The sequence below is a fragment of the Xiphophorus couchianus genome, chromosome 13 (assembly GCF_001444195.1).
Source record: "Xiphophorus couchianus chromosome 13, X_couchianus-1.0, whole genome shotgun sequence".
NCBI lineage: Eukaryota > Metazoa > Chordata > Actinopteri > Cyprinodontiformes > Poeciliidae > Xiphophorus > Xiphophorus couchianus.
In genome coordinates this window covers 23,269,099-23,323,724 of record NC_040240.1, presented here as the reverse complement: position 1 = coordinate 23,323,724, position 54,626 = coordinate 23,269,099, and the positions used below count along the sequence as shown (strand labels likewise).

The window sequence follows — 54,626 nt, the reverse complement described above, 5'->3', positions numbered from 1 at the left end:
TCCTCCTTGAAGCCCAGGTTGCTTGATTTCAGAAAAGATGACTGCTTGGCCGCCTTCCATACCGTATCCCTGTAGTGTCTCATGGAGAACTGGATAATCTGGATCATCACTTCTCCAGGACGACCCACGCCTGTAACGCGACCCAGCCGGTGGACGCTGTCGATGACGTCTGGTTGTTTTTCTTTGCATCCTGGCGCTGTCTTCTGGCAAATGGTAACAACCTTGGTACGAACATCTTCTCCTTCTTCTTCATTTATTCCCGAAAGCCGCAAGTCCCATCTCCTTTTATAACGTGAAAGTTCGAGCAGCTTATTTTCCATTTATAGCACCTTTTTTTCTGATTTCTCAACTCTCTTGATGATTTCTGTCATCTTTTCTTGCATTTCTTTCATTTCAGCATAGATATAATCCACCGAATCTTTAAGATCACTTAAGCTGGCTTGAAGTCCGTCCACTCTCTCTCGTTTATCGATAACTTTAAAGTTGCTATGATATTTTCAGCGAAGTCATGGTCTCCGTCGATTTATGACTTTTAGCCGACATCTTAGTTGGTGTATTTTCTGTGCTGACGGATTTGCGCTTACCACTTCCAGCCATTCTTTGAAATTTTCAGGACGTCTTGTTTAATCAGCTTTAAGCACAATATTTAACGAAGGTCTCAGAATAAATGCTTCCCTGCGTTAAAGCAACAATATCAGCTCCATATCCAGACAATCTCGGGAGAGCTTGCAAAGAACGACCGCTCCCGCCGCCATCTTGCTTGGCGGCCACAGTCGTTCTTCACTATCAACAATATTTCACGTTAAGCTTGTTAAGAATAGGCTACCCATTTGGTTATTTTTCTTCGAGCTGTGGGCGCTTTGCACCTACGGCGCTGATTTCACATCCGCATGCGCAAATGCGACTCATTTTTTTGCTTTGAGTGACCGCAAGGAAAAACGAAATCGTATTTCAAAAGCAATTTAAGCAATAACATGAACACTGTTGTGTTCCACGGTGCACAGCGTCTCCCAAATATAATAATCGTTTAAGTTTTCATGGATTTCCAAGCGATCCTGACTTAAAAAGACGATGGCTTGTAAATATTCGTCGCGACTGGGACACTGAGCTGGGAGAAGTGGACAGTCTGGAACATGCAGACAGTGGCGCAAAAAATGGGTATGCACTGCATGCAACGCATAGGGGCGCTGCACTAGAGGGGGCGCAAAAATGATGTGGGGAATTTTTTTTCTAGTCAACATTGTATGTACTTAACCGCATTTTTAAGTACATAAAAAATGAAATTATGAAATGATCATTTCATTTTGTGTATGAAATGATCAATACCAGAGGAACAGCACTGATTAGGCGCCCCTCCCCTCCTGCCAGCCGCTCTCCCCTCTCATGACTTCAATATTTTCTTTAGTCTGAAATGTGATATACTTATTCCTTTGAATGTTAAACATGTTTTCTTTAGTATTTCCAATAATAGTATGTCCGGGAAATAATATAGTATAAACCTTCTTATTTGGTTGGCTAAGTTCCAAATACATGCCTGTAAATTTCCTAAAAACAAAAAAATACATATTTTGTTCAATTAAAGTATACTTTTATTTAATATATATATTTTTAAAGTGTACTTTGGTACAATTATATTTAAGTGTGTTTAAAGTTATAATGTCAAAATTGGTACAAGCATACTTTTAATATACTTCGTATATATCTAAAGGTAGTACACTTAATACTTAGTATACTTAAAATATATTTACACAAATGTGAGTATATTTGAAATATACTAAAGTATATTTTTCCACCAGGGTCTATAAGTTAAAAACCAAAATAATTAAGGAGTTGGATTAATTCAAAGTTGTAATCAACAACATAATTTCACAGAAACATAGAGTTTTATCTCTTATATGTAAAACAAAGAATAAAGTTTGGAAACTCATGTTTGTCAGTTTGCTTTTCTTCATATTTATTCAGAGCTGTAGCATTAAACCAGATTTCAGGCTCCAGCTAAATGGGTGGAAACTGTAATAAATATGTTAATTTAAATAAAATAAAATAAAAACAGCATACAAAGTTTTCTTGTTAAGATGTAAAAAATGTTCTTTTTAATACCTAGACAGAGATCTCACTATCTGGGGTCTGTTTGCTTTTAACCCAAAGCAGAAAGAAAATAACACTTTTTAATTGTTTAATAATTACACTTTTACCAATATTATCTCATACATGTTTTCCTGATATTTAGCAGTAAATACAGACTGAAACTGTCTCATACATTTACTGATGCAGTGAAGATTTTTACTAATCATATTTACATTTCTTTTTTTTATCACCTCAGAAATGTCCAATTTCATGATGATCCCAATCATTGTTGTTGTTGCTGTGATTGGATTCATTCTTTACAAAAAGAAAAATGGTGAGACCTAAACATTATTCTTTTTTTTGTAACCTGACTCTGATGTAGAGCTTTGATGCATCGCAAAAAATGTTTTAAATAATCTTTCACAAACTGTAACCAATACAAATAAAATACAAGAAAAATTTGGCTGTATAAAGTAAAATTGTATATTATTTTAATTCCAGCCAAACGTCCTCCATCTCGTAAGTAAAATTTGTGTCTATTCTATATAATTTAATCTGAACTAGCTCACAAAGGAATTATATATTTGCTACTCACATTCACTCAAAAGCAGAATTGTAACAGCAGTGTGTTTGTTTGTTCAGCTGTAGAAAATCCTGATGTTCAGCAGATGTTTTCTTTATCCTGAAGAACATGAAGGCAGGAAAACAGTAAGTTGTTTCAAATGTTAACTAAGTGACTTTAAAGCTAAATTACCCAAAACTGTTTGTTCATTTAATCTAAACTTTTTTTATTTTTCATTATTAAGGAGAAACTACTCTGTCATATGAATGATAATAGATTATATAGTTATAAATGTTTTCAGAAATCTTCATATTTGTCATTTATGTAAAATTAACTGACAAAGTTTCTCTTGAGAAACTGCTGGTTAAATCACATGAAAACAAATATTTATGGGCAAATAAATAATGTCATAACAAATGTTATATCTCTTAATTTTACAAAAATTTACTTTTTGCTAAATTACTTTCTTACAGAGTTCCTTTTATAATCATAGATTTTTGTGTTCTAATGGATGCAAAGTGAAATCAAGAAAGCTTTTCTTCATAAATTCTGATTATGTTTGTATGTTGGAATATAAAAATGTTTGACAAGATGCAAATACATGTCAGTTTAGGTTAAAGAATACCTAAAAAAGTTCAGTTCAAAACATAAATATTTATAGATTATTTGGATTTGGTGTCATAGCCAACAATAAAAATTATTTTTGATAAAATCTTCAAATCAAAAGATATAAAACATTTTTAGTTGACATCCTAAGTAACTAAGCTGTACTTCAGCCTGCCATAAATATTAACATGACTCCAGTTGGCTTTATTTCCTCACCTTATTGAGATTGAAAAGATATATGGTGATTAGAAATTACCATAGTTTCTACATCCTACTTAGCACAAGAAAACCAAAATGAAACATTAGCATCCGGTGGGATGTAAACAGCGGTTACCATGACTACGGTGAACTCTCTGGGGAGGTATATTGGTCTACATCTAACAGTCACATACTCCAGGTCTGCTAACAGCCAAGCATAGCACCGACCGAGAGAGCAATGAGCAACCACTTGGCACAAGAAAACCAAAATGAAACATTAGCATCCAGTTATACTGAGGACTCAAAGCACTTTCCAGTAGAGCCACATTCACATTTACAATTGTAGACACAATACACCAATAAGCAGATCAGTAACTTATGATTAAATATCAACATGTGCGATAAGAAAGCTGCAGTCACCTTATTGCTCAGATACATTTCAGTCTAAACCATATTCCAGTTTTCAGATTTTTAAAGCTGGCAAGTTTAGATTTGAATGATGTTTGACTTTTTTCATGTTTCACACTCATGTTTCTACAGTGGATTTATACTCTGTGCTTTATTAGGTGGGATTTATTTTATTATTGAGTTGCTGGTTTGTTTTTGAAGAGAAACATGATGTTCTGATATCACTGCGGTTTTATATGTAAAATATTGCCTTTTCTGAAATAAAATCCTTAATTCAATTTGTGTCTATTTGTAAGTTTACATAAAATTTGTTTATATATTATACTCTGTAAATCTGGGCACTTATTTATAAAGATTCTCAGTCCTCAAAGCTTTTTCATCTTAGCCTAAAGAACAGTGAGAAGCCAAAATGTGTTACGGTTCGGTTCGTATCGGTTCCACAGGTCAAATATAAACCTAGAGCTTTTGTATGTGAATTTGGAGACTGCCAAAATAATGTCTTTTTTTAACAGAATGATCAGCAACCAATCAGATATCTTCCTTGTTTCAGCCAATCATATGAACGGACCCCACGTGGGGGTTATACCTGATAAGCCAATCATATGGCTACATCAGCGCCTTAGCCATGTTGAATTACAGCCTCTTTAGCCCTCAGCCTGGCTTTTGGCAGCGACAGAAGAGCGGTAAGTAAAATATCTATCTTAACATATTTAGCTACTTTATCCCCTTGTTATGGTTATTAATGCTAATCGGTTTAATTGTGCAGCTGTCAACACAAACTAGCGAGCTAAGTGAGTGAGCTTTTCTCAGCTGGGATCGAACCTCTCAGCTCGCGCTGGAAACAAAAAAGTACGTCGCCTGGCAACCTCTCGGCCAATAGAATGAAAGTGTGGTACGGGGCGCCTGTGGGTCCTTAGACATGAATTTATGTCTCTATGTGGCTACTGTAGTAGCAACCTGCTTGCTCGCTGCATCCATCCAGCTGTCTGTCTGTATTATCTAATCTATGATGGATAGGTTTATAGATATATACTTTTTCTCTAGATAGACAGCATGTCTGACTAAGTGGTAACACGGTCCATTTTCTTTAGTTGGGTGAACACACCTGCCTAAGATCAGTAGGTTGTTGATGATCAGTAGCACTGCTGGCAGATATTTAGTGAGGAAGAGAACACAGACTTGCTGTCTGTCATGTAAGTCAATGCAAAGCCATCGATGGCAAAGTCCTTAAATCTAAGTTGTAACGGAGCAGAAAGTTGAAGTTGTTCCTCCCTCCATCCAGTGGGCGGCGCAGGTTCTACAATCCATAGTAACCACACAGGCAAACCCACTAGAAGGAAACAAACGCCCACCGCCCAGCAAAGCGCTTTCATCCTATTGGCTGGAACGGTTGCCAGGCGACGGTACTTTTTGCAGAAAAGGCCCGTTTCTGATTACTCAAGAACGCAAGTATGTTCTTGTGTTCTTGGCAAGTTCATACCGGCAAGAACAGGTGAAAGTCCGTTCTTACCGAGTTCTTACCGAGTTCACAAGGACTACATAATAAGATTTTAAAAATTTTAACAGTTTATTTATTTGTATAATATGACGATGACAAGTTTAGTGTTTTTAAAAAATTTATTCTTTCCAGGACTTGATTTTGGGCAAGTCTTGAAATTCTGTGAATTCGCCAAAATTCAGCTTCCGTGAATTTCAATAAATTGTCCAATTTAACACAGAAATTACTTTAACATTTATAACTGGGGAAAATGTTAACAGATATCAAATATACTTAAAGAAATATAATTTCTAAATTAATAGTGGTTAAAGTGTAATACATTTCTGTACTCACTTTTACCGCTGCTGGTGGCTCATTGCATTGTGGGATATCTTGCTGACTCAAGTCTGCAGAAGGATGCATCGATGCATCCTGGATAAAATGGGCGGAGCAAGAACACATCCGGGTACTTTGAGCGTTCTTGCATAGAATTGGAACAGTAATTGGGCCGCTAGTCGATGACGTTTCATAAAGATCACAAGTACAGACAAAAACTCATGTTAATAAGCTACACATACAAATAAGAAATATGTGTGCATGAATCGCTGTGGACTGATCGGTCGATATGAGAGCATGGATCACCTTGTCTGTGCTTTTGACTTTTGAGACTTCCTAACTGCATCATCTCACTTTGGATTCAAGGGAGAACGATGCGTTCCAGGCTGGTGAAAAGCTGGGATATCTCAGCATTAGAATTGTAATGCTCTGTTCAAGGCAGAAGAAAAGCTTGGATATCTGAGCTTTGTGAATCTTTGAGACTAATTTAGCTCCATATTCCTGAGAGTGTCCTGCATGTGGGCAAAATGTTGACCCAAAATCATGACAAAAATGGGTTAATTTGTTAAAAAACACATTGGAATGATTATACATACAATGAATTCCAACTCTTTTGTGACATTTTTTACATACAGTGATTTATTTATGAAGCCCAGGTGAAAATTCAAGCTGGGTTTCTCTCCAACCTGCATCATCCAATCGCTTCATTTCCACCAAACAGCCACAGGTCCTGCTCCGCCTCAGCCAATCATTGCTCAGGAATCCCTTTATAAGGTTCCTCTTACCTGGACCTCCCAGGCTTCTTCAAGTCTCCCTCCTTTCTGGTCTCCAGTATCCGGGTCCAGGAGGAAGACGACCCTAATCCTCACCCTAAGCTGTCCATCTGGGGTTGATTCTCAGCTTCTGCTGGGTCCGAATGGCAAAAAATCTAACCTTCAAGTTAAATAAAACTATCTAAGTTTTGTTTTATTTCAAGTTTTGCTTTCTCTCTACATAAATTTTCATATTTATTTAGTTTTAGCTGGATACAATTATTTGTTTTATATTGTGTTTAAATAAAGTCATTAGTACATTACAATTCATCCGTCAGTGAAGTTACATTTTTAGTTCATTCTAGTTAAAACCTTCAGAAATAAAACATGTTTTATTTTGTGTAGTTACTTTCATTTTTCTTTCTGTCTGCAGGTAAAATTGTCTCTGTGTTGCTTCTACACAAAACGTATTTGATCAAATTTCTACCTGTGATGCTGTAATTATTGTGAAGTTCTTTGTTCAGCTGATCTTGTTGCAAATTTACTATATAAATAACTTTGGCTTGACTTGAAAACATCCTTCACAGTTTATTTTTCTTAATTTTTGCTTATCTTTTAAAACATGATTTTGCTCACAAAGTTTAAACACGTAGTTTAGCTATAAATATTTTTAATTCAACATTTTTTTAGTTGATTTTTCTAGTATTTTCTTAACAAGCAGATGTCATAAATTTGTGTATTTGCATTCAAAATTCAGGATTGACTGTTTTTATGGACTGATTAATATTACAGTTAAGTGTGACTGATATTCCAAAACTATTATTAAAATATATATCAAAATGTCGTGTTATTTATTATAAAAAACAGAAGAGGAAAATGGGAGGAACCTGTTACACTGATATCTGCCTAGCAACAAATGACAGTTATTTTACTTTAAAGAACTCAATTGGTTGACAGCCTCCGTCCTGTTAAAACAAACATTGTCTGTAGGAGAGAATTAATGTTGCACAATGATCCATCAAACTTTCACAACTGAAAGCTCTTATAAAATTACTACAAACCAAAACTCATAGCTAATTGGATGATTTGGATCAGTCGTCTTAAATCATCCATCCATTGTCTATTTTCAATTTCACTTATCTGATCTTCCTTTACAGTCTTATTTGTCATATACCAAAAACAAATTAATGTAGGAACTTTTTTCATAAGACTTTTCTCTTTTTCTAACTGCTTAGACAGTAAAATTTGAAAGAAAAAATCTCAAAGGACCCTGGAAGTTTCAGAATGGATAATCTCAAGGTGTCATCATCCAAACTACAAACAATACACACCCACAAATAACAATCCACACACTAGGCTTGTGATTTCAGCTTTTTCAAAATTAAATGTCTGATGATGATAAATGCTTAAAATATTTTAAAAAATAAAAGTGCTTTCTTTTGTGTTTAGCTATAAATAGTGTGCAGGCACAATAGAACAGTCGGTCTAGTTTAAATCTAAACTGCATCATCTTGTTTTCAGAGAGAGATTTGGAATATTATAAAATCTGGATGTGCATGACCATAATAAAATAGCAATTTTATTAAAAAATTGCTATTTTATCTTATTCATTGACACCCAGTAAAAGATTTAGGATGACAAGCAGCGAAAATTAACATATGTAGAAATAATCTTTCTTCTGCCTACCATAACACCAAAACAAAATAGCATTTTTGTTCTAGCATATAATAAGAGATAAATAATTTTTACCTGATGTTCAGGAGATTAAAGGTACATTTGGAGAGATACAACAGCAAAATTAAACTACTTTAATAAACACAGAACCAAGAAGTCACTTTTATAATAATCTTTATTTAGAATGATGTTGGTTGTGTTAAATTGTTGGGAGTTAGTTGAACAATTTTGTTTCTAGTAAAACAGCTTTTCTGAACTATGTCCATCCATCCATTTTCTAACACCCTTGTCCCTAGTGGGGTCGGGAGGTGCTGGTGTCTATCTCCAGCTAACTTTTCAGGCGAGAGGCGACACAGAGGACAAACAACCGTGTACACACACACCTAGGGAGAATTTAGAGAGACTAATTAACCTGACAGTCATGTTTATGGACTGTGGGTGGAAGCCACCATGCAAAGTGGCTTTGCCACCTGGAGAGAACCCACCATGCACAGGGAGAACATGCAAACTCCATGCAGAAAGACCCCGGGCTGGGAATCAAACCCAGGACCTTCTTGCTGCAAAGCAACAATGCTACCAACTGCGCCACTGTGCAGACTACTTCTGAATTATGTATGAATGTAAAAAGTTTACTTTTAGGTACAGTATACATAATCTAAAAAAACCCCAAAAATCAACATCCCTCATTTTGGTTACACATTGATGGAAAAAAGACTGTTTGGTTTGTCTGGGCTCTGAGCAGTTAAGTCAGAACATTCCCTCTCTGTAACGGTGGATCAGCTCTGAGACGTCCTCCTTACATACTTTTATCCAGCCATCCTCCTGCATGTGGTACACTTAAGATAGAAAGAGAAGAAATAAAAATGAATACAGGTGTTCACACTTCTCTAAACTCATGATACAAAGCTCAGAGGATTACCACAACAATCCATTCTGAGGGAAATATTGTGGAAATCCAAAAAGAAAAACAGCACAAAAAACCTAGACATTACATATTTCATCAGTTTTGACATTTTTTTTCAGATGTACTCACTGTTCACCACTCCACCAGAGTAAGCATCCCTGTGAGTAGCATGAGCGATGCCTCGACGGCCGAGTTCATACGCCTCCTCCACCGTCATGTCTTCTCTGTAGCCGCTGTCCACCACTCCATAGGCGTAGCCATTTCCACACCCAGTAGAAAACATCCGGCCAGACAAACGAGTCCCATTTTCATCCACATAGTACAGACCAGGGCCCTGCAAAAGACAAAAGTTGTGGCTGATCTTTAATAAGTTTTATTTTTGATGTAGCCACAGATACATGACAAAACAATTTATATTAAATGTAGGAGGGTCATTCTCTGAATTTGGTACATGTTGTGTCTCACAGGTTTATCTCAAAGATTTTTATACAGTATAATGCAAACCACATTTTTGAGAAAATCAAGAAATGGAAATATCCATGTGTCTTGGTAATGTAAAATGCAAATATATTTTAAAAATGATGTTTTGAAAGATTTTATGGGTTGTTGAAGCGTAGAAGTCAGCCAAATGAGCCTGTCCCCACTGACCAATGTTAATTTTTCACTGAATATAAAACAAATAAAAATAGCCAGTAACTGCAAGTTATTTCTAGTAATAGGAACATTTTTAGGTATACTTTAACCTAAATAAAAGGAATATGAGAAAAATACATGAATTATTTATAAAATAGCACTTTTAAATCACGTCCCTCCAGTTTTGTTCAACCCCGTAACAGCAGACCAATCCCTCCTTTTTATAAGTAATGGCTCAGTCTAATTTCCTCAGCACCCTGGAAGTGACATCACTTAAGTCTCTTCCTGCTCACACTGTAAAAAGATTTAAGTGTTAATATAGTTTCTTACCTATATATTCATAATATTTTATCCAAAGACCGTCATCGTCATGATCAACCTTTCAACACTGTTACGCACGTAAATGATATTTATTGTTGTTTGGGGAAAAGTAAAGAGTGGTCTTTGAAAAATATTTTAATGTCTTGTTTTCATCATATTATATGTTACTTCATACCCTAGCTGATGTGGACTTATGGCAACTTTTAGCAAAAATCTTCAACCCCGTAACCCTGTTACATAAATGGTGGTTTTGTTATGGGGTTGAATGTTGGACTGTTGTTAAGCCAGTCAGTGTGATCAACCCCATTACAGTCTTTTACACTGGGTTCAACCCCGAAACGTGATACATTGTTATTTTTTTTATAATAACAGCAAATATTAAACTAATATTTGTTGGGTTATATGCAAAGTTTAAAGAATGATTCGAAACACAAAAAAGCCTAATTTATTGTTTATTTTGAAGTGATTTATGAAAAGCGCTTTTACATCAAGTTGCCATATTCTACTTATCAGTCTAATTATTATGATTCAGAATCAAATAAAATATATTTACAATTAGTTATGTTAATCAAGGAACATGTGATCTCAAAGGGGCTGGAAGAATTAGTTTATTATGTTATAGAGTTATAGTCATAGAAGAATCAAATTGTCCCGTTACGGGGTTGAATTTAAAGCAACCTAAGTAACAAAGAAATTCGTAATACTGTTTTCATGCATAAAGTGGGGAAACATATTTTCTTGGAGGTTCAATGAATCCTTCTATAGATGCAGTGTTCAAAAACACAATTTTTTGTAGTATATTTTTAAGTAACCGAAGATCCCAAAATGTACAGAATTCAGAGAATCACCCAGGAGCAGATTATGAATGACAGTATTTTGAATGGTATTAGCGGTCTATTTCATGGGCACCTTTGTTGGTGAAGACAGGTGTTGCACCCAAAAGGGGGAAACGCTGAACGTGTAACTTGCGCAAAATAACCAACCCATGTTTTATTTTGGCGGGTCAAACTGACAGAACACTTTAAGTTCCGGGTCAGAGGTGAACTCGGATCTCCTCTATTGCTGTTGCTGCTGTCACTGTGGCTAGTTGCTTGTGTTTGGCGTTTTCCAAAATCACTGAAGAATACTGTTGGATCGAGCCAAATTAACACAGCCGAAGGATTATATGGTGTGTTTTCTGGCAACAACTCGACAGTGAGTCGTTTATATTTACGTACTTTGTTTTTCTGTTTTAATAGTATAAATGCTGTAGCGACACGCCCACTCAAATCTATGTATTGGTGAGAAAAAAATTATCTTATGGATTAAAAGATTATTCTCTTTTTGTTAATTTTGTGGCCGAATAGAAGACATGTCCTCAAAGTATTAAATAAGCCTTTTGATTTTTGTAAATTTCTCCTTTTTAGGATACTTTTAGTTACTTTTCTATGATTTTGATGACGGCCTAAAAAACTCTGGAATTGGTTCATTTATTTGGAGTTGTGCAACAAAACAAAAAAAACAATTCATTGTTTATTGAAACAATACTTAAGTCAATTAAGTTTAATTGACTCTAATGTCAATTAAACTTAGATACAACTTGAAACTGGACTTTAATTTGATCTGTAACTTTTATCTGATCTTGAACTTGAAAAATGCTTCATGCAATATAGCAATTATTTCATTGATGAGTGTTGAAGTTGTTTTGGATAGCAGTTTAATCCTGTTTAAATGTGAATGCTAATTTGTATTTTTTTTATGGCCTTGTTTTGGTCAGGGGTTTTTTTCCACCCCCTGTTTCAACCCAGGATGGCGAGCTACCGTATCACTGCAACTTTGCAGTAGGACTTAATTGAACCAATCTACTTTATTTTTCCAGACCTTTTGCCTTGGATCATGGACTAAAAACATTCGGATTATTGATTGATGGACCATTAATCACCCTGCATACAAAAGAACGGACTTGAATATGACACCCAACTCTTGGGTGTCATCTGGGTTTTTTGTTGTTGTTTTCCTGTTGTGTTTATTGCTTATACTAATAGGAAAATATTATTATTGAATACCTTCCTAAATATATGCAAATATGAAAATTTGAATACAATAACTTAAACTTACTTCCTGTCTGATGGTGTTTTATTCACACGCACGGGCTCCTCTGACTGCCTATCACCACATTACCGTAATCAGGCGCCTAGCTTTAATTAGCGTTGCAAACGCTAGATGCTGCTGTCAACAGGTGTTTGATGGATGAATTGTTGTAAAATGATACATTTTTCAGGCTTTGATGATTATGGCTGAGATGCAAAGAAAAATAAATGGATGACCTGCACAAAGATCAAAGACAGCTCTGATTTTAATTCAGCTGACAAGGTAATCAGCACGTCAACTTTACCCTGGTGTACCATCTTAGTGCCTTGAATCATTGGCTTAGCCTCTACATTAAGTACTAGTTTAATATTGATTGTACTGACCCTTCCTTGATTTCTCTTTGGTGATGAGCTCTTATTTCTCAGAGTTTGGAAAGCCTTAATTTTGTGATTAATTGTTGTTACCTTTTATGCACTTTCCTTCACTTCCCCTGCTTCCTGTCTAGCTCAGACATACAAATTCAGAACTATGTGTTGGTTTTAGAGTTGGTTGAAACTTCCCTCTGCATCACTCCTATTACCTTATATAGGACTTTACTGTGGCGCTGATTTTGTTGATAAACCTCAACCCAACATATGACAATAGTAACTAAATCTAGGTCTTAAATGATAAACTTTTATTTTCTAATAGTTTGAAAACTTACATTGTTATGCAGAAATTTAAGCAGTATGAGCCTATGATTGAGGTAAAACAACCACTAACAGCTCACCTCTTTGTCCCATCCACAGATCATGCTCCCCACAGAAAGGCCCATGCCTTTGTAACCCAGCATCATGTTACACAAAAGCTTAGAAGCAGCAGCTACAGAAATCCGATGATTGTTCCTCAGTCTGTACAACCTGAAAAAAAAATAAAAAATACATGACAGTTAATGAGCAAATGAATTAATAAACACTAAAACAATACACTGATATAGTTTTATGTCGAAACAAATGTGCTTACCCTACTTTTTTTAAACCATGAATATATCACTTTCAGTAAGTACAAGCAATAACTGTGGACTTCTGGTGATGTAAGGCAACAAAGAGATCTTCAATTGAAACGATATAACAATATATGCTGAATGATAAGCATCAACATGAGAAAGACACTCATGAAATTAAATTTACTGAACAACAAAAGAAAGAACCATGAAGGGAAAAAAGTGATGAACAGAGGTTAGCAAGGTAAGCTAGCTTAACCACAACATGTTCACCAGATGTGGAGGTACTGGAGAACTGATTTGCCTAGCTCACTCATTGGCTGTTGAGATGCACTGGTCCAATCTTTAGGGCATACTGAATTTTTAATATGCCAATTCTGAAAACATGCCTGGTAAGGTGAAGCTTGTTTGAATTGTGGGATGGACAAAAAACAAAGTCTCCTAAAAAAATATAAACAAATGTAAAATAGCATGTGATGCAAAGTAAAGAGAAAAACACCAGATCATAGTGGGTAATCAAGCCTCTTGGCACAGCATGAGGCTTTTCACAGGAGTTATTTTTGGGTGCCTTGGATTTGTCTTTTTTATGGTCTGAGTTGAACTCCACACAGAAGCTGTGATTTCAAAAGACTACATTATGAACAAATTATCAGTCAATTAAAAGAGGACTTGGGATAATGTCAGCACTAAATACTGTAGATAGCCAAAAATATCAACAATATGTCATTGTAGTCATGACAACTACCTCATGACAGATGATCTAAACACATAATTGAATAAAGCAGCCTTCATATTTAGGGTTGAACATATCAATAATATCAGTAATCTACATTTGAATTTGTGATTAATAAAAATTATCTGAAGCCTTCTCAGACATCTAATTTAACAAAATACAATTTTCAACGTTTGTCATGTTTTGCGGTAAGTGGTGGTAAGGATAGATGAGGAGACCCAGGTTGTGATGAGAAATGATGAATTTAATGAAGATGTCAGAATACAAAAGTCCGACAGCACAGGTAAGCAGAAGGCTTGGAGCTAAGAACTGGTAGCAACTGAAGTAACTCAAAAAAACAGGCACTGGGAAGACACAGGCTGACACAACAGTAAAGACAAGGAGCAGGGAACACAGGTGGGATTAATACACAAGGGGTAATCAGGGAACATGAGACAGCTTTGGGCAATCAAGGGGTAGACGGGATAACACAGAGACTCAACTGACACAGAAACACCAAATCCTTACAACGTTAATGAACTTCAATAGAAGCAGTATGTCATTCTGTACTCAAAACGGCATTTGAACATAGCAGCAAAGCAACATCCCACTGTGGGGTCTTCCATCCGCCTTCTCTTGATGCTGGTGTGGTAACGTTGCTGGAAAAAGACTCTACATGCTACAGACTTTGGTTGAACAACAAAGTTTTATTACAATACTGCAGCCCAAATCAGCATGACCGAATTGGCCTAATTGTAGTGAAATCCCCGCAATCGATAGACAGCACCCCATATATTGGGTTCTGGTTAACACACTCTCTCCTCCAAGTTTACATTATCACGTGCCTGTGTTCCCGTTATGGGCATGTTCAGGTCACATTGGTAGTATGTCTGCTAATGCATCTGAAATCCATGTACTGTATGAAACCTGCTTTTTGAACTCAATGTCTCTTTTTCTCTACCGGTCCTCTAGAACATTACCAAAAAATTCCTCATGTGTGATCAGATATTACTCCATGCATTTCATATTCTGAAAATGTTGGGCCACAACCCACAGGATCAAGAGACTGTTTTGGCTTGGCAAGAATATTTTGAAGTGATTTGGAAAATAAGTAGTGAATGTGGATAAAAAAGGTTTAATCTGAGGAAGTTTTTTTTTGTTTTGTTTTATTACTACAAATAATAATAAAAAAAACCATATTTGTCAAATAAATCAGTAGAGGAGCAAGACCTTTTGTGTTTTACTTTACATTGCTGCCAAACAAAAAGTTCTGTCTTTATCAAACATGCAACTAATTTTCCTATGTAACTGGCAAGACAAGCAGAAATAGAAAGACAGATACCACAAAGCTATCATGATTACATGTTTAATAGAAAGAAATGAAAGCCCAAAAAAGGTTTCTAAACATTTATATTTCAGTGTAAATGCATAGATCCTAAATATAATTTAGTCATTTTTCTGAGCATCTAGAAATTGAAAATTCAGAACAAACCTGCATTCTTTGGCAAGGAGTCTCTCCCAGTACAGGCAGTCTGCAGCACTGCCTGACATGGTGCCCAATAGATAGGGGTTGATCTCTATCACCTTGTTGACATCATTGGATGCTGTCATGTCAAAGAAAAAAAATTCTGTAACCAAGACTATGGATTAAAGTATATCAGTGTCACACAAAAGAGTCATTCCACAAGTTACTCTTGCTATGAACAGTAATAGCAGGTGCTCCTTCCTCATTATTATTTTCAACTTTTATTGAAAATAATAGTTGAATATATTCAGAAAATATAAACAACATCCACACCACTGTTGTTGCTTGCTATTTGATAAATCTCTAACAGCTGACAGTCAGTGGTGCCAAAAAATTACCCAGCCCACTGATGCCTAAGAACCAGCGGATCCAAAGCAGGATAAAGAAATGTTAAAATGAATTTATATTTAGGCTGTACTCCTTAGAGTATCACAACTATGTATGCAAGGGCGTAAATCCCATCTCATTATTGGGGGAGACCATAAACTGGAAAATTTCTTAAGAGCAATTTTGGGGGAGTCGGGGAAGTTACAGTGAAATGTAACGTAAATATGGTTTAAAATTTTTTAAAACACATTCAAGCTGCAAGACCAAAAATGACTAATAATGCACATCAAACGTGTGTTTTTCTCAGTAAACAAACTGTTGAGAATTAAAATTAAAATTCAAATGTTGCTTCTATTTGAGTTTTGTTCCGTCTGACTGATCTAATTTCTGCTACACCTTTACAAAAAATTAAGGTTCTAAATAAAAAAGCTTTAATGAGTAATAAAATTCCCCATAAACATTGTTTTATTGTAATAGCTCCCAATACAAGTTATGGGCTGTTTAAATTATAACTTGTTAAGTTGCTTTATTTTTAAGCCATTTTTTAGTTTTGTCATGTCCTGGATGGCTGAGAACCAACAGGTAGATAGAAATTAATATCTGGGGAACATCATAACTTAAACGTAACATTTAAAGCACCAGGGTTTATATAAAAAATATTCAGATTTTATTTTGTGGTTTTAAAGGCTCTACGTTGAAGACAGTGAGAAATAAAGGCGGCTTTCTGTTTTTGGGGCCTGCCCATAGCAATGCATAGGGAGAGCAGTGACTGACTGCCTCCATGACTTGCATGACAGGCACCTATTGTTCTACACCCAATAGAACGTCTCTTTATTTATTATTCTTCCGTCACCGTTAATGCGGCTCGTACCGCTGCGTGCACCCCCACAAAAGTGGTATCAAAACGTGCGGCTATTACTTTTAGTGGGATTCGGAGTTACCATGGCGACGATGCCCCAAAATACATTGAAGTCAATGGAGCGAGGTGACAACAAAATTCTCAAAATACCCTATTTTTGAGGATTTTCTGTGTCATCATGAATTCACGTAGAAATGCCATTCAAGGGGCGTGCTGTGGTGGCGCAGGGGGTTAGCACGCCCCACGCTTTGAGGCCTTAGTCCTCGACGCGGACCTCGCGGGTTCGACTCCCGGTCCCGACGACCTTTACCACATGTCTTCCTCACCCTCCTTCCTGTCTGCCTACTGTACAAAAAATACGAGCCACTAGCGCCGCAAAAACTCTTCGGAGGGAAAAAAAAAAGAAATGCCATTCAAATGTAATTTTGTAGATACCCCTGTGAAGTGAAGACAGCACATCGATACAAATTACGGTTTGTCCACAACTTGTCTCTAAGCAACCCAAAGTTTTTGATTTTTTGTAAAATTAGAGTGTAACTGACACTCTGCTAGAGTGAGAGAAGGAGTGCCATTTTGACCCCAAAATATTTTTTAACTCACCCTCACACCCACAAATATCGCCCTATCGGTATCAAACTCGGTCATGGCATTGATACGCCTGCTCTGGTAAAATGCTTTCGAAATTTATCAAGCGCTTACGGTTTTCTGTCAAGGTGCTTCAGATCAAAGTCTTACGACAGGATAAGCTCACGCTCTCATCCATTGACTTCCATATATTTCTGAAAAATGTCAGAGCTCCGCACACACCATCTTTCTCTCATCGCTGTTATCACTGTGAATGAGGTAGAGATATGAATCGCAGTATTATCGGAGACGACAAATAGCCCTCTCATACGCTTCAAACAGTTTTCGAATACGTATCACGGTTCCCAAACGGGAATTAGTTGTTCGGAGTGCTTTTTTTAGTCAAACTGGCTGGCTCAAACAGATAGAATTCTGTATCTCTCTGCATGTCTCACTCACAGCTGACAGTTGGCAGAAGATTAATTACCATAGCAACGGAACACAGAGCAGGGAGAGCTTCTGCTTAGGACTACAAATACGCATCACTGTAGTTCTAACTATAGTCTAACATTCAGTTAAAACAGAGGAGGACTTGAGCTGGCCTTTAGAACTACTTGCTGCTATGGGCTGTATATATCTGATTTAACCCAAACACTGTTACTTATAAGATTAGTGTAGCCCTTTAAAATAAAGCTTACAGAAAAGTTCAAAATAAAAGCCTGAATACACCTCTCAGGCCTTTCTTATCTTTTTCTCTCAGGTTAGTGCAGAGAGAGCTACCGATCGCGGTACTATCGGAGACGACAAATAGCCCTATCATATGCTTCAAATGGTTTTTGGATCGGCCTTATGGTTCCTGAACGGTAAGGAGTTGTTCGGACTGCATTTTTTAGAAAATGTGACTGCTTCAAACAGATACAATCCTGTCTCTCCCTCTCTGTCTCACTCACATGACAGTTGAGCTGCTCTTTAGAACTACAATGACTGAAGGTTAGAACTACAACATGGCGGAACTGTTAGTTACTACAGAGGAGGTCTGAGCTGGCCTTTAGAACTACTTGTGTTTTTAGACATTATATAACCAATCACTGTTGCACGTGGGATTAGTTTGGCCCTTGGAAATGAAGCTTCAAATAAATTTCAAAATAAAAGCATTGACATTTTTTACATCAAGGGTTAGGGTTTTTAGCATCTTTATCACATTTTCCAAATTCATGTGGACCTCCACATCTTGCACACCTAACTTTTCCTTTACATTCCTTTGCAATGTGTCCCATTCTTTGGCAAGTAAAACATCTGAGGGGTTTAGGGATGTAATCTCTAACTCTGTAATTCATGTATCCCAGCTGGACATTTTCTGGCATAATATTTTCAAATTGTAGAATCACAATAGTGTCTTTAAGTTCCCCATCTCTTTTACTTTTAATGCTGGTGGCATCTATTATTTTCCCTTCTTTGATTTTTTTTTTCACCTCTTCCATTGTCATTTCAAGTGGAACTCCTGAAATTACTCCTCTCAGCCTCACTAAAGATCCTAGAATATATGTTTTAATTCTTTCCCTCATCAGGGTTTTCATTTTGATTATCTTCTGTTGCTGTGATTCACTGACAGCATGTATTAGCACTTTTCTGTAATTCATGATTCTAGCCGTTTTAATTTTCCCTATTTCTTCATCTATTGCTTTGGTCAGTTTTATCGGGTGAATATAACCCCCATCTTGCTTGAATTCCACCATTACTTTGAATTCCACTTCTATGTTAAAGTCATCCTGTTCTCGTGAACTCGCAGGCCGTTGGTTTGTTTTTGTTCTTTTGCTAACTTCTGCTCTTGCCTCACTTTCTTCCGACCAACTTCTTGCCCTTTCTTGTCTCTTCCTAATTGCTCTTTTCATTCGTGATGATCTTGATATCATCCATTCCATCACATTCCCACTATTTCCTCCTGATGTAGAAGCCATATTGCTACAGTCAATGTACAGTTTATGTGATCCACCAAAATCAAATCCTACCAGCTTCGTTTGTTTGCTACGTTCACTTGCTTCTCCTTCAAAATCCCACACTTTGGACTGAACCATTGTTCTAATAATGGTAGGGGGGACCTAAAAATTCATTCTTATTTTATTCTGAGATAAATGGCAGATTTATTTCTTCTTTTTGTTTCTTTTGTCTTTTCATATTGATATTATTTACATGCAAATGTTTCTTCAATTATTTAGTTTTTTGGGGGGGACAATTCTAAACTTTTCCAAGATTGGGGGGGTCCGGACCCCCGACATTTACGCCTATGTACGTCTGTATGTCTGTGAATGCCTCAGTGACTGATAATCTTTTAACATTTTCTTTCGAAACAACTTAATTGTCAAGCACATTATTGTGAGGTTAAGTTATTACAGTAAACACAACTTGTTACCATTTTATACAAAGTCAATTTTATTATTTAGTGGATGTAACTTTTGTATAAAGTAAATGAGTAAATTACATGTTTTGCAGTTAAATGGGATTGAAGGAACACAGGCAGAAGCAACTGCAAAATGTCATTCCAACGTTACGCTTTAACAAGTATTCTCATGTCATCTTTTTTTTTTTTTTTTAACTCAACGCACCTGCTCTATTAACGTCACTGCACCTCTGCCCCACCTCTCTCATTGACCCATATTATTTACCCAGGTATCGTCCAGCTGAAGCTCTGGAGTCCACGGCCACGATGACTCCATGCCGGAACTTGAAGGCCAGGGTGGTCGTTCCGTGGTTCATCTCAATATTCACCCCTCCCTCCTTGTTGCAGGAGGTCAGAAACCCTGAAGGCTGCGATGAAACAAAACAGAAATATGGCTTCATGTTACTGAACCCCATTTATGGAAATATGAGAGAGAAATAATTTATAGTTTATAGCTCAGGTAGCCACTTTTAATCGCCTTTATCATTTAATAATAAAAACTAACAATCCATAACACAAGAGACGCGTAAAACAACTCGACTCACGTCATGCGTCAGTGCTTTAAATTATAACATTGTGTTTTTGTTTTTAAATTAAGATAATATGATACTCACCTCCTCTCCCACCGGAACAGCAAATTCCTGAGCTGAGGATCCAAAACTGTAATGATTAGTTCGGTCGACGAGATGCGTTTGTCTGGTTCCGAAAATCTGCCCACTGGTTTCAGAAAAAGGTTTCAAACCACTAACTTCAACAAGAGCCATTATATTTCTGTCAGAATATTAGATTATAATGCAACTTTATATTGTTACAGGTTTTAATATTTCCCGAAACAACGTCGGCAGTTCACAGCTCCGTGGATTGTTTCCTCATACGTGACAAAGAATCCGAAAGTGAAAGAAATCTGTGAAATGTTTTTTATAGACATTTTTTTAATACCGTAAATTGTATTTAATGGATGAATAAATTTGAAATAAATGTCTATATTCACCATACTTTATGTTTTTTAACATAAAATATAAAAAATAAATCACTATTCAGTTTAAATGTAAAGTTTTGTCAATGAGCGATGCCTAACACCTTTTAAGCCAATGGAAACGCACCTATTTCAGCATCATCAGTCTCCATGCGGAAAAGCAGAAATTTGGTTGCAAGAAGGTAGGTGAAGATTATAAAGCAATGAAGTTTAAAATTATTCCTTTAAGTGATGGGTCACTGTGTTTTTAATGAGTTATAAAACAGCAAGCTGTGCAGGTGCTGCATTAATAAATCAGAATGCTGAAAATAAAATCAAGAACAAAATTGACAATCTGTAATCAAAATTTTTATCTGTATTTAATGACCTTTACACATTTAAATCCTTGCAGTCGCCCATTACAGTGTTTGAATTATTCCACAAAACAGTGACAATGAAAAATAATGTTTCAGAAATGCTTTGGTTACACCATCACATCCAAAGCCTGTAGAGATTTCCTGTATTTTGTTGTTTTATTGAAGATCAGGCTGTTTCCATCTTCTGCACCGTCTCTTGAACGACCTCCAGCTTTAAGGGAACAACTTTCTCTGTCAGAACCTTCGTTGTTCCGGGACGATACTTGTAATTCATTTTCCTACAAAAGTAAGAGTAAAAAAAAACCATTTTGAATATAATTTATAAAATTTTTCCTTTATACTGTACTATAAAGTTTAAATGTGCTAAACATTTATCACAATATCATATTTTACCTTACATGATGTAATAAATGTAAAAGACTTATAATATACAGTACATCTTAATTTAACATTTTTGCTTTGCACAATAAAGTGGCAGCTTGTTTAAGGATTCAAACAACAAGCAGGAAGAAATTCAGAAACCATTTTCTGATATTTCCCAAATATTTGAGAAATATTTGCAAAAGAAAGGTGGTTTGGAGACATGATTAAAACATAATTAAAATCCACTCTTCTAGAAGCCTTTTCAGAAAGTTACTCAGACTTATTCAAGTCTACCTGTCATCTTTGTACTCGGACTCCTGGTAGGGTCTGATGTAGTCCACTCCTTGTTTAGTGATGACACAGACGTCGATGTTGTTGCCTGAGCCGAGGTCACTCATGATGCCTGCATGGATGGACGATCTTACCAACTCCTTCGCCTCCTCCAGCTGAGGGAGAGAAGAAATAAATCTTAGGAAGAAGCAAATGGGCAGACAAAGACTGAACTGCAATATAGTGGAGTAAACCTCTATGATTCAATGTTTTTATGATCAATTTTGATTCTTTGCAGGAAATAATTTTGTGGCTGATATTGATTGATAGAAAAAATAATATTTCACCAGATGGAAAGAAGCATTTTAATGTACCTCTAGATTGTGTTTGAATCCGTCTTCTAAAATCCCGAGAGCAGCCAGATCACCTGATCCTGTGTGAACACAAAATAATACTACTTGAAACAGGCGTTATTTAATTCTAGCTTGAATATAAAAACAAAAAAACAATTTCTAGTGCATTAAAAAAAGAAAAACTGTCACAAGACAACACCTGAAGAGCATGTTTTAATTATCTTAATAAACAAACAATGACAAGAGCATCTCTGCAGCTTTGGCAATGTTGGCAATAATGTAATAATACTTTTTATTAGGCAGAATTATATTTCATACCCATTGCAAGATAAGGGACCTTATCTACATCTCCATATGGACCCACAGTGTATAGATGGTTCCCAGTACAGTCCACTCCTCCCAGTAACAGGTTGGCACCAATCTGACCGTGATACCTGAGGACAAGACACAAAATAAGATTAACACACAAATATTAAAATAACAAGAAACAGGCTGTTTTTTTATGCCATTCCAACAGAGATGTCCACACATGCACAAAGTGCTGACCTGTACAGCATGTCCTGCAGTATGTTCACCGCCATGACAACACGAGGGTTTCTCCCGCTGTTCAGGGAGAAGATGGAGAGGTTGGATGACAGAAGCTCTGTGGTTTTCTCTGTGTCTGCGGCTGTTCCTGCTCCACAGCAACTAAAAAATAAGGAAATGAAATAATGATGATGAGAAAACAGACAAACCAGAGGAGGAATCTAGCTTTCTAGAATAAGGAAGAAAGAAGCAGTAACTTATTTTTGTAGTTTATGTTCTGCTTTAGCAATGAAAGGGATCTACATGGTTTGTAATTTCTATTTTAATACCCATCTTAACACACTTTCCATGTCATTCTATCTTAAATTGCATGTGATATAAGTCTTTCCTTTATAGATTCTCAATTAAAAATTATATGACTCCACCGTTCCTTTTACTGCTATTAAATAAAGGGGAAGCAAATACAGCAAATGGTGCCAAAACAAATCAAAATCAAATCAAATCAAATTTTATTTGTATAGCACATTTCAGCAGCAAGGCATTTCAAAGTGCTTTACATCATAACAAACACAGAATCACAATGCAATATAGAATCAATCATTAAGTCAAGTTACATCAATAAATTTGTAATTGATTACATTTCAAATACAATCCTAAACAGGTGGGTTTTCAGTTGAGATTTAAAAGAAGTCAGTGTTTCAGCTGTTTTACAGTTTTCTGGAAGTTTGTTCCAAATATGTGTTGCATAGATGCTGAAAGCTGCTTCTCCTCGTTTGGTTCTGGTTCTGGGTATGCAGAGCAGACCAGAACCGGAAGACCTGAGAGGTCTGGAAGGTTGATACAGCAACAGCAGATCTTTAATGTATTGTGGTTCTAAGCCATTCAGTGATTTATAAACTAACAACAGTATTTTAAAGTCTATTCTCTGAGCTACAGGGAGCCAGTGGAGGGACTTTAAAACTGGTGTTATGTGCTCTATCTTCCTGGTTTTAGTCAGAACGCCAGCAGCAGCATTCTGGATCAGCTGCAGCTGTTTGATTGATTTGTTGGACAGACCTGTGAAGACGCTGTTGCAATAATCAATACGACTGAAGATGAACGCATGGATGAGCTTCTCTAGATCTGGCTGAGACATCAGTCCTTTAATCCTGGAAATGTTCTTCAGGTGATAGAAGGCCGACTTTGTGACTGTCTTTATGTGGCTCTGGAGGTTCAGGTCAGAGTCCATCACTACTCCCAGGTTTCGGGCTGATCGCTGGTTTTCAGTTGTAATAACTGAAGCTGTGCGTTGACTCTAGATCTATAACTCTAGATCTATAACTCTAGATCGTTCCTCTTTAGGTCCAAAAATAATAACTTCTGTTTTGTTTCTGTTCAGCTGGAGAAAGTTTTGGCACATCCACACATTTATCTGTTCTAAGCATCTGTTCAGTGATTGGATGGGCTCTGAGTCACCTGGTGACATCGTAATGTAGAGCTGTGTGTCATCTGCATAGTTATGGTAGCTAATATTATTTCCTGCTATAACCTGAGCTAGTGGGAGCATATAAATATTGAATAAAAGGGGTCCTAGGATTGAACCTTGGGGTACCCCACATGTGACCTTTGACAAGAAACCTAGGACAAGTATGTGAAGGAAAAACTGCGACAAACAGCCCTGAGCCATGCAGCAACTATCCAAATTGTTAACATTCTATTAATTACTCTATATTTATAATCACTTTTAATCTACGTCGAAGAAAAGAAAAAGTGGAATACAAATGATGTAACATCCTATGGATGGTTGGATATTATAGAAAACTTTTTTATCCATATCATATTTTCACTTCTATTCATTCCAATCAAAACTCGTCAAACTTACTACATGTTTGGAGAAATGAAATGGATCTTTTCACACATCTTGTCGGCCACCACTTCACTGGATGTGGCTCTTGTGTCGGCGCCCAGGACAACTCCATCCTACACAGCAGAACACAAAAGTGAAGATCAAACTAAAACTGTTTATAACTTATATTAAACACATATGTTTAATATTTTGTATCAGTTCAAATAACTATAAAGTTATTGTCATACAGCTGTATTTTGTATTTTTCTGGACAGATCACCGTGTTTAGGAACATGCACCCATCAAAATGTATCAAATCTTATTGTTTTACCCACTTTTACTGTGTCCATTTTGTAGTTTTGGGAATTTCAACATGTAAGTAATAAAGTCCCTGGTAGGACTTTCTCATATTTGATGCATCTGCTTATTAAAATTTGAGTAAAACAAAAATCTTTGCAGTTTTATCAACTTTATTTAATAAAAACAACTCTTTTGTTTGTGATTTTTTTAAAAACATCCTACTGTATGTTAACTTCTAACACTATTAAGCAATTTTTGCTATTTTTCTTTCAGTAACACTCACCTTGAACACAACTCCTGCTATGGTGGTTCCAGTTTTCAGAGGTTTGGGGGTTTGTCCTTTAAAAAGACCCTCTAACGCAGCATTTCTGGACAGAAGACGCAAGAGGGCGGGGGCGGAGTGCAGGTGGGAAATTATATGATTATTTGTAGAATATGTAATTATATATAATAGAACCAGCTAAGATTATACACAGTTTCATTGTGCACATTTGATAAAACAGATAAACAAGAAGGAAAAAAGTTACTTTCGCTTTTGATCCAGGTGTAAACCTGCTTTAACTGTCAGTTTTAGTTCTTCTTTCTTCACTAATAGATAGTTTTAACCGATGATCGTCAAAAATAAGCTCTTACCTAGTCGCGTTTTCAAAATTAAACCCAGCTCCGGGGGTTTCGAGGACAGTTGACAGCGCCATAGTTGCTGTTCCTGCGGCTTCGCTGCGCGTCTCGGTGCGCCTGAGGTCGCTGTTCTGAGCGTCACGGCTCCTTTCTTTCTTTCTTTCTTTCGATTTTACAGAGAAAATGGAGAAACACTACACGGACTCAAAAGTCAAAGGAGTCAGCACAGGGGTGAGTAAATCCGCATAGTTTCAATAATTGCCATATGGTGGCCTTTCCCTTTTTATACAGTGTAAAAATGAGAAAAACCGATTTACCTACATGTGAAAATGATGCCAAACTGAGTAGTTACCTGAAAATCACCATGGCGGCTCATTTAGGTCATGTTTTATCGTGAGTTATTAAGGTTTCCCTTTTAAGCTCTTATACTAATGGACATTTCAAAGTTGCAAGAGGAAATAACTTACATTTTTGGTTAAAATCTTAGCGCTACTCCTCAGTTTTAGAACTCCACTTCCCAGGATTCATAGCTTCTTTCAGGTTGCATGAATGAATACGTCAGCATGTGTTAAACCTGTCTATCTTATTGTCCCTCTCTCCTGTTTTTTTTGTCCTCAGACCACCATCTTGGCTGCCATATTTGATGGAGGGGTCGTGATTGGATCTGACTCCAGAGCTTCAATGGGAGGGTGAGGAGAGGGGTCACTTTATATGACCTTACAGCAGAGACAATGTCATATTCATGACTAAATATATGATGACATAAAGGTCAACGTTATGTCCAAAATCATATTTACACCCAAAACATTTTCTTTTTTTCTCTGTCATCATACCAAATGATGAGAACTAAAGACAGTAGACTACAGTTCTGATTTTATAAATATGCATAAAAATATACGCACATGTCAATACATGTATTATATATGTACAGTACAGACCAAAAGTTTGGACACACCTTTTATTTCAATGAGTTTCCTTTATTTTCAGGACTATTGACATTGTAGCTTCACACTGAAGGCATCAAAACTATGAATAACACATGTGGAAATATGCACTAAACAAAAAAGTGTAAAACAACAGAAAATACCCCTTATATTCTAGTTTCTTCAAAGTAGCAACCTTTTGCTGTGATTACTGCTTTGCACACACTCTGCATTTTCTTGATGAGCTTCAAGAGGTCGTCACCTGAAATGGTTTTCACTTCATAGGTCAACCTGCCCTGTCAGGATAATAAGGGGGATTTCTTGCCTTATAAATAGTCATGAAAATAAAGAAAACCCATTTTAATTAGAAGGTGTGTCCAAACTTTTGGTCTGTACTGTAGATATGCAAATATTTATATATATCCATCACAGAAACAATATAGTAAAATATACTTGAACTTGAAGGGATTATAATAACCCAATACATTTTGTTCCCAATATCATATAAAAATATGTTTGAAATAATATATTATTACATATAAATCTGTCTCTGTTATTATTTTGTTTAGGGAATATGTTTCTTCTAAAACCATCAACAAGGTGATTCAGGTTCATGACCGGATCTTCTGCTGCATGGCTGGTTCACTGGCAGACGCTCAAGCCGTCATCAAATCAGCAAAGTCTCACCTGTCCTTCCACAGGTAAACACACTCAACAAGTTTCCATACATCGGGAAAAACTTATCGTTTTAAATTAAAGGTGTATGTTGCCTTTTTCTTGCAGCGTCCATTCTAAATTATATAGTTATTTATGTAACACATCTAGAATGTTTGTTTCTGTTATAGTGTGCAGATGGAGAGTCCTCCTCTGGTGATTGCAGCAGCGTCCGTCCTGAAAGAATTGTGTTATAAAAACAAAGATGAGCTGCAGGCTGGTTTCCTTACAGCAGGATGGGACAGCAAGAAAGGAGCACAGGTTGGTCACAGTGCAGAACCTTTAATAATTATTCATACGGCTTCAACTTTTCAATATTTTGTTACACAAACAATATCATCAAACTTCAATCGACTTTATTTGGATTTTGTATTGAAAGAACAACACAAAGTAGCATAAAATGAAAATTACACAGTTTTTAGGTTTTTTTCACAAATAAAAAAAATCTATATTGTGTTTTTTATTCAAGCAGAACTGCCTTTTTTCTCCTGTTACATCAGCATGTCTATTTACTCAACTTTACTTATCTAGAGACTCAAGTTCTTCACACATTTTCCCAAGTTCAGTCAGACTGAATGTACAGCATTTCTTGCCACAGATTAAAAATTGAAGTTGGGTTTGGACTTTGACTGACCCCTTTAAAAGTAATATAAACCATTCCATCATAGCTGTGTAGATCTAGAAATGTTGCCTTGGTGGAAGGTAGATATAAGCCTCAATATCAAGGTTTTTATAGACTCTAACAGGTTTTCTTCCAGAATATTCCTGTATTTAGCTTAATTCGTCTTCTCATCGATCAAGAATTGATTTGTGGAGTGCATCACACACGGCTGTCTGGTGAACAGATTCTTGAGCCTCAGCTGTGAATTTCTGCAGCTCCTCCAGAGTTAGCATGTGCCTTTTGGTTGCTTCTCTGATTATTCCTCTCCTTCACAGCCAAAGCAAAACTCTATTTATCATTAGATGATTTTTGGAGGCTACTGGTTGCATTGGGTTTCATTTAGAAATATAAAAGTAGCTGAACACAAATGCACAACATATTCTTCTGGTTTTAACTGTAAAAAATTGAAATTGATTTATTATTTTCCCTTCAGTAATGTGTTAATCTCACTAGAGACCGTGCTGTTCTTTTCTATAAAATCACCTTAAAATACATATGGCAAATAAAAAAATATAAAAAAATGTAAAGGTGTATGAATACTTTGAAATCTGTTCAAACTCCTTTAACTGCATTGCTGATGTTCTCCTTCCTCCTCCAGGTTTATGTTGTGTCTCTGGGTGGGATGTTAATCAGTCAGCAGGTTACCATCGGCGGCTCAGGAAGCACCTACATCTACGGATACATTGACGCTAAATACAAACCCAACATGACCAGAGAGGAATGTCTACAGTTTGCCACCAATGGTACTAATAAATTTAAAAAATAATAAACAAATATTCAAACACATTCATAATTTCTTCATTGAAATAGTTTATTGAAAGGCTTAAATTTGTTTTGCAAATATTAGACTTTAATTAAATGAAAATGATTAGTGTCAACTATAAATGTATCTTTTGATGATCAATTATTACATTTTACCAGTTGGTGACATAAAAGCTGTATAATCTATCTTTTTAAGTATTAAACTTGACCTAAGTTTTGTTCTCTCTTTTCTTTCCTCTCTTTTCTCCACAGCTCTTGCTCTGGCGATGGGCAGGGACAACGTCAGCGGAGGTGTTGCTCACCTGGTGGTGATCACAGGAAAAGGGGTGGAGCATGTGGTTGTACCTGGAGACAAGCTGCCACGATTTCATGATGAATGAATGATTTTTTAAAACTTTTTTGTGTGAATGCCACTTTAAAACTTGTTAGAAAATGATCAATTTCAAGTATATTTTATTGCTTTCTGCACAAGAAAGCAATATAAAAAACTCCTCACTCAACTTCAGATTCTACAGATTAAAATTAGTTTGTTGCCTTATTGAACTTTAGATAATCTTACATGAGGAATTAAATGAATCAGTTGAGCCTGTCATTATGAACTGTTCAGTGGATGAACTGCCCCCCCCTACCCCCCAAATAAAACAAATAAATGTTCATTTTCTAACATACCGGTGTTTGGTATTATTTGTGAAGATGAAACATTTTCTTTTTTTTCATCACCTTATTTTCCCCTTTTGTCTTAATGGTATTTAGCTTCACTGCAATGGCTACGATTGGCAATTACATTCAGACTTTGTATAACCACTTCACAAATTAAATAAAAAAACCTAAAGTAAGGAAAAAATAAAATAAAGCAGGTTTTCTATGAAATGTACCGGTATGTAAAGTGCAATTAGTCTAAATGTAAAGTGTAATTACTAGTTAAATAAATTCCTGCTGATGAATGCTGTCACAGCTTCAAAATGTGCATTATGGTGCTTTTAACCAATAAATGAATAAAAATGTCACATTGGCATTTAAACATTTGACATAAAGGCCCAAATTTCCAAGTCATTGAAAAACATCAACACAGGATAAGACTTCAATAACAAGCATGGCTCAGTGTACAGCTCCATAACCTGTGAACATAATTTCTAAAATACAATTTTTAATAGCAATTATGACATTTAAAGTTTAGGCATTCATTATTATAAACTTTAAACATTTGGTTTGCATAAAACATGAGAACTAATGTGAAGCTGGCTGACCCGTCAGCCTCCCTGCAGAGGAGGAAAAGTTTAGGTTTCAGTTTCGGTTTGACTCAGAAAAAAATGGAGTCTGATATTTGAGTCTGAAGCTAGCTTGACACACAAAAGGCTTCGATAAGCATTAGCGTGCTTTAACTTAATACGCTTTAATACGCATTGAATCGCTTCCAACTGTTCACTGCGCGTCGCTTTGTTTTCAGCTCGTCAGTTATTTTACTGTCGGTGTCGTTAAAAACTGTCTGCCATGTTGGGAGAAGCAGAACCGCAATGGTTGTCCGAGGAGGTGAAAACAGGAGTAAGTAAAGAGTTTAATATGTTTAAGAAACTCTCTGGGTGGTTTATGTGTGAAGTTGTTTCGGTAAAATGATTTTTAATTCCGTTTCTAGACAACTATAATCGCCATAGAGTTTAATGGAGGCGTCGTGTTGGGCTCTGATTCCAGAGTGTCTGCAGGGTAAGTTGGACTTTATTAAATCGTAGGTAAATGAGGATTCTATGTGAATTTATTTAAAATATCTCCCCTTCACCGCTACCGATTTTCTTCTGATTATTTCACTGGGTTCTTCCGTGCAGGGAGTCCGTGGTGAACAGGGTGATGAATAAATTGTCTCCACTCCATGATAAGATCTACTGCGCCCTGTCAGGATCCGCTGCAGACGCTCAGACCATCGCAGAGATGGTGAACTACCAGCTGGATGTCCACAGGTGAGCACACCGAGGTCAGGTGTGTGGGACCTGCTGCTGCGAAGCTCTTTAAACCCTCCAGAGTTTACAGAAAACAACAAGAACTGAGCATTGTTTACATATAGAAGTGAATACTTTATATACTTGCATAGAATTTATTCAACATAATGTGAATAATGTTGCACAGAATGTATTTTCTTTTCATTATTTTGCTGACCTACTAATGTTCTGACACTATTTTCCCATTTTTTTTGTGAACATCTGTGTTTTTCTTTTACTCTAAAGCTAAAAAACTCCAAACCTAGTTATTTGTTTATGTAAATATATACATTAATTTCCTATCGTAAACAGTTTTAAAATTACTTTGTACGATTCACTTTTCATTTCTGGTTACAAACTATGAGGAATTTTGACCATAAAACTTATGTAAAAGTGAGAGATTTAATTTGAAGGGTTTGGATCCACTTTTAATCTTCTGACTGGTGGTTTTTGGACTCAGTGTCAGTTGCCAGAAGATTATATTTTCGATTAAAGCTGTAGCATGTAATTTTTACAAAAATATGTTCTTTATTTGTTAAAACTGTTGCCATGTCATGACAGCGTGGTTTGAGAGAAAAGTTCTGTGAAAAAATCAAGCTCCTCCCAGTATTACTGCCTGTAAAAATGCACCGCTCTCAGTCAAAACCAATCAGATCGATGAGGAATGTTTTAGAGCTGTCAATCAATCTTGTGTACACGTTACTCAATGTGCTAATGACAGAGAAACAAATCACAGTTACAATAAAGTTGTTTATCTGCTGCCATCGGTGGGCATGCTAACTACCTTTAGCATTCATGGCAGGTTCATTGTGGTGAACAGGGTGCAGCATAACAGAGAGCAAGGATGTGAGTGGCACATACACAAAGGTGATTGACAATGCTAAGAACCTCCTCCTGACTCCGATTGGTTGTTTCTGACTGAGTGGTGTACTTGCAGGTTTTTGCAACCCCAGTTAGTACTGGGAGCACTGGGAAAAAGCAGAGGAGCTTAATTTTTTCAAAGATTATCTGTCTTATATTGTTCTGTCACAATATAATTATAATTTTAATAAATACGTGAAAAACATTTTTTGTAAAAGTTACATAATGCAGATTTAAACAACCAAAACCATGTTTGTCAAATATGAGAATAATACTTTAACCTGGTATGTAGGCTAACACAACTAAATAAACAAAATATCAAATCATTTCATTAAATTTCAGTAAAAAAAAAAAACAACTAATGTTTTATTTTAGTGTTTAAAATATTGAAGAAATTCCCTAGTTTGGACCAAATATTTTATTAGGAGACATATAAAAAGAAACAATGTGATTTCTTAAAGGAATATGTTTTATCAATATTATAACAATATGTCTAAAGAATATAATGTCTTCTGCCAGCATGGAAATCGGTGAGGACCCACAGGTTCGATCAGCTGCCACTCTAGTGAAGAACATTTCATACAAATACAAGGAGGAGCTGTCAGCTCATCTCATTGTCGCTGGCTGGGACAGAAAAGATGGAGGACAGGTTGGTAAAGTGAAAATGTTTGCTAGAACAAACAGACAAAAAAATTAAACTTAAAAGTTAAAAATCTGTTCAAAGTCACATTCAAAATATCCTTATAGTTGGTGAGTTATACTCATGACTACTTATGTTATCAGCACACTTAATGTTACAGATGTATGTTGTAATTTTAATTGTTCCCATTTTCTTCTTTTGTTGTCTCTGTCTGACCTGCAGGTTTTTGCGACCCTGAAAGGTCTCCTGACCAAACAGCCTTTCGCTGTTGGCGGCTCAGGCAGCTCCTATGTTTATGGATTTGTTGATGCTGAGTATCGAAAAGGAATGAATAAGAAGGAGTGTCAGCAGTTTGTGGTTAACAGTAAGTGTTTTTGTTATGGATTTTTTCTAAACTAAAACTTTTCTGCATCATGTCATAGTACAGATCTTTTCATAGAAATATGCTCTCCTGTTCTTATTCTGCAGCTCTCTCTTTGGCCATGAACCGTGACGGCTCCAGCGGTGGCGTGGCATACTTGGTCACCATTGACCAACACGGCACAGAGGAGAAAGTCATTCTGGGAAATGATTTACCAACCTTTTTTGATCAGTGATCTTTCTTTCATCGTCAGGTTTTTTTTTATGATACATGTGTCCGCTCACTGGACTGTAAACCTGGAACCAGTGTACATTTATCAAATCAAATAAATTGCAGTTCTCTCTAAGTTTCAAAGCCGGAGTTTCAACAGTTTTATTCAAGTATAATTTTGCAACTTGGGGGAAAAAACAAAGTATTAAACTATAACTTTATGTTATATGCTTTTGTAATAATAACACAATAGGGAAAAATGTACCAACTGTGTTTAAAACTACACATATCAGCAGCAGAATAACTATTTAAAATACTTTGTTGGTAAAATATGTCATACAATGTGTCTCTTGAATACAGCCTCTGTTTAATAAGCATATGAACTATGTTGTATAGATGCACCAATGATACTATATGATCGTTGTTAAGTTCAGAGGTTGATTCAAACAGGAATGTTGAGCTTTTATATCTTCTTAAAGACAAATAGCTGAAACAATCTCAGAACAGACAGAATAGTTATTATAATATTTTTGGACCTGAGGTTCATGCTACGTCTTTGAAGCACAACTCAAACCAGATTGTCTAATTGAGTTTTGTTATCTTCAGACACTTATATGCTTGGTGACATGCTAAACTCTGATGGCTGCTAGTAATCTTGTACCTTCCTGTTTTTGGAAGTTTAGTTGCCATTTAGTTAAGTAATTAATTGCATGTATAATTCATGTATTTATTTTTTCCATGTTATTATCTGGAATTTTCAGTTAGGTCATAAATCTTTAGGGTCACAGATTGTAAAATATAAAAGCACTATAATATTTTTAATGCAATTACAGCCATTCATACATTCCCTTATTAGACTAATTTAAAATGGAGATTATATTATATGTAATTATAAATTATATTATTGGTGGTGATCTTTGAATGTGAAAGCAAAAAATATTGACTCGTCCTCCGCTGCATTTAAAGGAAACCCCTAAATTTGCCAGAAACAGAAACTGAAAGTATGAACTTAAACGCTTCAGTTGCAGCAGATCAGGTCATATGAGGACGGCTGCAGCTGAAACATGGCAGGAAAAGACCGAACAACAATTTACAAAGTCTTCGCTTTGACTTTAGCAGTTTGCGTTGATCTTTCTTTATTTTACGCATCAGGATTTGCTGGGATTCACAACGTTTTGGGACATTTTGCGCATCTGTGGCTTTCAGCAGCTCTACGATGGTCAGCAGTAACTATTACAACTCTACTGGTTCTGGGAGACCCGAACCCGCTGCTGATCCGGTTCATAACAGCCTACAGTCTGCTTCCAGCGGTGTATGAGACCGGAACCAGGGTTCTGTACCGGGAGGAGAGCCCATGCGGCCCGGTGGCGGATATTCGCTGCTGGCTGATGTTCGCCGGAGCTTCGCTCGGAGCGGCGCTGTTCTGGGAGATCACCATCCCGGACAGCGACGAGGAGGCCGGGAGTAAAGCCCAGAAACAGAAGTCCAGGGTTCTGTTCATGAGGGTTCTGCATCTGTACAGGCCCGACTATCCCAAGATGTTAGGAGGCTTGGTGTTCCTGTCACTGGCAGTTATTTGTAAGTGAACAATATGAGAACGCTTTCAGGAAAGATTAACAGTGATTAAAACACCATGAACAAATAATAACATACTGAAGTCATTATTTTATTATTTAGTAATGCATACAAGTAGTTTGGAAAGCTCAATGAAAGAAAAACGTATAGCCTATAAATCTTTGTTACTGTAGTTTTGGGTTTAAGTCGTTTCTATCATTTATGATGAAGATTAGATTACTCCTGTCAATTTGCTGAGTATTCTTTTAATAGTAATATCTAATGTGTGTGTTTGCTTTTAATCTCAGGTGAGATGTTCATCCCATTCTACACAGGAAGGGTCATTGACATCCTTGGTAGTCATTACCAGCAAAGTGAATTCCTGTCAGTTCTCCTTTTCATGGGCCTGTACTCTGTGGGAAGGTATGAAGCAAGAAGTTGATCTGCCACAGGAATCAGTAAACATCTGCATGTTTATGTTTTATAATCTAACTTTTATTTTCATTGACTTTGTAGTTCTGTGAGTGCTGGCTGTAGAGGAGGCATCTTGCTTTGTGCCATCAGTTCATTTACATGCAGAATCAAAGTGAAGTTGTTTAAAGCTTTGACCAAACAGGAGATTGGATTCTTTGAAATCATAAAGACAGGTAAGCATATTAATATTCATTCTTGTCAAACATGTAATGACAAATAATACAGTATATAGCAACAAAATAAAATGAGGCAATTTTTGTTTTCACATGAAGGTGAGATCACATCCAGATTGTCTAAAGACACCACACTGACAGGAAGGACAGTGTGTCTGAATGTCAACGTGATGCTGAGGACATTTATGAAGACGATGGGAATGATCTCCCTGATGATGAGTCTGTCATGGAAGCTCACATTCCTGGTACTGATGGAAACACCCATCACTGGCCTAATCCAGAACATTTATGACACGCACTATCAGGTAACATCAGAATGATAAACCCACAGACATAAGCTCAAAATGATTAATTGCCCCATTTAGAGATAATTATCAAAGAGATTTTTCTATAGCAAATATATGGAGAAAACTGAATATTGGGCTGATGGTAGGGCGGTCTTCCAACCTCAAAGTCTTGGAGCTACGTACCAAAGGGAAATCATCATAATACAAGTGGAAGCATGCAAAAAGCTACCTAGCAATTATACGACAGGTGCTACCCTGTAGCACCAATGAAGCTTTTTCTATTGTTAAATAATTTTTGACATGTCATGTATATTACATTGTAAACAAATAACTGATAACTGATTCTTTTATAATGTAACACTATCATGATCTGAAAATTTTATTAGGAGATGTCTGTATCATTTCCGGTCACAAATAAATATTTTTTTTAATGTGAAAAAATCTGTAACTGCCAGGGGTACGAGTAATTTTGACTCTAAATGCATGTATTTGTTTTCTAATCATTGCTCCACTAATAGTGGAAATTATAGAGGCCAATACAGACATTTTGGTAATAAACTACAAATATTTATAGACATATCATTTCCAGAGATTGTTAAACTTTTAGCATAGTTGCTGGTAGTCAGTTGATAGAAAAGTGCATAAATATAAAACCTACAAGGCACATTTTACAACATACAAAGCAACCGAGGCAGATGAAATTCAATAGATTCAAATTGATTTCATAATATCAGTTTGTACAAGTTTTCTATTTATGTGACTGGAATTGCTCAGTCCATTCACAGAACATAAAAGTTCTTTTAATGATATATTAAAATGTAAGCAATATAAAAACTAAATGAATATTTTTGCCTTCTTCATTCTCTCCTCAGAGGTTGTCCCAGGAAATGCAGGACTCAATGGCTCGAACAAATGATGCTGCCAATGAGGTTGTCTTTGGTATTCGTGTGGTGCGAAGTTTCAACACAAAGAAACATGAAGCTGATCGTTATAATAAACGACTAACAGAAACTCAATCACTGAAAACTCGCCGTGACATTGTTGGTGCTATTTACCTGCTTGCACGGAGGGTAAGAAGTTTGTTTTAATTTATCTTAGAACGTCATACAGCTTATGTGACATGTTCTGTGGATGTGTGTCTGTAGTTGACAGGTTTGGCAATGCAGGTCTTCATTTTGTACTATGGCAGACTCTTCATCCAAATGGGACAGATGACCACTGGAAACCTGGTTTCCTTCATTATTTACCAGTCAGACCTGGGAGACAACATCAGGGTGGGTGTACCATTGTGCTGTCAGCTGATATTTTTGATAATGTAACAAATATATACTAATATTATATACTGCTTTAATGTTTAAAATAACACTGACAAAAAATGTAGCCCGATTGTTTTGGTGAACTTAATTTTTTTGGTCACAGAGTAACTATTTGAAATACTGTGTTGGTAAAATATTTTCTAACAGTGTCTCTTGAATATCACATCTGTTTAATAAACAAGCAGATGCTCTATGCTCTATATATGCATTGTATTATGTGGTTGTTTTTAAGTGCAGAGGTTGATTCAAATAAGAATCTTGAGCTTTTATATCTTCTTAAAGACAAACATAACTGAAACAATCTCATTACAGAGAGATGAGTTATTACAAGAAATTTTCTGGGTCTGGGGTTCATGCTATGTCTTTGAAGCATATTTCAAATCAGATTGTCTAATAGAGTTGTTTTCTTCCAGACTCTTACATATATCTTCGGTGACATGCTGAACTCTGTGATGGCTGCTGGGAAAGTGTTTGAGTACATGGACCGGAAACCTCAGATCAGCACAGATGGAAAACTGAAACCGGATCAGCTGGAAGGACGCATCAACTACTGTGGTCTGAACTTCGCTTATCCTTCGAACCCTGAGAAAACTGTACTGCAGGTCAGAAAAACTGTTACCTTTAGGTTTAGTTTGATGAAGTCATGTGGCCATTTTAACACAGCTGATAAGGGAAATTATCAATTTCAAATATTGCAGTTGTACTTTGTGATTTTCACAGTCTCTGTTTTTGCCTCAGGATTTTAGTTTGGAGTTGAAGCCAGGCCAGGTGACCGCTCTGGTTGGTCCGTCTGGAGAAGGAAAAAGTACCTGTGTGAGTCTCCTACAGCGATTATATGAGCCTCAAGATGGAGAAATATTCCTGGATGGAGAACCGCTGAAATCCTATGATCACCACTTCTTCCACAAGAAGGTATTTTCTTTTTTAAATCCTCTTTTTCTGTTTTAAAATAATTTAAAATGTATTAAACTGGAATAAATAAATCTTCTGTATTTTCCTTGTATATGTAAAGAGTGTTACTTACAAAATCTAAAATAAATATATTTAACAGATAGCAGTGGTGAGCCAGGAGCCTGTCCTCTTCTCTGGATCCATCAGAGATAACATCACCTACGGACTCATTGACTGTTCACAAGAGAAGATTGAGGAAGCAGCACGAAAAGCCAACGCCCACGTTTTTATTCACCAACTAGAGAAAGGCTACGACACAGGTAAACCGGTCTGACTTCACCTCATCCTGTTTACATGACTGAATGCAAGCAAAACGAATGTTTTATATTTGATGGTAATTAATCATGAAAATAAAAAACAAAAAGAAACTGAATGATCAAGATGGCGAATGAAACATAATTTCTGAGGATGTATACATTGTTTGAAGGGCTAGTTATATTCAATCTTTTTTTTTTCATTTGTCTGGTTTTTGACATTAAATAAATGAATCTCAGTTCTAATTGATGTTTTTTACTTTAATAGAGGTGGGTGAGAGCGGCGGCCAGTTATCTAAGAGTGAGAGGCAGCGGATCGGCATCGCCCGAGCTCTGGTCAGAGAGCCGAAAATCATCATTCTGGATGAAATTACCAGCTCTCTGGATGCTGAGAGTGAAAACAAGGTATGGTGTGATTTCATTCCTTTATAGGGCCATGTTAGCATGGATGTTCCTTACTTTACATGAGATAAACATTTTAACAGATTATTTATTTTTACCATCTGAAACCATTTTTAATCATAAAACCTAGAATATTGCACACTGATTTTGCAAATATAATGTTACATAATTTGAGCTATTTACATAATGAACCTGTGAAATATTTTGTTTTTTCCTTTTATATTTATCATTGTGCATAATGAAAATAGACTGAATGCTTCTGAAATGCTGTGTATGAAATATTAAAATGATATTTGTTGACTGAATTGTTTATTTGTCATTGTCTGTGCAGGTTCTTCAGGGCCTGGCCAGCTGCCCCAACCAGACCCTGCTGGTGATCGCTCACAGACTGAAGACCATCGAGAATGCAGATCACATTGTTGTGGTTAGAGGAGGTAAAGTGGAGGAGAAAGGGACCCACAAGGAGCTGATGGAGCTGCAGGGAAGCTACCATAAACTGATCAATGAACTGTTTGATGATACAAACTCACCAGAGTGAACGACTGCAAATTATCTCTACTGAAACTGTAACCTAAAGTCAGGTGAAGGAAGTATTTTCTATGCCTGCTGTATAATGGATATTTTTGTATATAGTGAGTTTAGATAGTTTTGTACAGACATTAAAGATGTTTTTAAAACTTTTTATTTATTTTAAGGATTGTTGATGTAATCATGAAATGAAAGTGTCTTTTGTCAGATTTATTCTGATGATCTAATTTTCTGATTCATGTTCTGGGAAATTATTGACCCAACAGATGAATGTTGTTGCTATAAATCATCATTTATAATCAGAATGGCCAAAGGTTGCTTTGTGGTTGGTACGTCTCAAATAAAAGGTCAATCAACACCTGAACCGCTTTTTACTGAATGTCTTTGTTTAAAATTAGTTTCTTATTTTTTTTATTTCATATTTATACAAATATTTTGCCAAATCTGTTCTCTAGTCAGTTAAGACCTACACAGAATGAACTTTATAGAAATGAGCTCAAAGCAACATTTACTTCATAAATGAGAACAAAAGTAAGAGAACAAAAACAGTTGAAAAGAAAACCTTTAAAACAATATTAACTACATAAAGACATCCGTCTGTTGTCTTCAGGTCCAATGACATCTCTGGGTTTCCCTCCTGAAATCCATCATATCCTTCATAATTCAGATTTTAAGGATTATCTAAGCACCAGAATCTGTTCACTGTTGCTGCAGTAAAGATTAAAGTGATTTAACCCCTTGCAGAATAAGGCTTAAAATAATCTTTTAATATTAAACATATCTTTCTTGTGACTGAATGTAACTTCATTCTGAGTGACTCTGACACTCATGACTTGAATGTGAGAGAGAAATTATGGGAGAAACTTATTATTAGAGATCATTGCAAAAGATTATTGTCAAATTACAGATGGAAATTTTTTAAAACTTGACATAATTATATTTAGGGTTGGACAACTTTAGAATTATTCTACATGTCAGTTTTTATTAAAATGAGTTATAGCTAATACATTTTTTATGTATTTAATATTGTTTTGTTATATTTTGAGAGATTCCAGTCCCATTTCTGGTCAGAAACAAACTAGTTTTATGTATGTAAAACTTAATCTGCAGGGGTATGAATAATTTTGGACTTTGGCTTACATTGGTGTTTTTAAATGCTGAGTACAAAAATGAAAGAAGTTTTGGTGGCAAGCCTCAGGGTTTGGGTTTTATAGTCCAGTCTAACCTGGAAAGTCCCAGATAATCAAACTTGCTTTCCTTCTGGCAGAGAATCAGGAATGAGGAAAGCTGCTTTTTCATTTGTGTCAGTTTTAAAATATTATATTTATCGACTGAGATCGAGCTCAGCATAGAAAACGACTGACGCCATCTTATTACAACACCTGTGCAGCAACAAAATGGAGTCCAGGCTGATGTGTCTCTAGAGCAGAGCTGGGTAGTAACTTTAGTAAAAAAAAAAACTTCTAGGAGAACTTATACAGAACAACACATTTTATTTTCAGATTAAAAATATTATTTTGTAGTAAAGCTTCTCTTACATGAGCAAAAACTCTGGACACGCCACCCTCCACTTGCTTAACTTCACACAATACAGAACAAAAACATTTTCAGTAGAGACACTTTTTATTCCTTCTTCTAATGTCATTTTTTCTACTGAGCCATTTGATCTTAATATTTCTTTGGCTCTGTTTAAATGATTATATCAACCTAAATGGGAGGATTTGGATCTCCTGTGAGATTAAGAGTCAGTTTTTATTTCACTATCATTAATCACTAATGTTGTGATCTATGAAAAAACTATTGAAGAGTTTAAAACATGACTGGTTGGATAAACAGTTTCCTCCAGAACCTGAACTCAGTTTTAAGTCCAGCTGCCCACCAGCAATCATGCACCACCTGCAGCTAAAACTTGACCCAAACTGAGTCATCAGCAGAACCCAAACACAGCAGATAATCTACAACAGGATGACAAAACAGGAAAAGAGTCAAAGTTCTGACTGCAGTCAGACTAAAATGTTGTGCTTAAGGCTTTGCAGGAATCAGGAATAAATGTCAGCAAATCTCAATGAACTGAAGAAACTTTATAAGGAAGATTCGACTAAAATGATGTGATAAAGTCAGACAGAAAATTCTCCACATAATTACTTAGAGCTTCTCCATTTTGACTATGTCTTTGTTCAATAAAACAATTAGAAAAGTATTGTGTTTTTTTATTATCCTTGAGGTTATATTTATATATTTTTAGAAAATAGTGAAAAAAACCTGACAGTATTTATTTTACTACATTTTATGACATTAGGTGAAAATGAAAGCATTTCTGTAAGCCTGGGTTGGGCTTCGTATCCTGAACTGACCTGCAGAGCCGTTTCCTGTAAACATAGTTTTTCTTTTTGTTCAGGCTGTTTGGAAATTTGCCTGAGGGTTTATATCATAAACAGAAATAACCAATGAAAACCATCTCCTTTATCAACTCAGGTCGAGTTTAGTTTTGGTAACCATGGACACCATTTTGTTGCAAAAAGATGCCCGTCCACAAAATGGAAACTAAGTCATGTGTCTTAAAGGTTAGGTATTTCTTTTAGACACGAACAGTAATCATTTATTTAAGAGTTTGTGAGCTGTGCTGATATTTGTAAATTCTTTCTTAATCTCCATTTGTGATGGTTTCTAGATAAAGTTCAAACTACACCAGTTTTTGAGAGAACATGTTTACTTAAGTATCTGATTATTTAGGATGAAATAGGAAAGAAAGTCACAGTAAAACAAATATATGTTCTGCGTACAGTTACTATATAATATTAAGGACTTATTTTTTAAATGTGATGTTATGGATTTGAACAAAATAATACCCACATTTTTCTTGGTTTAAGGTGCTTTTAAAAGTGGTTTCAGCCATAATGCAATGACTGAGTTCTCCTGTGAGGGTAAAAGTTTGTTTTTATTTTATATTAATATAAATTCATAAATGTCCCTGGTCTTCTAAAGAAAAGTAATTGCTCTGACTTTAAAACACAGAAGTTTCGATGAGCAGGTTCCTCTCAGGCTCAGTGACTCATTGTTTTTCTTGGCTGTTTTTCTTGGCTGTTTCCCATCAGCCATTTCTGCCACCTGCAGGTAAAAAAGGCAGAAGAGCAGAAAGGTAACCTGCCTATCGCCGCCTAACGCCGCCATCTTATGATGACGGTTTCAAATTTCAATCACCTAATGGCCGACACTGGAAGAGATTCAACCTGTTTTAATTCTACGATTTTACATTACAGGGCCATAAAATGATTTTTAACAACTCTGCACTCAAATATGTATAAAAATACATCAGTTATTAAAAAAGCCAAGTGTTTGTAACAAACTTTGCATACTCCTGTTGCTTCTGCATTTAGGTGGATGATGTTAGTTTCCGAGAGCTGGTGATCAGTTTAAATACCGTAATAAAACCAGGAGTTATGACAACATAACACACACACAGGTGTGTGTAGCACAATGCCAGGGTGAAAAGAGTTGCACTTTATGAAAATAACAAAGGTGTTTTAGTGGCCCAGTCAAAGTCCAGACCTCAACCCAGTTGAAACAGTACAGGAAACTAAATAAATGTCAGAAAACAGAGTGGAGCAAAATTCCTTCACAGTCAAACTAAAAACAATTACAAGTTATTTCTAGTTTAAATAAATTTCAATCCACAGGAATTTGGCCTTATTCAGGTTAAATGAATAAAGACAGTTTGAAACCTGTTGTATTTGGATTTAAATAATTTTGGAACCTGGTAAAAGCAACAACAACAACAACAACAACAACCAAAAATATTATAATAGGGGAATCAACTGAAATCCACAAAGTGCCACAACTGTATATTTCTTGTATTTTTAAGCTACCTGAAATAATTCAAACACAACATGTGAAAATGAAACTGTGAGGATTTGAGTTTTCTGTGTGTTTATTTTGGTTTCTGTCTGTTGAGTCTCTGTGTTGTCCTGGCTACCCCTTGATTGGTTACACCTGTTCGTTGTCTCCCTGTGTATCTAAACCCACCTGTGCTCCTTGTTTCCTTGTCTATGCTGCCGTCTTACATCTTGTCTGCTGTCTAGCTGGCATTGATTCATACCAGTGCTACCAGTTTTAGTTCCTAGCCTTTTGCTCATCTGTGCTGCCTGGACATTTGGGTTATTTGTGTTATTCATCATTAAATCATCACTTCTTTCATTTCAATCTGGGTCCACAGAGTCTTCCTCACCATCTCTACTACCGTAAATCATGACAGAAAGTAGTTTGGATGGCGAGCATCATGCAGTATTTATGCGTTGGGCTTTTTTGTTTAAACTGACATGGAGAAGTTATGGCCTTCATGACAGTTTTTATTTGGTTTAATCTGTGAAGTTTTATTGAAAGCTCCTTTAATATTCGTGTTATAAATAACAATACCCATAGTGATTATGCCAAAGCCTTTCCTCCTTTTATTGAAGATGAATCTTAGATTTGGTAACATTTGACACTGTGTTGTAAAAACACTGATATGAAGTCGATCAGGACGTCCTTTAAGCACAGTGTCTCGTCTCTTTGCTGTTTCCGATCAGCAGCTTTTGCCTCCTGTGGGTTAAAACAAACAAACACAAAGTCACCACGCCTAACAGCCGCCATCTTAGGATGGGTTTTTGCATATGAAACACAAAATGGCTGGTAATGAAGACATAAAATCAACAACAACACCGTCAAATAAACAATAACATAACTGGCTTGGTCTCCTAACTTCATGAGAATTAAGGTTCTGGTTTTGTGATTAAAAATCTATGACAGTTTCTGTATGTCTCTTATAAGCTACATTGAAGCATTTTGTTTCAGAACATGAAAGTAAAACTAATTTAATGCTCATCAGAATGTGGTAACTGTGGGTTGGGCTTTATAGGCCTGGAAAGTCCCTGATATGTTTTTATTTTATTGAAGAGTTTTATTGGAGAGTTTCCTGTTGGCATGTGGCATAAACACCGAGGCCTGCAGTGGTTATGATGATCACCAGCTCCCTCTATCGACAGACGCTGAGCTCACCTTACAAAACATTTGACGCCATTTTGCTGATAAGACTGAACAACCACAAAATGGAGACTAAAGTCACGTATCTCAAAGTTTATAGATTTGGTCCTTTGTGAGTTTGCTGAGAAAATATTTTATTTATTCTGACAAACTTACTTACATTTTTATCTCTATTAAATTGAAACATGACTAAACAAATCTTCTTGAACTGTTTTATAAATGTTAAACTTCTCCTACATCATGCAAGGTTGAGGTTGAGGTGATTAATGAACAATCTGATCATCAGATCATCACAGATTGGGAACATTCACTCACACATAAATGCAGTTTAGCTTTAAAACGTAGCCAATTTATTTATGGGAATGGTTTGTTTTTAATTCTGGGAGGAAAATTTTTCTTGCTTTTATTTATTAATTTCATTATTTAACCAGTAATAAAAGGGTTAAATGAGGTAAAAATTTTGTTTTTATTTTTAATGTGTATTTACTCCTCTGCATAAATCACTAAATCTTGCGATCCGACTGAATACAGAAGCTGTTACAAGTTAAAACATGACTTTTTGGAGACAGCGGGTTTATGACTCATCTTTAATGTTGGCTGCTTCCCATCAGAAAGCCGGTGGTGAAAAAGCGGGAGGGAACGGCGCCAGCAGCCGCCATCTTAGGACGAGATAAAAGTTTCAAACACAAAATGGACGACACTGAACAGACTGACAATGACATTATAAAAGACAATGTGTAATTGATTTGTTCTGTTTTTATAAAAGTTTGATAATAAGACTAATGTGCATTTTCCATATTCATTGTTCTCCACCCTCTTTTTAAACGTTATGCACCAGTTCCTCTGAATGTGCGTTCATGTTGTGGAGCTTTTCACCAAACCAGTTCTGCACCATACCACTGAGCCACAGCCAGGCTGGGAAGTCCCGACTCGTGTTTCTTTCACTTTCTGTCTCTATTGTTGTGTAATCATCACTGACTGCCAAACTGAGCCAAACCGCAGGCACAGGTCAGATCTTGTGACTGAAACCGTGATGTGTCAGACTTTGACTTTTAGGTGATTTCTTTTTTCTCTTTTTTTTATCAGTAAAGTTTGTTACGGGAAATTTCTGGAGCTCGTTCACTTAGGAATAAAAATTTGTCAGCTATTGTATTAAAATCTGCCAATCTGAGCAGCTGAGGTCATATGGGACTCCTACCGGCGATGTTTCTACACTGCTTGTGTGACGCACTTCATATTTCTAAACTTCAAAAGATCATTTTAATGCAAAAAGCAGAAAAGTTTGATGACTAAAAATTCAGATGAGCTCTGATTTGTAGCATCTTGCTTTGATTGTCTGGAATCAACATTTAACCAGATATTTAATTGTTCAATTTACTTATGTGTTCACTTTAAAAACCAGCCATTAGTTCGAGTTCTTATGGGATACAACCTAAGTACAACCAAATGTATCCAGTACTGATAAATACACTACAGTCATTTTTGTAAAATAACTGAATATTAATGCATCCATCACTAAACAGGTGCTTACATCTAATATCAATATCTTTCTGCAACAATAATTTGAATATTTTTAAATTAAATAATATCTTTTTTGGTTTATATTGCTTTTAAACATTAATCCATGCTTGAACTGTAACTTCTGCTTCTACTAATGAGACATGAAACCATAAAATCAGTTTCCTCTTAATTAAAACAGATTGGCAACGCAGGTAAGATTCTCACTTTTTATCCATTACAGGGTTTGTAGTTTTCATTGACAAAAAAAGCTAAATTCATTTCAAGCTTGTTGACCTTTTGGGAGGTCATCATCCTCAGCTGCAAGCTATTTTCTCAAACTTTATTGTTGTTAAACTTCCCCTATTTGTTTCTGTAACATCATCCTCTATGTGTAAATAATATGAAATGTTTTGTAAGTTTTTTCACATAACCTGTAAACTTTGCTTTACTGGATAACTTGTACTTCTCCTTGCTACAACTGTTTAGTGTTTCCCTGAAATACTCCATAAACTTTGAACTTTCCCTCATGTGAACTTGCTTCAATTTTACTTGTGTAATTAGAAACAAATAAACATGATGTACTTATAACTCAAATATATCACTGTGAAATCACAATGGAGGGTTTTTGTTTTTTTGTTTTTCCCGAAGAGTTTTTGCGGCACTAGTGGCTCGTATTTTTTCCACAGTAGGCAGACAGGAAGGAGGGGGGAAGACATGCGGTAAAGATCGTCGGGACCGGGAATCGAACCCGCGACGAGGACTAAGGCCTCCAAACGTGGGGCGTGCTAACCCGCTGCACCACCACAGCACGCCCCGACAATGGAGGGTTTTTGACTTTAACAAGGCCATTCCTCAGTTTTGTATACATTCATAGATAACGCTGTATTAGTGCATAAGGTTTTTATCAAAATGGAGATGGACATTTGTGGTCTGTGGATACAATTATTGATCAGTTTTTTTTCTTATTGGTTAATTATGATCTATGATTGAACTTTCCTCAGTGAGGCCTGTAAAGTTTAGACGTTGTTCTCGACTGTTTTGTGATATTCTGAATGCATCACTGATCAGACGCTCCTAGAGTAACTTTAAGTAGGCCAACCTTGAGAAGTTTCTCCACCATTTCATGTTTTCATTATGTGTGAATTATGTGTGAATAATGTCTCTCAAGGCTTTAGGAAGGGCTTTGTATCCATTTCAAGAGTGATATCTGTCAGTGAGTCTGTTTATCATCTGTTCTATAATTTATTTTGTCCTGATTAATTATGCAGGTGTCACATTGTTACGTTGCATTGTTTCCCTCTCTGGGTAACCTGACTGACTCCCATAATCCAATTGGTTTCTCTAAATTGATTTGTGATTTGTTGCTTTTTGAGATATTTTAGTCTTCTTCATGTTGTCTGAAAGTTTCTATTTAGGTTTTAGTAATCAGGCCTGGTAGGAAAACTGGATTCAGGTATTCAAACTAAAATGGTCAAGAACAGTTAATTGAGTTGTCGAGGGGATTATCTATTCATATAGGACCAGTTTTGTTTGGGGTATATTTTCTCCATTCATAAGTAATGGGAGCTCTAGGACTGTATTTATTCATATTTTATAAATACTGTACTCTACAGGTGTGGTAAAATGGCAGAATTAAGCTGCAGCTTCATCTAACCCTCTGGTTTAGATTGTATTTTCAGTTCTTTATAACTTCTCCAGCTGAACAGAGGAATCACTGGGTTCTGCTGAGTAATCTTTGGAAAGAAGAAGCCAAACCGTCACTGGATAAAATGGCTACTGTGTAACATGACACTTGCTTCTTTGTGCTTGTCTAAATCGAAAGTAATAAAGGAACCGATGCAGCACCAAACACAACAGAAACGACACCAATGTAGCACGATTTCTACACCTCAGCTGCTTTTGTTTGACTAATGAGTGAAACATGAGGTTTGCTGAACTAAAATGACGTGTGGAACAAAGACCTAATAAAGTTCAAATAGATAATCTTGATTGATTCTGGTAAACCACTTTGATTAGGGAATATTAACCCTGTTTAGCCGTATTTTATATAACTTTATTGAGAGGTAAACTCCAGCAGTATCTTTGTAAATCCCCTAAAATCCCCTGGGAGTCAGAGAACAATCAGGTTTACAGCAGCAGAAGTCAATAAAATTACAGTTGGTCAAAGGTTTCCTTATTTGGTACGATTATAAACAGCATCCAATCAAACACCAGATTTGATCCCATCTGAGGGACGTTTCTGTCAGAGAACAAAGGTTGTCAGATAAAGAACAACACTGGCAAAACAGAAAGCAAACAGAAAAACCTATCAACCCTCCTCTGCCTTTTAGGTGGAGTCACAGCGCCAGCGCTGGTTGAATTTTTATTTTCTTCTACCAAGATCATGTGATTTCTTGGAAACAGTAACTTAGGCAGGCTGGTGAATTCTAGGGGATTCTCAAACAACTCAGAGCAGGTTGAAAAAGTTGCTCTTGACTGACATCTAGTGACAACAGAAACACAGATATTGGTGTTTGGATCTCCTTTAGAAGTGGGTCTGACATGTAAAAGTGTTTTCAGTCCTTTGAAGATCACAAGGTTTGTGGGAAACCAAAATCACTCAAGTTCACAGAAGTGAGAGTAACAAGTGAAGCCACAGGCTGATACACGGAGCCGCTGAAACTGAAGAGAAGAATCCAAAACATCCTGTCTGCATTCAGCACAGTTTTAATGTAACAATCTTACTGCGTTTTTTATTTTTAATGTAGTTATCATCCTCACTATTTGAAAGAATGCTGCTCTACAAATATCTTTGCCTTCAAAGTATAATTTCTGCTTCTGCATCCTGAAAAGCAGCTCATTTTTAGATCTGAATATTTCGGCAAAAGGTTTAAAAAACTGAAAGTTTTTCTCTTGTTTTTATCCTGACTGAAATCAGGGAAGTCTAAAGCAGATCAATATCTGCTGAAAACAGAGTCACTGCCAGATTACCACACTGTTTTATAAATAGGCAGCTTTATAAAGGTCAGAGGATTAGACTAAACATGGCTGTTTAATGAAAAGTCATGGCGTGAAAGAATGAGGTCGGTGAAACAGCAGAAAACAAACACAGAGATGGAAAACAAACAGAGGATAAGGAAGAACAACAGCAAACCAAGCGGTTGTGTTTGGCATCTTCATGATGAATCCGGTAAACCACGTGATTTCCTGTAAAGACTCAACATCGCAACTGAATGCAGCTTTTTTCTCCCAACAATAGATCTGAATGAGAGATCTCTACTGCCCCCAAGTGGAATAAAATAAAAACTAAAATGAAATGATGATGCAATGTCACATGATCTTGTTTCTCTTGCAGATTTTGGCCATTAGTTTGTAAACCTCTTTAATATGTTGATCAAACTGCACTCTGGGTTGATTAGTGTTGTGTATTTAACATTTTACTGATGTTTGGGATTCTGGCAGCTTTAACTAAAAAAAAAAACTAAATAAAGAGAAATGAGGCACTGCAGGTCTAACTTTAAAGAAGGAGCATCTTAACTTGACGTTTGAGAATCTGAATTTTTGTTTTGAAAGTTTAGGTTTTCTACAAATAATGTGGTTTCCTAAAACTGTGGCAAAAATATTCACCTTAGTTTAACTGAATCTTGCCACTAATAAATTGTTTGCTTGGATGATTTCCTAATTCAAATAATAATACAGTAAACGATCAGTAAGGTTACTTTAGTTTTAGACACTATACGGCATTTAAATCATAGATACAACAAAAATGTTCCTTGTTTGTAGATATTTTATGCAGACCTTGTAACTCCTTGAATCAGTTATTTAAATAAATACAGTATCTGCATCTTTATTTGGTATATTTGTTAAATTGCCTGTTCATACAAATAGTGAGTGAGAACTGAGGCGTCTGAACTGATCATCTAAATGGGGAAAAAATGATTTTTAAGAGACTTTCATGGTTGTTGGGATCACAAACAAGCTTCTCTTAGATTTTCAGAGACGTTCTGTAATCAGAAAATATCCAGCGAATAGTATTTGTATACACAAAAATTTATATGTCAGAGTAGATTTGGAAGACGTGTGAAATAATAGAAAAACAACAGCATCTCACAAACCACTCAACCAAAATATGTATCATACCATCACTGAACGCACAGATGATATTCTTCAAACCTGAACGCCTGCAGCAGCAGAACATGAAACCTGGAGCCACAACCTGTTGGCTAAGAACAGTAAACAACATGAAATCACAGATCCATCCTGTTTTCCCTCACCAGTTTAGGCAGATGGTGGGTTTATTGTGGTATTTCTTTTGGTATATTTTTGCCCCTGTTGCCAGATGAGCGTTATTTCAGTACCACAGGCCTCAGTGAACTGATCTTCTAATAGCCGGAGCCAACAGACCAACACAACATGTGACAAAGTTCAGAAAGTTCAGACTGGATTTCTGAACATGACAATGAGTTCAGTGAGATCCAAGCCCTCCTCGGGTTTGGATCTAAATGGAACAAGAGATTTGCATTAAACAAATCAGCAGCAGCAGCAGAGTGATGCTATCATGAGCAACTAAAAGTATAGAGGAGTCATGATCTCGGGTTATTTAAGGTTTTGCTTTTGTTTCTGTGTTTTCATATTTATTTCCCTGTTCATTTGTTTCTGGTTCTTGCCTTCCCTAAGCTCAGTGTTTCTCCCTGGTTTTTGTTTATTTCCTCCTTTCTTGTTCCTTTCTATCTCCTTTCCTAAGCAGTTTTCAAAAGGACTGATCACTAGAGAAAGACTGAAACAAATTAAACATTTAACTACTTTATTCTGAAAAACTATTGTCTTGAGAAAATTAGATAAAAATAGAATAAAGAAAAAAGGTTTTTCACCTACATGTTATTGTTGATCCCACAGAACCACGTGGCTCCTGGATTTTGCTCCTGCATCTCAAACCCAAGTGAAATTTGCCTTTCATTAATCGTCAAACTAATAAAAATCAAGGTTTTTTTCTTTTTAAGTATTTGTTGCTTTAGTAAATATTGAAATATTCTTGTGAAATTGTTAGTGCCATTCTCTTCACACCCATTTAGTCCAGTGGAGCTCAGGGTGATGAGACGGGACAGAGGGGAATAGTTTTCTGATTGTGTATCAGTGTGAATGAATGATGAACTGTGTTCGGCCCATTTAGCTTCATCTTACTGAAATGCAGCATGAAGCTTGGATAGAGGCAAGTATTGTATGGATATAGTCGAAATTAGAAGAATAAATGATACATCGCTTTGTTTTATGGAAATAATTAATAGGCATTTATTTTATTTTGCATGTGACAGAACAGCTGTCATTTCCCATTTGTGGTGGTTAATCTGTGATTGATGACGTTTTTTTTGTTTTTTGTTTTTTTTTACCCCTCCAGGGGTCTTTTGTGGGCTCTAGTGTCCTTTATATGACAGTAGGCTGACAGGAAACGGGGAAGACATGCGGCAAATGTCGTCGGGTCCGGGAGTCGAACCCGCGACGGCCGCGTCGAGGACTGGAGGCCTCCAAATACGGGTCGCGCTAACCGCTATGCCACCACAGCACGCCCCGTGATTGATGAAGTTTGACCACATTTACCTTTTTCATCTATTTGTGAACTGATCCTGGCAGAATCATCATCACAGCCAGAAGGTCCAAACCGGGTTTCCAGCTGCAGGAAACTTTCAGGCCCTGGTGCCTTTGGAACTATAAGCAGAATTTAGAGAGTAGAAAATATATTAAATAAATAATTAATACTCAATTCCATTAAGCTCTTTAGCACTTTACAGTTTAAGAATAGATTGGGACATTTTACCAGCAGTAATATTGTAGAGTTCTGGGGGAAAATTCCTCACTTTTCTTTTTAAACTGTTTCATTTCAGTCATATTACATGGATTTTCAGTACAAATGGCTTGATCATGTCACAACATCTCAGTCAGACTTAATGCTGAACTTTGACTAGGCCACCCCAAAACCTCTATTTTATTAGCCATTCAGAGGTGCTGCTCCATAACCCAAATAAGCTGAAGCTTAAAGTTAAACAGTGACAGTCAGGCAGATTTACAGATTTCATTTTTCAGATTTCATCTGTAAATCCTTGAGAATTATTGTTAAATATTAAAAACGCAGCCACCACCTGGTAGCTGTAGATCACCTAGAAAACTACTTCCTAAATCCTGAGCATAATCAGGCAAAAAGACCAGATCCCAACAGTACTGAAATCACTAGGTTGGGTCTCTTTGCAAAATTTTAGACTTTAAAGTCTTCCTCATGATTACAGTTACATTTAACCTATAAAACCAGTTTCCCGAAGGCCAGAACTAAAAAATACATTTGGTTTTATTGCTGCTCAGCTATTCAGTCAACTAACTAAAAATCTGAGATGTGCAGCAACTGCTGGCTCCTTTAAATCAAGATGACAGGGTTGGTAAAAGGCAGGATCCTGGCATGCAGCACAGATACAGGTTGCAGGACTCAAAGTTACTTTAATAAATTATTAAAAACCTTCAACAAAACAAAGAGCAAAAAGAGAAATATCATTAATATGGTAACTACAACTTAAAACCATGAGTTTAATTACACTAAAAACCAATACGTTTGAGGTGAGTTATTTGCAAACATTGTAACAGGAAGTAAATTGAACTGAAAAGGCAAAAGCAAAACTACTTTCAAAATAAAGCAGGAAATGATGTTTAACTTAAGATTTACGGAACAAACAGTAAACCCAGACATAATAATGCAAACATGGTTTACTGCATTTTAATTTAGAAGTTTATGTTTATTTTAAGCAATTATTTTAAACCTATTTCCCAATGTTTTTTCTACAGTACTGTAACAATAAACTTGCCTTGTCTCTGACTCAGCGGCCACTGGACGACCTTCGCTGCTCACAGGCCACAAAACGCGGGAAATAAGCAAACAGATGTTTTTCAGTTTGATCCGTTGGCTTTGGTTTTTAGAGAAAACTGTTGTATAACTTTAAGATTTAAAAAGTACGGCAGTTCAACCTTAAGCTTCATGCTTTTCGTTTTCATAAAGTTGTTCAGTAATGCAGGCTTGGGAATAAACATCCTTTGATTCCAACTTCTGCAACTCTTTGTCTTTGTTTTGCTACAACTAACCTGACTCGCCATAAATTGGTTTTAGTATCTTTGATAACACGAAAAGTAAAAATAATTTCCCTCAAACCATCTGTGACCATTTATTTACGTACTTTGAGCAACAGGTGGCAGATCTTCAAGGCACGGGCATTGGCATGTTCTTCTGTAGTTTATGTCAGTCGCCACAAGATGGCAGTGTGACACAACGCTTGTTAACAGTAAAACGCGGTGACCCAATGCGGTCAATAGGTGGCAGCATGGATCACATGATTTAGCTTGGTGCTTCTCATAAAATACTGTTTACCTTGCATTGTCATTACACAAAATAAAACAAAAATAAAACCTAACTTTCCTTGAAGAAACTTTCTTCATCTCAAAGTAGGGGTAGAGATAAAAGTCGTCTAAACAATTTAATTCCAAAATACAATTTTAAAAAAATACATTTTTCTCCCTTGTGAAGGAGAGCTTAGCACTGACTTTTTACTGATCAGAGCAGGTAGTTCTGCCAGAATCAGTCAAACCAACAACATATTAAATTCACTTTCTGTAATTTTAATCCTTTGTTTGATTAGTAGCAGACAAATATTTCAGTTAAATTTAAACCCCCAAAGCTAAAATAGAAAATCTAAACTCAAAGCTGGAATATTTTCTCAGATACATTCAGGAAAATAATCATCAGTTCTTAAAAAATAATACATCATACAACTGTAGTTCCTGAATATGTCTTCACCTTCATGTGCTGTATATCTGAAAACCCAAACTATTTAATTAAGAAATTAACATAAAATCAAAAAGTTATATTGATTTTAGACTTGAGGTCATAAACTGCAGTCATGGATGTTTTTCATGTGAAATTGTAGAAAATGTACATGATGAGCGTCACTGATTGATACAAAAAGTGAAAGTGAATGAAATGTAACAGAAAGTAAATGAACTTTATGTTTCATTTTGCAGACTTTGCTGATCACCTAAAGTATTTACACTTGAATCTACATTAATCCATTTTAACTCACAAACATTCACCAGTAAGTTTTCCTTTATAAATGTTCCAGGTTTTGTCAGGTTATTATAACCTCAAACATCCATGTGTTTTATCTTCAGCTTATTTGTTATTCAGGTGTTAAATGTCCTTTTGATTTCAGATATTTTTAAATATAGAAATCAGAAAATAATGCATTTGTATTCATAGAGACAACTTTGGCTGAAATTCTACCTGCAGGTTTTTCAGGAAATGTTTCTTCAGCTTTGCTCGAGTTCAATCAGATTAGACAGAGATCGTCTAAACAACATTTTTCAAATCTTGTCAGAAAATTTTAATTAGATGTAATTATGGACTTTGACTAGGCCATTATAACACAAAAATATATGTTGATTATAATTAAAGTTTTAATAAATGTAAAATGACAAATGCATAATTTAATGAAGAATTGCATTAAACTGTCACTACACCATGTCACCAAAAGTATCAGCTAATTTTTTGATCTTTTTCTTTTCATAAAGTTGAAAACTCTGTGCTGTTTGTCTTCATCATTTTCACAAATTTCAAAGTGACATCACAAAAATTGTATTCACCTGTTTTTTTTTGCAAAAGTGGTATATTTTTCATTATTTTAAAACCTTATACTTGAAGTAAATGGTGGTTCTGTAATTTGCTCTATCAATCTTTTCAACATGTCTGACCAGCCTCCCTGTCCTTGATAAGGAGATGCATCCCCACAGCATGATGCTGCCACCACCATGTTTCACTGAGGTGCAGTGATAGTTTTCTGTCTCACATTGAATTTAACATGTTGTCTCAAATGTAACATTTTGTTATCATCTGACCAGATCTCTCTTCGTCAACATGTTTACTGTGACTCCTGTATGGGTTGTATATTATTCTTAAATGGAAAGCTTTAAATCTCTTGTGGATTTCTTCAAAAACTGCTTATTGCTCTTCCATGAAGGCCAGAATTGTGAATTGTGTAACTATTAGTTATTTGCACCAAAGGTTTTAACCTGAGCTGTGGATCTCTGCAGCACTTAAAAAGTTTACATGTTCTTTTAGGTACATAAACTGTTACAATTTATTTTTAATATTGCAAAAACTGAAAAAGAAAATGTATGTATAATTTTCTTTTCAATATGTACTACTTCATGTTGGATTATAAAAATAAAATCTCAATAGATTAATTTTAATATTATAGTTGTAATGTGAGTATTTCAAGAAGTATTAATATTTTTCAAACCATGTCATAAAAGCTAATTTTTAAAGGTAAAGTGGAAAAACTAAATTCAAACTTATGTCTTGCAGGAACCATTAAACCATCTGGTTATCTGAAACTTTTGCATCAGATGGTAAATAGGCAGAGTGAGTGGAGAGGAGAGTAAAACAGACTTTCACAAAGTGACTTTCATCTGACAACAGTTTAACTTTAAGTTGTTTCATTATGTTGCTGAGTCATCCTGTGTATGTTTAGAACTGAAATAGTAAATGACACCATCGCTACAGCCTTCAGAGACATATGCTACAAAACAGATTTACTTTTATAGGATTAGAAAGCATGCTAATCTTAATCCCATTTCTCGTCAATGATCATCTTCTTGATTCTATCTGTGCCAGCACTCAGCTTTTACTGGTCAGCTTTGTGAAGCTCACAGATGGCGTCTAAATCCAGAATCACTCCGGTTTTTAACGATCCTAATCTATTTATATGTATTTGAACTGTGATCACTTTAACCCTGTTTAACTCAGAAACCTTCAGAGAGAAAGTCTGTTCTTATTCAGATGGAAATTAAACAAGTCTCAGTTTCAGTTGCATCTTTTCAGAGTTTAATGAAGCGTCGTCTCTGAGACTCACACATTTACAGCTCATTGAGTATTTCTGAATAATCAGGCTGCAGTAGTCTTTGAGTGAACATTACCTACATGTGCAGTAGAAGTGTTGTCTACAAGCTTTGGAGGAAAATGTTTTGTTTTGATGAAACTGTTTAATTACTGTTGGTTTAA

General features: G+C 36.0%; 5 protein-coding genes across 5 annotated transcripts; 3 read left to right on the top strand and 2 right to left on the bottom strand.

Annotated features, from left to right (window-relative positions):
• Positions 1 to 8,686: 8,686 nt before the first annotated feature.
• On the bottom strand, positions 8,687 to 20,318 carry psmb8a (proteasome 20S subunit beta 8A). The gene is made up of 6 exons (XM_028036947.1): positions 20,029 to 20,318; positions 19,641 to 19,782; positions 15,195 to 15,306; positions 12,778 to 12,907; positions 9,114 to 9,318; positions 8,687 to 8,916 (listed from the first exon to the last, which is right to left on the bottom strand). Exons 1-6 carry the CDS (start codon positions 20,176 to 20,178, stop codon positions 8,828 to 8,830), a joined length of 828 nt encoding a protein of 275 aa, XP_027892748.1. The 5' UTR covers positions 20,179 to 20,318; the 3' UTR covers positions 8,687 to 8,827.
• Positions 20,319 to 20,720: 402 nt separating this feature from the next.
• psmb13a (proteasome 20S subunit beta 13a) lies at positions 20,721 to 25,225 on the bottom strand. The gene is made up of 8 exons (XM_028036948.1): positions 25,016 to 25,225; positions 24,666 to 24,750; positions 24,119 to 24,216; positions 22,279 to 22,419; positions 22,051 to 22,166; positions 21,754 to 21,812; positions 21,404 to 21,555; positions 20,721 to 21,024 (listed from the first exon to the last, which is right to left on the bottom strand). Exons 1-8 carry the CDS (start codon positions 25,075 to 25,077, stop codon positions 20,913 to 20,915), a joined length of 825 nt encoding a protein of 274 aa, XP_027892749.1. The 5' UTR covers positions 25,078 to 25,225; the 3' UTR covers positions 20,721 to 20,912.
• On the top strand, positions 24,770 to 28,728 carry psmb12 (proteasome 20S subunit beta 12). Its single transcript, XM_028036951.1, has 7 exons — positions 24,770 to 24,788; positions 25,179 to 25,231; positions 25,619 to 25,689; positions 26,493 to 26,624; positions 26,769 to 26,898; positions 27,897 to 28,041; positions 28,313 to 28,728. Exons 2-7 carry the CDS (start codon positions 25,184 to 25,186, stop codon positions 28,438 to 28,440), a joined length of 654 nt encoding a protein of 217 aa, XP_027892752.1. The 5' UTR covers positions 24,770 to 24,788; positions 25,179 to 25,183; the 3' UTR covers positions 28,441 to 28,728.
• A 614-nt stretch (positions 28,729 to 29,342) lies between these two features.
• On the top strand, positions 29,343 to 32,246 carry psmb9a (proteasome 20S subunit beta 9a). The gene is made up of 6 exons (XM_028036952.1): positions 29,343 to 29,602; positions 29,694 to 29,761; positions 29,881 to 30,012; positions 31,411 to 31,540; positions 31,754 to 31,895; positions 32,000 to 32,246. Exons 1-6 carry the CDS (start codon positions 29,552 to 29,554, stop codon positions 32,125 to 32,127), a joined length of 651 nt encoding a protein of 216 aa, XP_027892753.1. The 5' UTR covers positions 29,343 to 29,551; the 3' UTR covers positions 32,128 to 32,246.
• Positions 32,247 to 33,106: 860 nt separating this feature from the next.
• Positions 33,107 to 38,405, top strand: tap2a (transporter associated with antigen processing, subunit type a). Its single transcript, XM_028036931.1, has 11 exons — positions 33,107 to 33,680; positions 33,965 to 34,079; positions 34,173 to 34,303; positions 34,403 to 34,608; positions 35,463 to 35,660; positions 35,736 to 35,864; positions 36,320 to 36,508; positions 36,645 to 36,818; positions 36,958 to 37,117; positions 37,380 to 37,516; positions 37,845 to 38,405. Exons 1-11 carry the CDS (start codon positions 33,167 to 33,169, stop codon positions 38,049 to 38,051), a joined length of 2,160 nt encoding a protein of 719 aa, XP_027892732.1. The 5' UTR covers positions 33,107 to 33,166; the 3' UTR covers positions 38,052 to 38,405.
• The last annotated feature ends 16,221 nt before the right edge of the window (positions 38,406 to 54,626 follow it).

Coding starts and splice junctions, on each gene's coding strand:
- psmb12 (XM_028036951.1), top strand. CDS start 25,184: ATGGAGAAACACTACACGGACTCAAAAGTCAAAGGAGTCAGCACAGGG. Junction 25,690..26,492: donor TCCAGAGCTTCAATGGGAGG/GTGAGGAGAGGG, acceptor TATTTTGTTTAG/GGAATATGTTTCTTCTAAAA. Junction 26,899..27,896: donor ACAGCAAGAAAGGAGCACAG/GTTGGTCACAGT, acceptor TTCCTCCTCCAG/GTTTATGTTGTGTCTCTGGG.
- psmb13a (XM_028036948.1), bottom strand. CDS start 25,077: ATGGCGCTGTCAACTGTCCTCGAAACCCCCGGAGCTGGGTTTAATTTT. Junction 24,217..24,665: donor TAGCAGGAGTTGTGTTCAAG/GTGAGTGTTACT, acceptor TCTGCTGTGTAG/GATGGAGTTGTCCTGGGCGC. Junction 22,167..22,278: donor CTGCAGGACATGCTGTACAG/GTCAGCACTTTG, acceptor TCTTGTCCTCAG/GTATCACGGTCAGATTGGTG.
- psmb8a (XM_028036947.1), bottom strand. CDS start 20,178: ATGGCTCTTGTTGAAGTTAGTGGTTTGAAACCTTTTTCTGAAACCAGT. Junction 19,783..20,028: donor CTGTTCCGGTGGGAGAGGAG/GTGAGTATCATA, acceptor GTTTCATCGCAG/CCTTCAGGGTTTCTGACCTC. Junction 9,319..12,777: donor TCTGTGGATGGGACAAAGAG/GTGAGCTGTTAG, acceptor TGTCTTTTGCAG/GGCCCTGGTCTGTACTATGT.
- psmb9a (XM_028036952.1), top strand. CDS start 29,552: ATGTTGGGAGAAGCAGAACCGCAATGGTTGTCCGAGGAGGTGAAAACA. Junction 29,762..29,880: donor GATTCCAGAGTGTCTGCAGG/GTAAGTTGGACT, acceptor TCTTCCGTGCAG/GGAGTCCGTGGTGAACAGGG. Junction 30,013..31,410: donor TACCAGCTGGATGTCCACAG/GTGAGCACACCG, acceptor GTCTTCTGCCAG/CATGGAAATCGGTGAGGACC.
- tap2a (XM_028036931.1), top strand. CDS start 33,167: ATGGCAGGAAAAGACCGAACAACAATTTACAAAGTCTTCGCTTTGACT. Junction 37,118..37,379: donor AGAGAAAGGCTACGACACAG/GTAAACCGGTCT, acceptor TTACTTTAATAG/AGGTGGGTGAGAGCGGCGGC. Junction 37,517..37,844: donor ATGCTGAGAGTGAAAACAAG/GTATGGTGTGAT, acceptor TTGTCTGTGCAG/GTTCTTCAGGGCCTGGCCAG.